The sequence below is a fragment of the Arachis hypogaea genome, chromosome 9 (assembly GCF_003086295.3).
Source record: "Arachis hypogaea cultivar Tifrunner chromosome 9, arahy.Tifrunner.gnm2.J5K5, whole genome shotgun sequence".
Taxonomy (NCBI): Eukaryota; Viridiplantae; Streptophyta; class Magnoliopsida; order Fabales; family Fabaceae; genus Arachis; species Arachis hypogaea.
The window spans coordinates 22,083,070-22,155,158 of NC_092044.1; the positions used below are offsets into that span (position 1 = coordinate 22,083,070).

General features: G+C 33.5%; 1 protein-coding gene, 2 long non-coding RNA genes and 1 other non-coding gene across 4 annotated transcripts; 2 read left to right on the forward strand and 2 right to left on the reverse strand.

Moving 5' to 3' along the window:
• Positions 1 to 13,092: 13,092 nt before the first annotated feature.
• On the reverse strand, positions 13,093 to 13,587 carry LOC112708999 (tubulin-folding cofactor C-like). The gene has a single exon (XM_025760910.1). It carries the CDS (start codon positions 13,585 to 13,587, stop codon positions 13,093 to 13,095), a length of 495 nt encoding a protein of 164 aa, XP_025616695.1.
• Positions 13,588 to 15,781: 2,194 nt separating this feature from the next.
• LOC112712940 (uncharacterized) lies at positions 15,782 to 16,368 on the forward strand. The gene is made up of 2 exons (XR_003157985.2): positions 15,782 to 15,899; positions 15,986 to 16,368. It is a non-coding gene; the product is annotated as an uncharacterized lncRNA (long non-coding RNA).
• A 14,495-nt stretch (positions 16,369 to 30,863) lies between these two features.
• LOC112713938 (small nucleolar RNA R71) lies at positions 30,864 to 30,971 on the forward strand. Its single transcript, XR_003158898.1, has one exon. It is a non-coding gene; the product is annotated as a small nucleolar RNA R71 (small nucleolar RNA).
• An 18,875-nt stretch (positions 30,972 to 49,846) lies between these two features.
• Positions 49,847 to 52,183, reverse strand: LOC140174957 (uncharacterized). Its single transcript, XR_011865111.1, has 3 exons — positions 52,013 to 52,183; positions 51,868 to 51,921; positions 49,847 to 50,236 (listed from the first exon to the last, which is right to left on the reverse strand). It is a non-coding gene; the product is annotated as an uncharacterized lncRNA (long non-coding RNA).
• Between the last annotated feature and the right edge of the window lie 19,906 nt (positions 52,184 to 72,089).

Sequence of the window (72,089 nt, forward strand, 5' to 3'; positions counted from 1 at the left end):
AGGCATTGTTTCAAAGTGAATCACTGCTGATGGCTCCTTGTGACACATGGCCTCAAACCATATGGACAAAGCTTCATACGATGCTTCCCAACCTCCGAAAATTGATTCCACCGCCTGCTGCTTTGCTAACCAAGCCTTGCGATAACTGATGGTGTAGTTAAACTTTGACTGAACTTCAGCAATGACTGATTTTACCTTTATAGATGGGTCAACCTTTACCAACGGCTTAATTGCTTCTGCAACTGTCTTGGAATCCAGCTTCAAATGGTCTTGAGAAATAGTAGACCTGGTACAAGGGTGACTTCCATTGTACCTCCTTATCTCCCAACAGTACTTCTTCTGCATTTTGGTAACCCTGATCAACCAGTCACAACCATTGCCATATTATGTACATTTGGCATAGAATGTTGTCGATTCTGACTCATATACCCGATAGTCTACACCTCTCCAGATGGTATAATCTTTCATTGCCTTGATTACTGCCTCCCTTGAACTGAATTCCATCCCCACTGTGAACTCACCATCCGCCACAACAGGAAGCGCTGCATACATACAAAGAAATAAATCATGTATTATGTACTCAGTAATAAATCATTTATTACAACTCAATTAATAAACACACTTTACCATATAAGATCATAATAGTCTTTTTCTTCGCTATTTTATCTACGTAAAGAACAACTAAATATAATCCATAACAAAGAACTATTAATTAATAAAAAAATCAAACCCTATGGTCACAAATGACTATCCACATATCACATATATTACTCATATGACTTATTGATCAGTTACTACAGAGTTTCACATAGCTGTCTAGCTTTACGCACCTGCATTCATATGTTGCGGAAACTTCGGTGCGTGCATAGCCTCCAAATTCAACGATCGCATGAAAGAAGGCTCCTGAAACGAATGCGGGTTTGCCAGTGCATTTGCAACTTCTGCCACATCTGTGTTCATGGCGCCGCCAGTTTCATCTTCGTCTTCACCTAGACCAACAATCTCATAGTTACTTTCAAATTCATCCTCGCTTTCACTATTATAATCTTCCAATTCAATGTTACGGTCCGCTTCAGATTGCTCAAACTCAATATACAACTCGATGTACGACATTCGGTGGCGATTTTCCATATACATTGAAAACATTTCATGCATACTTGCTTCATCCGTCACGTACTTAGTTTGAAATTGAACGAACCCACCAAACACATGTAAAGGATACCTGTACAAAATATACGATACTCTCCTAGATTTTTGAGAATCTATCTTCTCACAAATCACCCCTTTCAATTCCTCAAATGAATTGTGAACGGAATAACAACATCTAATAGATTTTCACACACAAATTAAACTCACTCATATGTTTGCAATAAAATCTGCCCGTAACAATAAATCTTCAACACAACTCTATCATCCATAACAGTATACGTACCTGACTATTCTTAATGTCACTGAAATTTATTCTACAACAATGAAGGAGAAGGAAGAATGAGAGAAGAGGAGGAAGAACAGCTGAGACTGGCAATAAAAAAATGGGGCTTCTGTGATATTTTTACATTTTATGTATGCACTTACAGGCAAATCGGACGGACCGACCGCGTGCTACCAAATCGAATTTTGTGCGCATCACAAATCGTTGGGTCCGACCGGTGCACCCCGGATTAAAAAAAAATTTCGGCAACAGAAATTGGTGGGTCTGATTACTGCACTCTTTGTTTTAGAAAGTTGGACAACCAGAAATCAGTGGATCCGATTTCATGCAAACAAACTTTCTCCCTCACACAAATCGGTGGGTCCAATTTGTGTTCCTTCTTCTATCTGCTCGAAATCGGTGGGTCCAATTTCTTCTCCTCCAAATTCCAAAAAACAACATCGTCATAACAGTGTAATTCACTCCCAATGATCATAACCCAGTATAACTCACACCACTAAATTATATAAAAAAAATCAACCACAAAAACTTTATAAATTGCTAATAAAGTGCTGCTGTCTAAATTGGAATTTGTTTTGTTTTTTTTTTTAGTTTATTTCGGTCATCAAACAAAAAAATCAGAATATACTAAATTTCATAAAATCAATATCAAATAATTTACTGACGTACACATAACAAAAGGAGTGGTGGAGAAATTAATTCAGATATAGGAAAAGGAGATGGGTGTAAAAAGAATGTTGCTAATCAAATGGAAAATTACTTAAAGAACGAAGTATGGAAACTTCAGGTGGGCCCATATCATAAAAAACAGGAGAGTTCTTTGATGCTTGTAATTTTTATGTTTAAATTGTCTAAAGGTAGAGATAGAAAAAATTGGGATTTACTCTTTTATTTTTAAATTTAATGTTTGAAATTTAAGCATCATAAAAAACATCTAAAAAATAATGCATTTATGAGTTGCAAAAAAATTAATTTGAATTGCTCACTCATTTTCATAAATAATTGTTAAAAAATTCAAATTTCGCTTTATATATAGTAATTTATTTAGCCAATAATAAATTTTGAAATAAAACTTAAATCCATGTTAAATTATTTTTTAGCATGTGAAATCAAAGAATATCGTAAATAAAAAAAATATGAGTAGTGTAAGATCATTATTATATAAGAGGGAGATGAAGGAAGAATTAATATTTTAAACTAGGAGGATCAAAAGCTTGGTAGCGAGCATTCTTTTTCTTGGGTCTTCAACTCAAGTAAGGTTTTTTGACAAACCGTTTTTCGTCGCAAGTACAATGTGGAATCACTGTCTTATAGAAAGGTGTTGCACCCCTACAATGATAAGTTGATTGCATTATTGATTCTTCATTGAAAGTTAAATACGAGAAACATACTTTGTGCAAAGAGAATTTTAAATCTAATTAAGATTTGTGACCGCTTGTTAACCAATAAACACAAAAATACTCAAAATGGGAGTGAATTGACTATAAAATACATATATAAATTTTTGTTCAAAAGCAAAGCACTTCTGATTTTTGTGGACTTATTAAATTGAACTAAAGTTTAAATCACATCTTTAATATTTTTATGCAACTTGAATTATATAAATTAAAGAGAAGAGCGAATGGTAACATACTAATATTTTTTTTGTAGTTTAAAGTTGAGTTTAGGAAATAATAATTTTATATTTTATAATTACAAACATTTTTTAATTAAGTTTTAAAGCTCAAAATTTATTTGATGAGTGTTCTATTTGTGGAGACTCATATTAACAGTTGCATAACCCAAAAAAAAAAAAAACCAATTAATTTTTGGACACACATAAAGAGTTATTGCAGTTGCTATATGGACAAGAAAATAAACATTTTTATACATTTTGGTCTAGCATTACCAATTTGGGTATAGCACAAAAACAAAAAGGAAAAGTCAAAAAATAAATGTTTTTATCTTTGGCACCAAAACACTTTTTATCAAATTGTGATGGAGAGAAAACATCAAAACTTAAAAGCCAAAAGAAAATATCAATGGTACTGATTTGATTAATACGAATAAAGATAAACAGCTATTAACAAAATTAAAAAAAAATAAACACAAAGACATAAAAAAACAACACACACTCCACATTCTTTTGTTACTGTAATCTTATATTTCTGTGTTTTCACACCTCCATTACTTCTGCTATAACACTCTAGTGCATGGCGCAGTTGAAATTTGGCATGCAAACAGTGGTACCGATTTCTCTAAAATTTCTCGGTGAAAAAAAATCGGTTTTATATTGTCTCTGGACGTTTTTGTTACCGATTTTTTTTGTTGGTGGAACACTTTTAATATTACTCTTTGTTTGTTGTCTAAATGTAGACCATGACCTTCATTTCTAGTGCAATAAAATAACTTTATCTTTGCCCAAAAAAAAAAAAAAAAAAAAAACAGAGGTTACAATAACCTTACAAGTTACAACTCAATCTTTTCTGAAAATCCTTTATCTAATACACACAAGAGGGCTATGTATCATCTACTATTGTGTTAATCCTTAAATCATTCACTTCATAAAACTCCAACGTATATTAATAAGATGAAGCAGATTTTATTAATAACAAAATCAGATATGGAAAATGATAATGATTTATATTCCCTAATAGTTGTAAAAAAAAAAACATTTCCACGTGTCTAGGGAAACTACAGTTTAATATTAAAATAAGCAAAATTTCCATTTTATAAAGTGTAAGGGGGAAGGGGGGGTTTAAACATGAATATATATTCTTGATTCTTATGAAAAATTAAATCTTCGAAGTGAAAAAATAAGAATTCAATTATTACTATTAAATTTATAATTTTTATAATATGAAAGTTTTGTTATCTTAATTTAAATTTGATTAGAATTTTATTTTATTATTTTATTAATCTTTTTATTTTAGAAAAGTATAGTCTTTTTTAATTATAAAATTGACTCTTTATTATAGTATTTAAAACAAAAAAAAATTTAACAATAGTTATCCAAATCAAAGTTAAACAAGGTATATAAAAAGTAATTTAATATTTATTTTTATAAAATAATTGTTAAAATATTGAAGTTATTATCTGTATATTAACTAGCTACTATTTGACAAAATATCTTAACTTGAAAATGATACTAATTAAGTAATTGATGAATTTAATAAACTAATTTATTTTGTGAGATCAACTTAATTAACACAGTAGTTAACTCATGATTTTATCTGTCATCATCATTCCCGTTATGATTTTATCTAGATAAATGTTAAGATGTCTATATAATTTTGACAAAATGTTGTTAAAGTTAAAGTAACGTTTTTCTTATTATTTAATGATATTTTTTAATTGGATAAATTATATTTTTATTTTTAAATTTTTTAAAAATATTCATAAATTTTATTTTATTTTAATTTTGTCTTAAAAAATTTTTATTTATATTAAATATATCCCAGACAATTAAATTTTTAAAAAAATAGGATTAATTTAATAATAATGTATAATAAATATGTTTGATTTGTTTATATTAAAAATTATTTTTGTGGAATTTTTCTTAAATTGGTCATAAATTTTTTAAAAAATTAATCGTTAAAGATAAATTTTATGTAAATAAAAAATTTTTAGGACAAAATAAAATTTAAAAATATTTTTGAAATTTTTAAAAAATTTAAAAAACAAAAAAAGATTTTATCTTTTTAATTTAAAAAATAAAAACAAAAAATTTTAGCAAAATATAAAAAAAATTATCATTTTAATTTTAATAATACTTAAAAAATATTGCTAAACTTAGCCACCGAAAATACCATAAACTCTGCCTTTTGTCTATCGTGATTCAGTGCATATAGTAGTTAAATATTGTATAAACTTAAACATTATTACCTCCTTATATGTTAAAATCTATTGTATAACTTAATCATGTGTGCAAAGGTTGTAAGACGTGATTAATTTAATTTATATATAGTTCAAGCTTCCATAAAATTAGATCCAATTAATTTATAATTTAAAATCAACAAAACTTTATTTTATTAGGTAGAAAATTCACAACATAAATTAAATAATATTATTGAGTCTTAAGAATATTCTACTATAGACTTCACTGACGAAACATATTTTTTTGAGTTTAAATTTATCATTTTTATTATCTAGTATCATTTTCGAATTAGATTCGTGTCATATAGTAATTAACATATTATATAAACTTATAATACGTCATGACTTATATATATATATATATATATATATATATATATATATATATATATATATATATATATATAGTGTATAACCTAATCATATTTGCAAAGGTTATAATACGTGATTAGTTTACATATGGAAAAAATTTGGTAACAAAAAATTTTCAGTCATAATTAGCTAAAACTTTTTATAATTTATTTTATTTACGTTATTTAATAATAGTTTTATTTTTTATTCCTCTCTTATCATTTCACTTATCATATTCTTATTAACTTCACTCATTAATAGTATTAATTATAATATCATATCCTTTACTATTAGACATTCTTGTAATCAATATTTAATATTTTTTTTTTATAATTTTATTTTTATATTTAAGAATACATTAAATATTAATAATAATAAGAATGGACAGTAATGATAATATATATATTAATTGAGTTAATTACACTTGATTCTTTATTTTTCTTAAGGCATTTAATATCAATCAATGGAGATACGAAAAAATTACTAATTCTTTATTTCTGTTAAGACATTTAATTGTACTTGATTCTTTGTAATATATACATTCTATTAATTTAATTACGATCATTCAAAAATTATGATTCTAATACCATTGCAAACATAATAGTGTATAAATCAAAGAATTTTACAAGGAGTCACGTTTATTATTGCAAATAGTATGACATTTGAATTCGACCTTAATACGGTACCTATGGGCTATGGTAGAAGGTGCTGATGAAGAATTTGAACAATAGACAGACTCACTCGACGAGGTTGTTGTCAGTCAACCAATTTTCGAGAATATGAAAAACCACGCTAACTTTGATAAGGTATGATAATAAACTGATTTAATTTTTTTTGTGCTTTTATGTGCATTTATAATTATATTGTACTAACTAAGTTCATACACATAACATTCATACGTTCATATACATAACATCCATAATTACATACAAATAACATCTAAAATTTAAATTCATATTTATTAGATATTACATCCATACACATCATTTTTTAGTTATTACATAAATAACTATAAAGTTAACACAGGTGTTTTTAAATTTTATCATAATTGAATTTAAAAAATATCAAATTCTTAAATTAATTTATTCAATTGATAAATTTACTCATAACATCCATAAATTCATACACATAACATCTATAATTTCATTTTAATAACATTCATAATTTATACTCATAATATTCATAATTTCATACCTATGATGTCTATAATTAATATTATCAAATTTTAAACTATACGTCTTATTGTATTTTTTAAATTATCTCATATGTGCACTAATAGATCATAATTTTAATTATTTTAATATTTTTATTTAATATTCATATGTATGCTTGTTTATTGATTTTAATATGACGAGTTAGTAATTATTTTTAAAAATTTATTTTTTTTAATTTTTGTTTATATTTTATATTTTATTTTTTATTTTTTAATAGTCTATATGTAAATTATAAGTTGTATAGTAGAAATTATTAAAAATTTTTAATTTAATTTTCCTAATTTTTGCAGAGAATTATTGCATTATAATGAATAATAATGTGATTGAGAGATGTTAGAAATTTGATTTGGGAGAAACTGAAATTAATTTTGAAAAGAATATTAATGACTCCAAACATACAGCAAAATAATAGGTAATAAGGAGAATAAGTGATAAGGAGGTGTATGTCACTTACTTATCAAAAGAATGAGATATTTTATGTAACATTTTTATATTATAATTATTCTTTGGCCACCTAGCATCACCCTTACATATATAGTTCAAGCTTGCATAAAATTGGATTTCATTTTTTTTATAATTTAAAAAAACAAAGATCTATTTTGTTGAGCGAAAAATTCACAACATAGATTAAATAAGGGTAAATATTCTATCCAACCCGTGACCTATTTTTTGAGAGATAAAACGCATATTAATCATTCTAAAACTTCAACCAAGCTCACATTCAACTATAAAATTGTACAAATCAATTCCTGTTCTCGCTTGATAAATGATGGCCCATATGATGTGTTCGATGAGATCTGATGTATTATGTCACAGTGATAGTGGCAGGTGTCAATACTAATTTGTTAAAAGTATTAAAAATTCTTTCGCTAAAAAAAAAATAAAAAACTCTCTTCTTCTTCTCTTCTCCTCTTCTTCCGCCTTTTCTTCCTCCTCTTCTTTTCCTTTCTCTTTAGCCACCATCATCTCCATCACCATCATAAGCAAACTTCACCTTCACAACCATCACCGCAGCACCACCATCGCTGAACCAACTTCTATTTTTTTCTTCCTCTTCATTTCCTCTTCCTCCTTTTCTTTTTTTCTTCCTCCATCGTGTCATATCCAGAGCCACCATCTTCTCCCTCTGTTTCGGTACCAACAGCCACCATCACCGTGGTTTTCTCTTCCTACTCTTTTTCTCCTTCTCGTCATCACCCAACCTCCCTCAATAGCTCACCCCAAATCATTTCAGTGTCACCAAGATCCTCGTCGTCCTCACTGTCCTTTGCGCCGCTACTGCCGTCACTAACAACTCCCCTTTTCCTGAACTGCTTTTGTTCATTAATTTCATCTCTTCCTTCCTCAACAGTAATATATTTTCAGTTTTCACACCTTTAGCCATAAGACAAATTGCCATAACTCTAAATATTTTTCTATTACATCTCTTATCACCACTAATTAGAGAAAATAGAAAGAACGAATCAGAACTGAAAAGAAGAAGACTCAGAAGCATGGGCAAAGCAGCCGAGCAGGACAACCAACAGCGGAAAAAATAGATGGGGATACATATGTGGGCAGAAAAACCAGAGGTAGGGGCAAACTCAAAACCACAGACGCAAGAGGCAAACTAGTTCTCTCTTCTCTGATTTCTCTTGAAGGCTAGTGTGATTGTGTGAGTTTGAGCCAAGAAGGAGTTGAAAAACGGAGAAGGGAAGGGAAAAGGAGAAGAGAAAGGTAGCAGAAGCAAGAGGCAAGGGTAGTTAGGGTTTAAAGTTTTAGCGAGGGATTTTTAGTCCCTTTAACAAATTGGTATTGACACCTGGCACTTCACCGAACACGTCAGATGGGGCACCGTTTATCAACCAAGAATAGAGGTTGATTTGTACAATTTTATTGATGAATGGGATCTGGTTAAGGTTTCGGGATAATTAAGGTGCGCTTTGTCCTTTAATGAAAATGATAAGGGCCGGATAGGGTCTTACCGGTGAAGTTATGAGTCAAATCGGTCAAACTACTGGTTCACTAGTTTATTTGTTCTATCTATAAGTCACTGGTTAAACCGATAAAATCGATAAAACCAATTTTACGTAAATAAAAAATATAAAATAGTCAAACATAAAATTAAAATTTGAAATACATATATTTACTAATATTTTAATATGTAAATATTTAAAATATTTAATATTTATTTTAATAATTATATAAATTCTAATAAATAAATATATAAAAGTATAATAAAACAAAAATATTAATAATAAAAAAATACAGTATTATTATTAAAAGATAAAATTAGTATTTGATATATTTTAAATTTGATTTAATTAAATTATATATAAATCATAATATAATATAAAATTATATATATATATATATATATATATATATATATATATATATATATAACAAAAGAAATTCTTTCTTTAAATTGCACCAGATATTCAATATATAAAGTTATAAATACATTATAAAGCAAGAAAATAATTGATGTCAGAATATCAATACCACAGAGATTCAGACGAGTTTGATCGATTTTCTTTTTTAAACAGTCAGAATATCAAACCAACCAAATAAGAATTTGGTTTATTAATTTTTTAATTGAATCGATTAATTCAGTTTAATTTTTATAAGTATGATTAAAATGTATATTTTATATTAAAATTAATAATAAAGTATTATATTTTTATATTTCAATTGATGTCATTAACGCGCAGTTGACCACGGTTGACCAATCCGATTTAGTTGCAGTTTGCACTAATTTTGACCGGTTCAAACGAGTTTGATCATTTTTTTAAACGGTTAGAATATTAAATCGAACTGGATAAAGATTTGGTTCATCAGTTTTTCGTTTAAACCGACCAGTTCAACTTATTTTTTTATAACTATGATTAAAATATATATTTTATATTAAAATTAATAATAAAATATTATATTTTTATATTTCAATTACCATTTTGTATATTATACAGTGTTATTTTTAGGGTTAAGTACTTTTTTCGTCCCTAAGATCTTGGGTCAAAACCAAAATCGTGCTTGACCTTTTTTTCTTTTTAATATCATTCTCAACATTACAAAACATTATAAAATAGTCATTTCTCTAACTTTTGGACCAAAATACCCTTCACCATTAATTCTACCCTTAAACCTCACTTTTTCTTTTTCTTTCAACAACCACAAACAAAGAGGAGGGAGAGCAAGAAACAAAGAAAAAAAAATAGAGGGGGGGCTGGAGAACTAAGGGGAAAAGAAGAGAAGAAGAGGAAGAAAAAGGCATCGCCCGACTCAATCCCGTTTTGACTCTCCTTCGACGCTGACTCCTTCTCCATCGCGCTTTTTCTCTCGCAGCACCGGCCTGCGTTCTTCCTCCTCACAGCATCGCATCTCTGTTCTGCCTCCTACAGTGTCGCACCTTCATTCTGCCTCCTTGCCGCATCGCACCTCCTTTCTACCTCCTTACCATCAACTTTGTTCTACCTCCTTGTTGTCGTGACATCGTCTGCTTCTCTGTTCTACTTTCTGGAGCTCACCTCGTTCCAGATCTATTCATGTAGCTAGCTCTTCCCCTCTTCAGTGACTAAATTTGTGTCATTAATTATAAAAAAAATTGGTTTATTTTTTAATTTTGACATGAAGTTTTTAATTGTTACAGATGGTTCGATTATTGCTAAATTTTTGTTGCTATTTCATTTACTAATTTGCAATCTTATCATTTTTGTTGTTAATTTTAGATTTGAAATCATAGTTGATGATTATTAAATTATTGTTTTATCTGAAATTTCTTTCGATTTATTTTGTGGTTGTTGCTGTTAGTACACCTGTATTGGAAGTTAGTGGTTTTTTTAAGTATGAAAAAAGGGAGAGGACGGATTGGGAAGGAAAGGATTGGGGATAGTTGGTGGGGTAAAATCATCCAATTTTTTTTTGTGAAAATGACGAGTTTATAATATTTTGTAACGTTGAGCATAATATTAATAAAAACAAAATCAGGAATAATTTTGATTTGATCCGAGACTTTAGAAAAAAAACGTCCCTAAGGTTTGAAACCAAAATCAAAATCATCCCCGACAAAAATAACAAAACGTTACAAAATTGTTCTTTTCTACTTTAATTTTATTTTTTTACCAAATTACCCTTAATAATTAATATAAATAACAAAAATAATATTAAAAAATAAAAACAAAACCATCCCCCTCCCCCCAACTCCCGTATCTCAGCAATCACAGACACTAGCATCGCCAAAATCACTTCAAGCTCTTAATATATCAAAATCTGAGAGAGAACATATCCAAACTAAGATCAATTGCACATATTCCCCACAAGACAAATAAAAAATCTTGAACACTTGGAGGATCCTACAACAATAAACCTACTCAAATTTCCTCCTTCTTCCCATTTTCCAAATTGAATATATCAACGATTCCAACCCTTAATTCTCCGGTAAAATCGACCAATTTAGAGACTGCTGATGATTGGATTTTTGACGGTTTAGAATTTCACAAATGAAATCTCGTTGAAGTATAGTCTCTAAACCAACAATAGTCCTCTCATACAAAAATTTGTTTGTCACAAGTACAAACCCCTAAATTTATAAACCGAAGTATTGAACCTCGGGTCGTTCTCCCTAGGAATTACAATAAAGTGTCTTGTTATTGGTTTGAGTTGTTTTGCGGTTTTGATAAGAGGCGTGAAAGTAAATGGCAATGAAAGTAAACTAACAACTATAAAAGACTCTTAGCAAGGTATGAAAACTAGAAGTCCTATCCTAGTTATCCTTCTCAATTGTGATGAGAATTGTTCATTACTACCACTTAGTTAACCTCTAACCATGAAGGGAAGTCAAGTGGATGAATCAATTTGATTCCTCAAGTACTAATCAACTCCTAAAGGAAAGACTAGCTTTAGAGGCATTCAAATCAATTAGCAACTTCTAATTATCAATCAACAAAGGAATTAGATAACTCAAGAGTCACTAACTACTCTACCTAGGCCAAGAGGAACAAAACCTACACTAAAACCCAACCAAGCATTTCATCAAACACTTGGAAGGCATAAAAGAAAAGCATAGTAAATTGATAACAAGAATAGAATCTAACAACAATTATTGCAAAGAATTAATCAACAACAATCAAGGAAATCACAATTATCATGAATTACCTCAAATTGCATTATTGAAAGAAAACAAAGGGCAACAATCTATCCAAAACAAAATAAAGAATTACAATTATTAAAGCATATAACTAGAAAGAGAGAGAGGAGAAGATTAAGAATTGGTAAATGAAAAGTGAATCAAAGCATGAATTAAACCTAGATCTAAGAAGAGAGATCAACCTAAACCTAATCCTAATTCTAGAGAGAAGTGAGAGCTTCTCTCTCTAAAACTAACTCTAATTATGCTATATACTAAATCCAATGATAATCCTCTTCCTCCTAATAATGTCTTCCCCTTAATCCTTGATCCTTTTTTTCCTTCTAGCAGCATTTGGTGCCAAAATGGGTTCAGAAACCCTCTCAAATCGCCAGGCACGTGTTGCATTAATGAGGTCATGTGCCGTCATCGACGCGTGCGCGCACGGTACGCGTGCGCGTCCCTGGCCTGCTTCGCAATGTGCGCGCGAGCGCCTTGTACGCGTGCGCGTGCATGGCCTAGATCAATTCTTTGGCTTTTTGTGCTTCTCTCCACTTGCATGCTTTCTTCCTTGCTTCCTTTGATCCATGCTTAGCCTATTTCAACCTGAGATTACTAGCAAACACATCAAGGCATCTTATGGAATCAAAGAAGAACTAGAATTCATCAAAATAAGGCTTAAAAAGCATGTTTTTACACTTAAGCACAAATATGGGAGAGATAACAAAACCATGCTAATTCATAGGCTAAATGTAACAAAAGGTTATCAAAACACTCTAAACTCAATACAAAATAAACCGTCAAATTGGGGTTTGTCAACTGCACCGCCCTCAACCACTTGAAATCGTCCACATTCCCCTAATTTCCGGTTTTTGCATCAAGACCAGCACCACGAAACCCATCACGCAGCCCTCAACGTCCTCAATGAAGACTAAACCCATCACGGGCCCAACGTAAACCCTAGAATTCTTCAGCCTGTGAATGAAGAGCGTCCTCACACAACCAATTATCCTAACCTCGCAGGAATTGAGATCAGACACCGTGAATTCTCCAACCTCCGATCCCCTAAAATTACCCACCAAAAGCTCGCTGGATTTGTTCCTGAACCCCGGGGAGTCGCGATTGAGAGGTAGGGGCTATTTGGATTCTTGTGGAGTAACAGTGTTGTTGTTGTTGTTGTTGGTAGTGTCTTTCTTGGTGGTAGCCATGTTCTTGAAGGAGAACTTCTTCTTAGGGAGAAGTTGGAAGATGAGAGTTTCTAAGGTGTGTTTTAAATCGGTGATGGTTTTTAGGAAGGATCGAACATCGTAGGAGGGAAGGAAGTAGGAGTTTTCTGCAATAAGCTTCTCCAAATGGGAGATTGATGTTGAGATTTGTTCGAAATGGGGTTTGAGCTGCGATGGGTCAGAAGAGAAAAGGGAATGGGAGTGAGTGAATTGGGATTCAATGGAGGATTTCAGGTTGGAGAATCGGGTGAGGAAGGATGATGTGGACTCGAAGGCAGGGGATGAAGATGATTCCGATTCGTTGTTATTGTCTGAACGGGATTGGTGGCGTTTGTTGAGCCGTTCCACCATTGACGAGTACTTCTTCTGTAGTGCTGCCTCTGCTTCTTCTTTGCTTTCTTCCATCTATATCGTTTACGGTTATCCCTCTGCACTTCCCGTTACTGAAATCAAATGATACCACATCAATTAAATTTTTATGTAAGGATAAAATTGTCCACAAAATGTTGTTCTTGGACAAAAGGACGATTTTTTAACGTTTTGTAATGTTGAGAATGATTTTAATAAAAAAAAAAGTTGAGGACGATTTTGATTTTGACCCAAAACCTTAAAGACGAAAAGAATACTTAACCCGAAAAAAAGTATTTAACTCTTATTTTTATTTTAAAATAATTTATTTTAGTATAAATGCTATATAATAATTACTAAATTCAATTATTTTTAATAGAAAATTTTATTATTTTGTTATATAAAGTTACAAAATTGCATGCACTAGTAATTATATATCAGATCGTTTCAGTTAAACTAACTATTATTTATTATAAAATCATTCATTTACGGTGACACAGCGATGTGTATCGTGTTCAACTTTTCATAAACACCAAGCAGTAATATATAAGTATAATAGCATATCCATTAACCTTTCGCAAATTGCATGTCTTAATAATTTATAAGTATATATAAGTATAATTAGACAATGTCATTTAAGTGTCTCTTTTTAGTTTTGTTTTTATTAAGTTAATTGTTTATTTTAAATTTTAAATAATTTATTAGTTAGTTTATATTTATTATATTAGTTCAAAAATAAGTTATTAGTAAAAATAATAATGATTATGAAAAAGGAAAATGTGTTCTAATTAAAGAAAAATGTATTTTTGTCTTTTTATTCAAATTTGTAGATATTCAACTAACGTGAGGCGGGTGGTTACTTTTGATTAACTAGCTATTAGACTTACATGCATACATGAGACTAAACATAAAATAATAATGTAATTTTTTAAGTAGTGAACATGTATCCTTGAATGCATTTAATTTGAGTCACAAATTGCTCCCTTTTAAATAATACATTTATGCATGTATATACATAATATATAATAAAAAATAAAAAATTAAATTTTACTCTTTTTTTTAAAGATGTTAAAATAACATTTTTTTTCTTTTATTTGTAAAATATACACTCTCCTCTCTTATAATTTTTAAAAAACCTTTTTTTTAATCTATTTTAAATTTTTTGTGTTAATTAACGTTAATTTTATCAATTTAAAAAAAATAAATTATTTTTTATAAAAACACCTTAGTAAAAATTTTACTTTTTTGTGATTAAATTTAGTTTATCAAAATACCCTTTAACAAATTATTTTTCTAACGATTAAATTGTATTTTTTTCATAATATTTTTTTAAAAAAATTTAATGATTAAATTTTTTTTTCTAAGACATCCTACAATAATTTTTTTAATTATTAAGGAACTTGCTTTGTAAAGATGTGAATGAATGAGATGTTATTTTTTAAATTTGAATTTATCCATCTCGACTTATTTTTAAATTTTGATAAAGTTAATAATTTTTAATAGTTTTATAAAAAAAATTATTTATTAATATTAATTGTTATACATATTAACAGATTTTTTTAATTTAATATTAAAATAATATACATTGATATCAAAAAATTAATAGTAAAATACAAAAATAATTATTAACAAAAACTTTGGTAAAATCACAATTTAATAATTAAAAAATTATTGAAAGGTACTTTAAAAAAAAAGGTATTATTAAAAAATTTTTAAATGAATATTTTGGTAAAAATACAATTTAATCAGTAAAAAAATAATTTATTAAAGGGTATTTTGGTAAATAAATTTAATCACAAAAAAATAAAATTTTTACTAAAAAGTATTTTGTAAAAAATAATTTTTTAAAAAAAATAGATAAAATTAATCTTAGTTAACATAAAAAATTTAAAATGAATTAAAAAAAGAATTTTTAAAAATTATAAAGAAGAGAAATATACATTTTATAAATAAAAGAGAAAAAATTATCATTTTAGCATCTTTTAGAGAATTGAGTAAAATTTTCTCAAAAATAAAACATAGTTACTATCTTATACAAGCAGGCAATTGATGACTCAAATAGTCCAATCTTTTAAGGATTTGAGTTCGGTTTAAAACTATTTAATTAAACTTTACACATATACTAAAAAGAATATGCATTAGAATAATAAAAAAATCAATTAATTTAGAATTCTTTGAGATGTAGTGTAATGAATTTCCACCTATATATATATACAACGTAACTCTCCATGACTCCATCTCCCAAAATTGATACACAAAAACTATTGAGATTATTAAGAATAATTATCAAGTGTTCGATCGATAGATCATCATGACTAACAAGTTAATAACCAAGACAAATCTTTTTTCAATTTTCCTTCTGGTTTCAGGTTGATATATCTCTATTATTCCTAAACCTATCAATATTATTCTACATCAAGATTATTAAATGTGTTCTTTAACTCTTTGCATGCAGCTATCTCGATAACACTTCATCAAGTGGCTGAAGGCGTAACGATTTGTAGAGATCAATGGGAGGTTACTACTAACTGCGACGATTTTAACATTTGTCGCAATAAATGTTTGAAACTTCATCCGGGGCCCATGACATGGCCACGTTGCTTAGATTTCTTAGAAACTTTCTATTGTATCTGTGAATTCTCTTGCTGATTATTTAGTACATTTTAACATGGGTTTTGCCTACAATAATTTTACATGTTGCTATTACAAAATGATAATGGAGAGAAAAAGAGATTTAAATAGTTCTCATTTCATTTCTGGTTGTATTGCTGATATTGTATCGAATGAATAGACAAATGTCTATTGAAAGTCAATATTAATATTAGCCAATATTTTAAATTTTTTTGTATTAATATTAGCCAATATTTTAGATTTTTTATAGTATTAGAATTTAAAAATTAAGTTTAAAATTTAGAATTTAAATTTTAGTATTTAGAGTTGATTAAGTATTGATCAACAATAATAAATTTTGTTTATTATGCAACACTACTCTTATTTAATATAACTCGCATTTCTTTTCATATCTAAAGCTTGTCCAATGCAACAGATATGTTCAAGAAGGTGAAAATCAAAGTGTTGAAGAGAAAGAATAAGATAGTAGAAGAAATGCAAACTAACTAATGAACGTTCTATTTCTCAATCTTCTCTCATTTTTTCTTATTCTTCTTCTTTTGTTAACCCTGCCTTTTTCATATGCCCAAAGGCTATAGAGACTTGTTACAACTCAAGAATTAGAATGCCCACTAAAATTACTTTTAGCTATAGGGTTACTTTGTAATAATTTCTGACTGCAGAATATAGAGTTTTAATTTTTTTTTTTGTTACTTGAACCAATACAATATGCATCTATATATGGTAGATTTTATACTTGTGAATCAATACAATTTATATATATATATATATATTCAAAAATCAATTTAATTTGCATTTACATTTACCATAATTTGTACTTATATTCAAAAATCAATTTAATTTGCATTTACATTTACCATAATTTGTACTTACTAATCAATATAATTTAAACATATTTTATTTTCATGCGCCTTGTTATAATTCCACCTTGATGTGTAGTGAGAAATCGAAAATCATACTAAGTGCTAGGAAGGAAGAGTGATGGAGAACAGGATTTTGCGAGAAATTGATGAAAAGTAATTAGTAATGGAGAACGGAATTTAGATTGAAAAGTTGAGAAGAGAAGGATAAAGTGAAGAGCATTGTGCGTGGTTATTGGAGAAGAGAATATGATTAACCAATTAGGAGGTTTAGAGCTAACTAGTTAAAAAATAGGAGGTCTGTTATAAAAAAGAAAAAACAAACTGTCTACCATCCTAATTTTTAAAATTTCAAAACAAAAAATACAACGGATAAGTTTGAGTTAGCTTATCTTATAGTTGGCTACTTAGACTTTTGTCGTTAGCTAAATATAATTAAAAATTATTGCGAGGAGCTAAAAGAACAATGAGAACTGGAGAAAGAGATCCAAAAGTCCGGAAATTAATTTTGTTATGGAGAGAATGATAGTGATAACTTTGAATATGGATACATGGTGAGCTTTTTATCAATGTAGACCTGGGTTATTTAGAGATTTACAAAATGCAGGTAACGTTTTGCAGTGGCAATAAAAAAAATATGCGAACCTGCAAAACACAGGCTGTGATTGGACTGGGCAACGAAACCATGGTGCGAAACGTGACCTGCATGTTGAGAGGGGCAGTGTTTGACCAGCATAGGACTAAGCAAAACGCAGGTTGCGTTTGTCAGCCCTGCACAGCCAAACGTTGGTTGCGTTTTGCAGCGTTCCTAGCTGCATACGCGCCACGTGTTGAAAAAGGCTGTTGCGGGGGTGTTTAAAATGCAAAACGCAGAGGGGAGAGTTACTGAAGAGTAAGTGTTATGTGAGAGAGTTACTGAAGAGTGAAGAGTATTGTTGTGTGAGGAAGGTCGTGGGAGGAAGAAGAAGAGTGAAAAGTGGAGCTTCATTTGGTTATTACATAAAAAATGCTTCAAGATTTTACTAGACTTGAAGATCACATTATTGAGTAGTTGGATCATCCTCAATGACCACTACAAGAAAAATGCGCATTTGTAACAAAAAATATTGTTACAAAACGTCAAAATTTTGAAACAAAAGTTTTTTGTAACAAAAAAAGGGTTCATTGCAGTAAGTCCCGTTACAAAAAAATTTTGTAACGAAAGATGGAACTGTTACAATTCAATACCATATTTTGTAACAATTTTTTCTGATACAAAAAATCAGAAGCCGTTATAAAAGTGGTAACAAATTTTGATCTTGAAGGTATTTTTCGTGACAGTCAATTTTTTTCCTATCAAAAAATTTTGTTACAAAATGTAACATAATTTTGTAACATTTTTTTTCTTTAGTTACGAAAGCAAATTAATTATTTTGTAACAACTTTTTTTATTACAAATTACATGCATAGTTTACTAAATTATTTTTTTAATTAACTAATATATTAACTATTTTACTAAGAAAGTCTACATTTATATAATATGTAAACACATACATAATTCAAACATGCCTTATTTTATCTAACATTGTTTTAAAACAAAATAACATTAGTGAGTACATTGATTAGTTCTACAAGTTATATGTCTTGCACAAGTTCAACCAAAAGTTAAAAGTTCTAACATAGATTAGTGTCTCTATGAATCAAAATATTCTTGAGCCCTCAAGGTAGCATGTGGTCACCATTTCAGCACTCCTGTAAATAAAAAAACCGAAACAAAAAGTTAGGTGTATAGTCAAAAGTTTCTTAAGTTCAAAAAGTTTCTAAATTTTCAAAATAAGTAAGTTTGTATTCACTTCTCAACAATTCAAAATGCCAAAACAAGTGATACACATGTATGTGTAGAGCACATAATCAAGTAAATATCAATCACAAGTAAGTGGCATAAATTAAAACAATTTGGTGTTGACTAAGTTAGAAACATAAAGAAACATGTAAGCCAAAGAACATTCAAACACCAAATTCCAATGAAGCATAAAAGTCACAAGGTTGAGACAAGACTTGAAAAATTCATGCCCTATGTGACTTAAGGTAAGTTAGGCATGAATAAAATAAATCAAATTAGCCACATTGGTAGAAAGAAATCTTAAACCTTGTGAGAGCATGCAAAAGAGCCTTTTTTTTAAAAGAATTTCACATTCGTATTCAATTTGAAAATTCACTTGAACTATTCAATGCATAGGAGTAATTTAGTATGAAAAAAAGGGGCAAAGAATGTTAAAGGCATGACCACAACTTGCAAAGAAATATCTTGAGGCAATCAGAAATCATGTAGTAAATAAGTGTCTATTTTGACATAGAAATTCGTCAAATAGAACTTGTTTGCTCAAACAACACAATGCAGTTTAATTGATCAACCAAATAGGACAACAACCAAATAGTGAATAACAAAACCCGAAGCTTCCAGCTTCTAACAACCAAAACAGTGAAGCACTTAGCCGGATAATCAATCAATTGAGTTTAGCAATAGTTGAAAACCAAAAGTAATTAAATACCAACTCAATCAATTAATTGAATCAAAGATGAATATTGAAAATAGATTAAGATAAATTCCGGCAGCATTTCAGCAGTAAATTTACCTATTTCACAATTTCAATCAATTAAAACATAAATAATGAATTCTTTGATAGTTAAAAACACAAAAAATCATAATGAATTCATAAGAAGCAAGTAAATAAGCAAATTCCAGCAAGAAAACATGAGGATACAATTAAAACCAATCTAACCAGCAAGAAGCAGAGCAGCACTCAACAGAACAGCAATCAATGACCCATCATACAGCACCCAAAATAGTAAAATAAACGAAAGTAATGGATTCAGGCAGCATTCTATTCATTGAAGTCAATAACCATTACACTTGCAAGCAGTAGGGGCACAACAGTTTATCCATTAATTCAACAGAAAATCAATCAAGCCAAACTAAATGATTTCAGCAACAGATTTATCAATAAAACCAATCTCAGTTCAGCAACTATCATCTATTCCAACATAAACAACAATAACTCAGCAGCATTTTCTTTCTCATTGAATTTAAGAATCATTTAACAAGCAAGCAATGAGGGAGAAAAATCAGCAGCAACCAACAGCAAGTATAGAGCAGCAATAACAACTTAATATGAGAAATTATTCAACAATAAATGCACACACAATGCAATCACTATAAACACAAGTAACTATTCGAAAAGTATTTATGTCATTTCCAACAACATATTACACCAATTGAAACTATGATAACATTAAATGAATTCAAGGACTGAAGCCATAAACAATTAACTTTAGAATCAGAAGTTCAGATCTTAACACCATAATCAAATTATTTACCCCAAAAACAGGCACTATTGAGAAGGATTTACAGCTGCGTTTGACACAATCACATCTATATTTTCACACTTATGTAATGTTCAACAGTATATTCAACAACATTCAAACAAATTTTAATAAAGGATAATGCATTCGATGAAAATGAATAGAAAAGGGTGACTTGTGCAATTTTTTTGAATCAAATCCTTTCTCTGTTTATCGTTGGAGACATGGCAAACAATGGCCAAAACTTCAATTCATTTAGCCCTAAGTTTCCCTGCAGCCTCTTCAACATTTTGCTATAGAAACAAGAAAATTGAGTAATGAATATAATTAATTGGAGGCAAAGAGGAAGAGAAAGGGAAAAAGACCTGCTTGCGAGAAGAGATGACGACGGAAGCACCTTCCAAGCCCAGCCTTTCAGCTATGGCGAAGCCGGTTCCAGACGGCAGAGGCAATATGGAGCATTGGGGGGTTCAGCCAGCAGCGGCGGTGGCTCCCCGTCTTCCCTTCTGTTCGCGTTCCCTCACCCTGCAGACCAGATCGGCGGCGACTGAGCTCATCAACGACGGCAGCAACGAAGGAAATTGGCGACAACGAAGACGGCCCGGACAGCGGCAGCGACGCGACGCTTCTCCTCACGACGGCTTCCTCCTCGCGCGGTTCTAACAACAACTCGTGGCCAGACCGAACGGTGGGGGCATAGGGACGGCAACAGCGCGGCCTTCTCTTCCTTCTCCTTCGTTGGCTTGAACCTCTCTCTTCTCTGCGCGATACGACGGCGCGGCGGCAGTGACGCCTGCCGGCGCCGTCCTCACTCTCCCCTCTCCTTTTTCCTGTGAATCCCTCTCCTCTCTATCCTTTCTGTTTCTTGAGTTCGGTGCTGCTGTGTGTGTTTCAAGTTTGATGAGTTTGCTGAGGGCGTTTAGGTTTGGGGAAGGGCTGCGGCTAGAAAATGAGTGAGGGTGGATTAAGGTTTTGAGTAAAAATAGGTCTAGGGTAGTTTTGTAATTTTAAATAAAAGTGGGGATAATATAGTAATTAAGAATAATTTTGACTCCAACAATAATAATGTATAAAAATACTATTTGTTTGGAGTGGGTTGAGAATTTTAATTATGTGTAATAGTGGAGGAATTTTTAAAATTATGCAGGAGAATTTTATAATTTGTCACAAATAAAATATTTTGTGTAAGTTTTTAAAAATTCCCACTAAAAAAATCTCCACTAATTATTAAAAAATTTATAGTGTAAAAATCTGATTATTAATAAAAATTATATATTAATTATTTAGAAGAATATAAAATAATATTTATAATTTTTAAAAATTAATGAATACATATATTATATAAAAAATTTTAATTTTTGAAATAAAATAGAATTATTTTGAAAAAAATATATACACAATTTTTTTACTCTTAAAGTGTTTAACATTTTGAAAAAAATGTTATAAAATATGCTTATATTTTGTGACAAATAATTAATTTATTACAAACAATATTGAATTTTGTGATAAATTAATTTTTTATTACAAAACAACTGGAGTTTTTGAAATAAAAAGTTATTTTATTACAAAACAATTGAAGTTTTTGAAACAAAAAAAATTGTTACAAAATATTTTGAATTTTTGCAACTTATTTTTTTTGTTACAAAATATTACAATATTTTGTAACAAAACACTATATCGTTAGAAAAGCTAACATAATTTGTAACAAAATAAAATAGGCTGTTACAAAATATTATCATGTTTTGTAACAACTTGTAATATTGTTACAAAACATTATTCTTTTGTAATAATAAAAAGTTATTATTAAAAAATATTATTTTTTTGTAACAATTTTAAATTTGATACAAATGTTCTGTTTTCTTGTAGTGCAACAATAAGTAAGTTATTTTTTTCAAATTTTATGATAAATAAATATATTTATTTGGATTTTGTTTATTTATCTTCTAACAAACAATATAATTATTATTTTTCGTTATTATTAGCCAGTATTATGATGTTTAAGTCTGATGAAAAAAAAATTGTTAGTATGAGAAGTATAATAATAAAAGACTGTGTAGGATAATAATAATAAAAAATTATTAATATTTTTTGTTAATAAAAAAATAATACTGTTTAACAAGAATAATGTTTATCGTTATGATTTTGTAATGAAAAATAAATAATATTTAATTATTATTATTATTATTATTATTATTATTATTATAAAATACTGTATAATATTTATAATTAATATTTAATAATAAAAAATAAATAAATATTTTTTTAATATTTTATAATTATTTTTTAAGATAATAATAGTAATAATATTGTTTAGTTATTGTTTTATTATTATAATTATTATTATTATTTTTGAATAATGAATAATAAATATTTATTATTATTTTCGAATAATGAATAATAAATAATTATTTATTTATTATTTTTTAAAAATTTATTATTACTTTTTAAGATAATAATGGTAATAATATCGTTTAGTTACTGTTTTATTTATTTATTTATTATTATTATTATTATTATTATTATTATTAGGTTTATTAGCTATTATAGAACTGTATAATATTTATTATTATGTTGTGATAATAAATGGTAAATAAATATTTATTATTTTTTAATAATTTATTATTATTTAATAAATGGTAAATGAATATTATTTAGTTACCGTTTTGATATTATTATTATTATTATTATTATTATTATTATTATTATTATTATTATTATTATTATTATTATTAATCATCGATATTATTTAGAATTTAATAATTATCAATTTTTTTGCAGGCTAACAGGAATTTGTTGCCTAGAAAACTCGATCTGTCCGATACCTTTAACAAGGTCGTTGCAGCGGCACTCGAGTTTATTGGGTTTCAACACGTTTCGCGAGTAGGCGAAATGAGAGGTCATTCTGACTACTGAGTGCCTTGGTGGAACACTGGTGGTCGGAGACTCACACATTCCATCTTCCGGTCAGTGAAGTCATGGTGACGCTGGAAGATGTGGCCTATATTCTTGGTCTCCCGATTAATGGGGAGGCCGTTACAGGTAGATCAGACAGCAGTCACCAGTTTTTGGTGGAGAACTGCATTGCGTGTTTTGGTCGGGAGCACGGTCCGCAAGATCACGTGTTGGGGAAGGTTAATATTGCATGGGTCTGGTAGTGCAGAGATAGCGAGCCGTGTGATACTCAGAAGTCGGTTGAGCGGTACGTCCGGGCGCATATTTTCTACGTGCTCGGAACAATTGTGTTTACGGATAAGTTGACCACTTCATTAAACTCGAAGTTTCTACTGCTACTTCGGGATTTCCACCGGATATCATCATATAGTTGGGGGCAGCCAGTCTGGCACACCTATACAGATCGTTGTGTCGTGCATAATGATACAAATGTAAAGAGATAGATGGCCCACTGACACTGCTTTTTGTTTGGGCGTGGGAGTGTATGCTGCTCCTGACACTTATACCCCGTGATCAGCTCGGTAATCTTGGTATTCCACTTGCGCGACGATATTGGTTTTTATTGTTATTGTTATTGTTATTATTATTATTATTATTATTATTATTATTATTATTAATGTTATTATTACTATTATTATTATTATTATTATTATTAGTTATTATTATTATTATTGTAATTAATTTTATTATTATTATTAATTTGTTATTCTATTATTATGTTTTTTGTTAGGTGGAGTCATTGGCGCCGACATATAAGATATATACGGAGGCCAAATGCGCATTTTAGGCGAGGACTCAACGACATGGGACTTGACGATGTAAGTTGTAACCAGTAACGACCAATATTTTTATTCAGAAGAATAATTTTTATAATCGGCTTCTTTGTAACTAATGTGCAGTTCATATGGCGGTCGTATACGGGAGTGGGGGTTCCTGATGTCCTCGCCACCCATTTGGTTATCTGCTCTACCCAGTCGACGCTAGTGTCATTTGAGTGCATAGAATGGTACCCAGCAGACCGAGTTAGACGACAGTTCGGGATGCAACAGCTTCTACCAGACCCTGCAGTTTCAGGATCCAGCATATGCCCAGCAGTTTCAGGATCTGGCATACGCCCAACAGTTTTCGGATCCGGCATATGCTCAGCAGTGGCCTGCATATCAACAGCAGACACCATATATACCGGAACCATAACCAACTCAGGCACCATATATACCGGAACTACAGCTGGTGCACGAAATTGTGATCAATACTTTTCACAACTCAAATAATCCCCGGTAGTGAATCCAAAAACTTGGTGTTCAATACCATGGCATAAACACAACTTCGCACAACTAACCAGCAAGTGTACTGGGTCGTCTAAGTAATAAACCTTACGCGAGTAAGGGTCGATCCCACAGAGATTGTTGGTATGAAGCAAGCTATGGTCATCTTGTAAATCTTAGTCAGGCAAACTCAAATGGATATGGTGATAAACGAAATAAACATAAAGATAAAGATAGAGGTACTTATGTAATTCATTGGTAGGAACTTCAGATAAGCGCATGAAGATGCCTTCCCTTCCGTCTCTCTGCTTTCCTACTGTCTTCATCCAATCCTTCTTACTCCTTTCCATGGCAAGCTTATGTAGGGTTTCACCGTTGTCAGTGGCTACCTCCCATCCTCTCAGTGAAAATGTTCCTATGCTCTGTCACAGCATGGCTAATCATCTGTCGGTTCTCGGTCAGGCCGGAATAGAATCCAGCGATTCTTTTGCGTCTGTCACTAACGCCCCGCCTGCTAGGAGTTTGAAGCACGTCACAGTCATTCAATCATTGAATCCTACTCAGAATACCACAGACAAGGTTAGACCTTCCGGATTCTCTTGAATGCCGCCATCAGTTCTAGCCTATACCACAAAGACTCTGATCTCACGGAATGGTTGGCTCGGTTGTCAGGCGAGCACTCGGTTGTCAGGCGATCAACCATGCATCGTGCAATCAGGAATCTAAGAGATATTCACCCAATCGAAGGTAGAACGGAGGTGGTTGTCAGTCACACGTTCATAGGTGAGAATGGTGATGAGTGTCACGGATCATCACATTCATCAAGTTGAAGAACAAGTGATATCTTAGAACAAGAACAAGCGGAATTGAATGGAAGAACAATAGTAATTGCATTAATACTCGAGGTACAGCAGAGCTCCACACCTTAATCTATGGTGTGTAGAAGCTCCACCGTTGAAAATACATAAGAACAAGAGTGATCATTGGTTTCGGCCCCAGAGAGGGAACCAGAAGAACCAAGATCTGATCTAAGAACTAGATATCCAAAGATGAAAATACAATAGTAAAAGGTCCTATATATAGAGAACTAGTAGCCTAGGGTGTGCAGAGATGAGTAAATGACATAAAAATCCACTTCCGGGCCCACTTGGTGTGTGCTTGGGCTGAGCAATGAAGCATTTTCGTGTAGAGACTCTTCTTGGAGTTAAACGCCAGCTTTTATGCCAGTTTGGGCGTTTAACTCCCAATTTGGTGCCAGTTCCGGCGTTTAACGCTGGAATTTCTGAGGGTGACTTTGAACGCCGGTTTGGGCCATCAAATATTGGGCAAAGTATGGACTATCATATATTGCTGGAAAGCCCAGGATGTCTACTTTTCCACGCCATTGAGAGCGCGCCAATTGGGCTTCTGTAGCTCCAGAAAATCCGCTTCGAGTGCAGGGAGGTCAGAATCTAACAGCATCTGCAGTCCTTTTTGGTCTCTGAATCAGATTTTTGCTCAGGTCCCTCAATTTCAGCCAGAAAATACCTGAAATCACAGAAAAACACACAAACTCATAGTAAAGTCCAGAAAAGTGAATTTTAACTAAAAACTAATAAAAATATACTAAAAACTAACTAGATCATACCAAAAACATACTAAAAACAATGCCAAAAAGCGTACAAATTATCCGCTCATCACAACACCAAACTTAAATTGTTGCTTGTCCTCAAGCAACTGAAGATCAAATAAGATAAAAAGAAGAGAATATGCAATGAATTCCAAAAACATCTATGAAGATCAGTATTAATTAGATGAGCGGGGCTTTTAGCTTTTTGCCTCTGAATAGTTTTGGCATCTCACTCTATCCTTTGAAATTCAGAATGATTGGCTTCTTTAGGAACTTAGAATCCAGATAGTGTTATTGATTCTCTTAGTAGAGTATGATGATTCTTGAACAAAGCTACTTATTGAGTCTTGTCTGTGGCCCAAAGCACTCTGTCTTCCAGTATTACCACCGGATACATACATGCCACAGACACATAATTGGGTGAACCTTTTCAGATTGTGACTCAGCTTTGCTAGAGTCCCCAATTAGAGGTGTCCAGGGTTCTTAAGCACACTCTTTTTGCCTTGGATCACAACTTTATTTCTTTTTCTTTCTTTCTCTTTTTTTCGTTTTCTTTTCTTTTTCTCTTTTTTTTTTCGATTTTTTTTTGCTTTTTCTTGCTTCAAGAATCATTGTAATGATTTTTCAGATCCTCAGTAACATGTCTCCTTTTTCATCATTCTTTCAAGAGCCAACATTCATGAACCACAAATTCAAGATACATATGCACTGTTTAAGCATACATTCAGAAAACAAAAATATTGCCACCACATCAAAATAATTAAACTGTTATAAGATTCAAAATTCATGCAATTCTTTTTCTTTTTCAATTAAGCACGTTTTTATTTAAGAGAGGTGATGGATTCATAGGACATTCATAACTTTAAGGCATAGACACTAAGACACTAATGATCACAAGACACAAACATAGACAAACATAAGCACTAAAATTCGAAAAACAGGAATTAAAGAACAAGGAAATTAAAGAACGGGTCCACCTTAGTGATGGCGGCTTGTTCTTCTTCTTGAAGATCCTATGGAGTGCTTGAGCTCCTCAATGTCTTTTCCTTGTCTTTGTTGCTCCTCTCTCATGATTCTTTGATCTTCTCTAATTTCATGGAGGATGATGGAGTGTTCTTGATGCTCCACCCTTAGTTGTCCCATGTTAGAACTCAATTCTCCTAGGGAGGTGTTTAGTTGCTCCCAATAGTTTTGTGGAGGAAAGTGCATCCCTTGAGGTATCTCAGGGATCTCATGATGAGTGGGGTCTCTTGTGTGCTCCATCCTCTTTTTAGTGATGGGCTTGTCCTCATCAATAGGAGTGTCTCCCTCTATGTCAACTCCAACTGAATAACAGAGGTGACAAATGAGATGAGGGAAGGCTAACCTTGCCAAGGTAGAGGACTTGTCCGCCACCTTATAGAGTTCTTGGGCTATAACCTCATGAACTTCTATTCCTTCTCCAATCATGATGCTATGAATCATGATAGCCCGGTCTATGGTAACTTCGGACCGGTTGCTAGTGGGAATGATTGAGCGTTGGATGAACTCCAACCATCCTCTAGCCACGGGCTTGAGGTCATGCCTTCTTAATTGAACCGGCTTCCCTCTTGAATCTCTCTTCCATTGGGCGCCCTCTTCACATATGATTGTGAGGACTTGGTCCAACCTTTGATCAAAGTTGACCCTTCTAGTGTAAGGATGTTCATCTCCTTGCATCATGGGCAAGTTGAACGCTAACCTCACACTTTCCGGACTAAAGTCCAAGTATTTCCCCCGAACCATAGTAAGATAATTCTTTGGATTCGGGTTCACACTTTGATCATGGTTCTTGGTGATCCATGCATTGGCATAGAACTCTTGAACCATCAAGATTCCGACTTGTTGAATGGGGTTGGTAAGAACTTCCCAACCTCTTCTTCGGATCTCATGTTGGATCTCCGGATATTCACCCTTTTTGAGTGAAAAAGGGACCTCAGGGATCACCTTCTTCAAGGCCACAACTTCATAGAAGTGGTCTTGATGCACCCTTGAGATGAATATCTCCATCTCCCATGACTCGGAGGTAGAAGCTTTTGCCTTCCCTTTCCTCTTTCTAGAGGTTTCTCCGGCCTTGGATGCCATAAATGGTTATGGAAAAACAAAAAGCAATGCTTTTACCACACCAAACTTAAAATGTTTGCTCGTCCTCGAGCAAAAGAAAAAAGAAGAGAGTAGAAGAAGAAGAAATGAGGAAGAAGGGAATGGCTTTGTGTTCAGCCAAAGGGGAGGAGTGGTGTGTATGTTGTGTGAAAATGAAGGAGTGAAGGAGGGTTTATATAGGAGAGGCAAAGGGTAGGTTTCGGTCACTTGAGGGTGGGTTTGGGTGGGAAAGTGGTTTGAATTTGAATGGTGAGGTAGGTGGGGTTTTATGAAGGATGGATGTGAGTGGTGAAGAGAAAGATGGGATTTGATAGGTGAAGGGTTTTTGGGGAAGAGGTGTTGAGGTGATTGGTGAATGGGTGAAGAAGAGAGAGAGAGTGGTAGGGCAGGTGGGGATCCTGTGGGGTCCACAGATCCTGAGGTGTCAAGGAAAAGTCATCCCTGCACCAAATGGCAAACAAAATCACGTTTTTAGCCATTTCTAGCGTTAAACGCCGGGCTGGTGCCCATTTCTGGCATTTAACGCTAGCTTCTTGCCCCTTTCTGGCGTTTAACGCCAGTCTGGTGCCCCTTTCTGGCGTTAAACGCCCAGAATGGTGCCAGACTGGGCGTTAAACGCCCAACAGCTAACCTCACTGGCGTTTAAACGCCAGTAGGTGCGTCCTCCAGGGTGTGCTGTTTTTCTTCCTGTTTTTCATTCTGTTTTTCTTCCTGTTTTTCATTGATTTTGTGACTCCTCATGATCATCAACCTACAAAAAAAAGATAAAATAACAAAAGAAAATAGATAAAATAAAACATTGGGTTGCCTCCCAACAAGTGCTTCTTTAATGTCATTAGCTTGACAGAGGACTCTCATGGAGCCTCAGGAATGCTCAGAGCCATGTTGGAACCTCCCAACACCAAACTTAGAGTTTGAATGTGGGGGTTCAACACCAAACTTAGAGTTTGGTTGTGGCCTCCCAACACCAAACTTAGAGTTTGACTGTGGGGGCTCTGTTTGGCTCTGTTTTGAGAGAAGCTCTTCATGCTTCCTCTCCATGGTGACAGAGGGATATCCTTGGGCCTTAAACACCAAGGATTCTTCATTCACTTGAATGATCAACTCTCCTCTATCAACATCAATTACAGCCTTTGCTGTGGCTAGGAAGGGTCTGCCAAGGATGATGGATTCATCCATGCTCTTCCCAGTCTCTAAGACTATGAAATCAGTAGGGATGTAATGGTCTTCAACTTTTACCAAAACATCCTCTACAAGTCCATAGGCTTGTTTTCTTGAGTTGTCTGCCATCTCTAGTGAGATTTTTACAGCTTGCACCTCAAAGATTCCTAACTTCTCCATTACAGAGAGAGGCATGAGGTTTACACTTGACCCTAAGTCACACAAGGCCTTCTTGAAGGTCATGGTGCCTATGGTACAAGGTATTGAAAACTTCCCAGGATCCTGTCTCTTTTGAGGCAGTTTCTGCCTAGACAAGTCATCCAGTTCTTTGGTGAGCAAAGGGGATTCATCCTCCCAAGTCTCATTTCCAAATAACTTGTCATTTAGCTTCATGATTGCTCCAAGGTATTTAGCAACTTGCTCTTCAGTGACATACTCATCCTCTTCAGAGGAAGAATACTCATCAGAGCTCATGAATGGCAGAAGTAAGTCCAATGGAATCTCTATGGTCTCAGTTTGAGCCTCAGATTCCCAAGGTTCCTCATTGGGGAACTCATTGGAGGCCAGTGGACGCCCAGTGAGGCCTTCCTCAGTGGCGTTCACTGCTTCTCCTTCCTCCCAAAATTCGGCCATGTTGATGGCCTTGCGCTCTCCTTTTGGATTTTCTTCTGTATTGCTTGGGAGAGTACTAGGAGGGAGTTCAGTAATTTTCTTGCTCAGCTGACCCACTTGTGCCTCCAAATTTCTAATGGAGGATCTTGTTTCAATCATGAAACTTTGAGTGGTTTTGATCAGATCAGAGACCATGGTTGCTAAGTCAGAGTTATTCTGCTTAGAATTCTCTGTCTGTTGCTGAGAAGATGATGGAAAAGGCTTGCTAATGCTAAACCTGTTTCTTCCACCATTATTGTTGTTGAAACCTTGTTGGGGTCTCTGTTGATCCTTCCATGAAAAATTTGGATGATTTCTCCATGAAGGATTATAGGTGTTTCCATAGGGTTCTCCCATGTAATTCACCTCTTCCATTGAAGGGTTCTCAGGATCATAAGCTTCTTCCTCAGATGAAGCCTCCTTAGTACTGCTTGGTGCATTTTGCATTCCAGACAGACTTTGAGAAATCATATTGACTTGTTGGGTCAATATTTTGTTCTGAGCCAATATGGCATTTAGAGTGTCAATCTCAAGAACTCCTTTCTTCTGACTAGTCCCATTGTTCACAGGATTTCTTTCAGAAGTATACATGAATTGGTTATTTGCAACCATTTCAATCAGTTCTTGAGCTTCAGTAGGCGTCTTCTTCAGATGAAGAGATCCTCCTGCAGAGCTATCCAAAGACATCTTGGATAGTTTAGAGAGACCATCATAGAAAATACCTATGATGCTCCATTCAGAAAGCATATCAGAAGGACACTTTCTGATTAATTGTTTGTATCTTTCCCAAGCTTCATAGAGGGATTCTCCTTCCTTCTGTCTGAAGGTTTGGACTTCCACTCTAAGCTTACTCAATTTTTGAGGTGGAAAGAACTTTGCCAAGAAGGCATTGACTAGCTTTTCCCAAGAGTCCAGGCTTTCTTTAGGTTGAGAGTCCAACCATGTTCTAGCTCTGTCTCTTACAGCAAAAGGGAATAGCATAAGTCTGTAGACCTCAGGGTCAACCCCATTAGTCTTGACAGTATCACAGATTTGCAAGAACTCAGCTAAGAACTGATGAGGATCTTCCAATGGAAGTCCATGGAACTTGCAATTCTGTTGCATTAGAGAAACTAATTGAGGCTTAAGCTCAAAGTTGTTTGCTCCAATGGCAGGGATAGAGATGCTTCTCCCATAGAAATCGGGAGTAGGTGCAGTAAAGTCACCCAGCACCTTCCTTGCATTGTTGGCATTGTTGTTGTTCTCGGCTGCCATATGTTCTTCTTCTTTGAAGAATTCGGTCAGGTCCTCTAAAGAGAGTTGTGCTTTGGCTTCTCTTAGCTTTCTCTTCAAGGTCTTTTCAGGTTCAGGATCAGCCTCAACAAGAATGCCTTTATCTTTGCTCCTGCTCATATGAAAGAGAAGAGAACAAGAAAATGTGGAATTCTCTATGTCACAGTATAGAGATTCCTTAAAGTGTCAGAGGAAAAGAAGAGTAGAAGACAGAAGTAGAAAATTCGAACTTATCAAAGAAGATGGAGTTCGAATTTTGCATTAAGGGATAGTGTTAGTCCATAAATAGAAGGATGTGAAAAGAAGGGAAGTAATTTTCGAAAATTAAGTAAAAGATTTTGAAAACATTTTTGAAAACACTACTTGATTTTCGAAAATGAAAGTGGAAAAGAAATCAAGTGATTTTTGAAAAAGATTTTAAAATTAGAAATCAAAAAGATTTGATTGAAAACTATTTTGAAAAAGATGTGGTTAAGAAAATATGATTAGTTTTAAAAAGATGTGATTGAGAAGATATGATTTGAAAAACATTTAAAAAAAAAGATTTGATTTTGAAAATTAAAAACTTGACTAACAAGAAAAGATATGATTCAGACATTAAACCTTTCTCAACAGAAAAGGCAACATGCTTGAAGTGTTGAATCAAATCATTAATTGATAGTAAGTATCTTTGAAAATGGAAAGAAATTGATTTTGAAAAAGATTTGATTGAAAAATTGATTTGAAAAAAGATTTGATTTTGAAAAACTTTGAAAACTTGAAAAAAAATTGCATTGAAAAACAAAATCTTCCCTCTTGTGCCATCCTGGCGTTAAACGCCCAGAATGGTGCACATTCTGGCGTTTAATGCCCAAAACTATACCCTTTTGGGCGTTAAACGCCCAACCAGGTACCCTGGCTGGCGTTTAAACGCCAGTCTGTCCTTCTTCACTGGGCGTTTTGAACGCCCAGCTTTTCTGTGTAATTCCTCTGCTGTATGTTCTGAATCTTTAATTTCTCTGTAGTATTGACTTGAGAAGACACAAATAAAAAATATTTTTGGATTTTTTTAATAATAAGGAAAAATCAAAATGCAACAAGAATCAAATAACTATGCATGGAAGACACCAAACTTAGCAGTTTGTATACTACTGACACTAATGAGAATGCATATGAGACACATAAAACACTCAAGTCAAGAGAATTCAAAGATCAGAGTAAGAAATCATCAAGAATTATTTGAAGATCCTTAAGAACACATGAATGGATGCATGCAATTGACACCAAACTTAACATGAGACTAGTGTCTCAACAAGAAACATAGAATATTTTTTTGTTTTTATGATTTTGTAAATCTTTTTTTGTGCTTTTTCAAAAATTAAGTGGAAAAAAATATCAAAATTCTTAATGAGAATCCCAGGAATCATGCAATGTTAGTCTAAAGCTTCAGTCTAAAGGAATTAGACATGGTTAGCCAAGCTTCAGCAGAACACTGCATTCAAGAGCTAAATTGATGAAGATCAATCAGCTTTGGTGATGATAAGAACATCACCTTGAAACACTAGAATTCATTCTTAAGAACTCTGAAGAAAAAAAAATACCTAATCTAAGCAACAAGATAAACCGTCAGTTGTCCAAACTCAACAATCCCCGGCAACGGCGCCAAAAACTTGGTGCACGAAATTGTGATCAATACTTTTCACAACTCAAATAATTCCCGGTAATGAATCCAAAAACTTGGTGTTCAATACCATGGCATAAACACAACTTCGCACAACTAACCAGCAAGTGTACTGGGTCGTCCAAGTAATAAACCTTACGCGAGTAAGGGTCGATCCCACAGAGATTGTTGGTATGAAGCAAGCTATGGTCACCTTGTAAATCTCAGTCAGGCAAACTCAAATGGGTATGGTGATAAACGAATAAAGCATAAAGATAAAGATAGAGGTACTTATGTAATTCATTGGTAGGAACTTCAGATAAGCGCATGAAGATGCCTTCCCTTCCGTCTCTCTGCTTTCCTACTGTCTTCATCCAATCCTTCTTACTCCTTTCCATGGCAAGCTTATGTAGGGTTTCACCGTTGTCAGTGGCTACCTCCCATCCTCTCAGTGAAAATGGTCCTATGCTCTGTCACAGCATGGCTAATCATCTGTCGGTTTTCGGTCAGGCCGGAATAGAATCCAGCGATTCTTTTGCGTCTGTCACTAACGCCCCGCCTGCTAGGAGTTTGAAGCACGTCACAGTCATTCAATCATTGAATCCTACTCAGAATACCACAGACAAGGTTAGACCTTCCGGATTCTCTTGAATGCCGCCATCAGTTCTAGCCTATACCACAAAGACTCTGATCTCACGGAATGGTTGGCTCGGTTGTCAGGCGAGCACTCGGTTGTCAGGCGATCAACCATGCATCGTGCAATCAAGAATCCAAGAGATATTCACCCAATCAAAGGTAGAACGGAGGTGGTTGTCAGTCACACGTTCATAGGTGAGAATGGTGATGAGTGTCACGGATCATCACATTCATCAAGTTGAAGAACAAGTGATATCTTAGAACAAGAACAAGCGGAATTGAATGGAAGAACAATAGTAATTGCATTAATACTCGAGGTACAGCAGAGCTCCACACCTTAATCTATGGTGTGTAGAAGCTCCACCGTTTAAAATACATAAGAACAAGAGTGATCATTGGTTTCGGCCCCAGAGAGGGAACCAGAAGAACCAAGATCTGATCTAAGAACTAGATGTCCAAAGATGAAAATACAATAGTAAAAGGTCCTATATATAGAGAACTAGTAGCCTAGGGTGTGCAGAGATGAGTAAATGACATAAAAATCCACTTCCGGGCCCACTTGGTGTGTGCTTGGGCTGAGCAATGAAGCATTTTCGTGTAGAGACTCTTCTTGGAGTTAAACGCCAGCTTTTATGCCAGTTTGGGCGTTTAACTCCCAATTTGGTGCCAGTTCCGGCGTTTAACGCTGGAATTTCTGAGGGTGACTTTGAACGCCGGTTTGGGCCATCAAATCTTGGGCAAAGTATGGACTATCATATATTGCTGGAAAGCCCAGGATGTCTACTTTCCCACGCCATTGAGAGCGCGCCAATTGGGCTTCTGTAGCTCCAGAAAATCCGCTTCGAGTGCGGGGAGGTCAGAATCCAACAGCATCTGCAGTCCTTTTTGGTCTCTGAATCAGATTTTTGCTCAGGTCCCTCAATTTCAGCGAGAAAATACCTGAAATCACAGAAAAACACACAAACTCATAGTAAAGTCCAGAAAAGTGAATTTTAACTAAAAACTAATAAAAATATACTAAAAACTAACTAGATCATACCAAAAACATACTAAAAACAATGCCAAAAAGCGTACAAATTATCCGCTCATCAACAGCCAACTTAGGCACCTGAGCCCTACATACTACATCTAGTAATTTCAGCCGAGGGTCACTTTAGCCCGTTGGGTGGATCTGACACTAGGTCTTGAGAGATTCAGATTATTTATTTCCGACGGCACCACAGGAAGAGCCTGCTACATCGTAGCAGTCTGCGGGTCGTCACGCCACTTCAGGTCATGCCAGTGACTTCGACTTTGATCAGTCGACAGGTCATGTAGATCCGCTCAGTCCTTCCGCACCACCACGCTCTTAGTTGTTTGATTTGAATGAGTATCCGCAGCAGGAAGAGGATGATTTGGGATACGACTTGCAGCACTGGTATGATCTTGGTGGAGCGAATGGTCCGGGGATGAGTGGTTCCGATTTGTATGACACCGGTGGTGCGAGCATGACAGATTTTGGTGCGAGCAGTGGGCTGGATGCCGGTGTGTCTCAGGGTCATCCATATAACTTACGGACACAGACTATGCCTCCGAACAAATACACCCCTTCCTTGTATTCAAAGAAGGCACTGAGGTAGTAGTTTGTTGCAGTTGATCTTGTATTCTATGTTGTATTCAGATTTGTATTCAGTGTGGTATCGAGTATTTAGATGATTATGTTCAGTATTATTATTATGACATATTTAGCCTTGTTCTCGTATAACTCTGTTTGAGATTATCATGTTGTACTTTTGGAATGAAATGTTTATTTATTAAAAAGTTACATAACGAGGTTAAATACTTCATTTATTATAAATTGTTAACTAGGTTAAAATAAATGACGAGGTTACATAAAAAGTAACATATAATTGTGAAGTACGTCATAACAAAGTTACATTGAAAAGCTTAATAACTAATGACCTCTAGCGGAGCTTGGACCTGCGCACTGAGGACTTCGGCTGCGGCTATGTCCCTCGCGTCCACATATAGTGCACTTGCAAGGACCATGCATATCCCGCGAATCCATCTCATTTAAGTAGCGGGTTGACTTCGGTATTTCTTTCGTCGCGCGCCTCAATATCCAGTTGGCAATCACCTTCGCTCCTTTGTATCTATCCCATGTAGATGGGTCACCCATAGGAACAAATTCGCCTCTGTACACCTTCCGAATTTCAGATACCTTATACACGTTATGCACGTACACTTGCCAATCAAGACGCTGGTTAGCACAACATGCAAGTACGTGGCGACATGGGAGTCGCTTGACCTGGAAATGGCCACAGTCGCAGTGTCATTGCGCAAGGTTAACAGTGTAAATGGTACCATCTTGCATTTCACGAACCTCAAACAGCTCGTTGCGCCTGTCGAACCGGTTGACCACAACGTTTCCTGCACGTTGGAAGCTTTCTTCAACTCTCTTCATTGCAAATTCTGAATACGTGAATCCGTTACGGAGACGCTCATGAGCCTCAGTACTCTTCCAAGTAAACAACTCATTCAGCCGATAGAAAGTTGACCGGACAAGGGCAGTCACAGGAAGGTTGCGTGCACCCTTTAGGACAGAATTTATGCACTCTACCAAGTTTGTCGTCATATGTCCCCAACGATGACCACCATCGAATGCCAACACCCATCTCTCAACACCGATCTCATCGCACCATTAAGTATATGCCTCAGCCCGCTCTTTAAGCCTTTGGTAGTTTTGTTGTACTCTTGCTCCATCCTAGAATAGCCTGTAGAACAAACTATTTAATCATAAGCAGATGCCACAAATTTACTATGAATAGAACCATAACAGCGAGTTGAAATACCTGTGTTCACCACAAGTTTATGCAAATATGGAGCCTTGAACCTCCTTAAGAAGTTGGACCCGATGTGCCTGATGCATGATGTTAGAACTTTGTTATGTCGATATAGAAGCATCAATAAAGCCGATCGTGAGTATAGTCAAATCGACACACAAAATTCACACCAAACAATTCTACAATCTATAACCGAAAGTATGAGTCCCGAGTCGTCTTCCCTAGGAATTGCCTTAGAATGTACATCTTTGATTAGGAAGTTCTTTGTGGTTTTGAGAGTTGGTGTAAGAAATTGAGCTAACAAAATGAACAACAATCAATTATGGTAGAAGCCTTGGCCAAGGGTGAGCATTGGAGGTTCCATCACTATAACCCCCATCAATTGTATCAACAATCAATCGTTGCTTCACTTAGTCAACTCCTAAGCATGGAGGAAGATTTAGTGAAGATAATTAACTTGAATCACAAGTCCTAGCCTAACCTCAAGGGAGTCTAAATTGAGTGACACACAAGTCAATTAGCAAATCTCAATTGAGGATTAACAATTGATGTTGACTAGTCAAGTATCTCCAACAACTCAACTCCTAAGCCAAGTAAGAAGAATTTACTCCATAACTAGGATTGGCATTTCCTCAAACAATTGGTGAGCAATAGTAAGAAACATTAGAAAATTGAGAAAAAAAGGAAGTGAACTCAAGATGTCTATTTCAATCAATCATTAACAATCAAACAACTAAATGCAATTCATCAATTCATTTATCAAAATCAAACTACAAAGTCATAAGATCTAAGATTCAAAGCAATTGAAGCAAAAGAACACTAATTGAGAAGAGAGAAGTAGAATTACAACTTGAATTAAAGTGGAAAATGGAGTAACAATGGATCTCACCAAAGGAACTTAAGAGAAATTGAAGTAGAGAGCAAACCCTAGAGAGAAGTTAGAGCTTCTCTCTCTAGAAATGTAACTAACTTCCAAAAATATCTAGAATGAGTGTATAATGAGTGAATGCCCCTTGATCTCTCAAGCCTTGGTCTTCTTAAGCTTGTTCCAGCCAAAGTTCTGCTCTAAAACAGGGTTTGAAACCCCCTAAAATCTCTAGTCACGTTTTCTCTTTAAAATCATGTGCGGACGTCGACGCGTACGCGTACTGCATCACTATCCACGCACAGGCGTCAAGCATGCGTGCGCGTCCATGAGGATTTGGCTCAGCTGTGTAAACGCGCCGGCTCAGGCATTTGGCTTCCTTGCGCCGATCTTGTAGCGCGCATCCGCGCGTACGCGCAAGGTACGCATACGCGCCGTTGCTCAAACTCTAAAGCTCCATTTTTCCATGCTCCTTCCCTTTATGCATGCTTCCTTCCCTCTTTCTAGGCCACCCTTGCCCTATAAGCTCTGAAATCACTTAAGAAGCGGATCACGGTATCGAGTGGTAATAGAGGGAGATTAAAATGTGTCTAAATTAGTGTAAAAGAAGCATGTTTCCATTTCTGAGGCAAAGTTAGGAAAGGAACACAAAATCATGCATTTTTATATAAATAAGTGTCGAAGATCATTGATAAATTCCCAAAAATCCATGCAAGATAAACCCTAAAATGGGATTTATCAATGCAGTACATGTGCCACACCCTTGGTGGTGACATATCTCCGTAAATTGGTTAGGAAAAACTCTCATGCGTCTGCTGTCTTGCCCTTGACAATCACAAATACAATAGACACAATGTTTTGATTCCCATCTTGTGCAATCGCTACCAGAAGTGCACCTTTATATTTTCCGTACAGGTGCGTGCCATCAACCTGCACCAGTGGCTTGCAGTGTCTGAATGTTACAATACACGGATAGAAACTCCAAAAAACGCGGTGCAGAACTCTTACACCTTGAATCTCCTCACTCTCATGGTAAACAGAGAGTGTTTTAATTTGAACACGAGACCTTGGCATCTTCACTGTCATTGATTTCAACCATACTGGTAGAGTTTGGTAAGAAACTTCCCAATCATCGAAATTTTTTGCGACAGCTTTCTGCTTTTCCAACCAAGCCTTTCGGTAACTCACAGTGTAGTTGAACCTGCCTTGGACTTCTGCAATAACAGACTTCACCTTTATCGATGGGTCTACTTCGACCAACGGCCTAATGGCATCTACAATTGTATCCGAGTCCAACTTGGCATGATCTTGTGAAATTGTGCCCACGGTGCACGTGTGCCTACCATTGTATCTCCTGATCTCCCAACAAGCTTTTTTTTCGAATCAAGCTAGCTCGGATAAGCCAGTCGCACCCTGCACCATACCCCTTGCATTTCGCATAGAATGTCTACGGCTCAGACTCATACACAGTGTAATCAATTCCTCCAGAGATGGTGTAGCTTTTGATTGCAGATATCACCGACTCTCTCAAACCAAATTCCATTCTGACCCTAAACTCGCCATCTTCTGCCGCAGCGTTGCCTTCACCTACGATATGTGCACCACCATCAGTGAGACAAGGCAAATAAAATAAGAACTATAGAAAACTTGAGTTAATAATCATAACATACCCGTATTCACATACTCAGGAAATTCTGGGGCATGCATGGCTTCGAGATCTAGAGTCTGCATAAAAGACGGAACACCAAACAGGTGCTGGCTTACAATCGCATTTGCTTCAATTTGCACCGCTGGATTGCCTGCCAAGTCTCTGTCATCATTTTCGTCATCAACTTCATAGTTAGCTTCGAATTCCTCTTCAGCCCACCAAATACTTATACAGGATTCCTGTATAAAATGTTGCTCACCCTTTCTGAAATGTGGCTTTGAATGTTATTACAAAGTCCATTTTGCAACTCTACAAAACTCATGGTACATGGAATAGCAAATGACAACGGACATTCACAAACAAAAGTTACTCCCTCATGTGTGTTTGGTATGACCTCACCGTTATAATATATTCACAAATTTGCAATATTTTCCATAATTGCAAACTCACCTAATCCGATTTTTTGACACACCTGACTGCCAAAAAAAACTCAGAACTACGACATATGTGTAAGAAAGAAGAATGCAATGAGTAGAAATGGAGTAAGGCAAAGTAAATGAGAGTGTTGTTTCATATTTATAGGCCGTACTCTTATTTAAAATATTTTTTTAAACAAAACGCAACATGCGTTTTTAGTTTCTCAACAAAAAAGGCTAACATCCCATAAAACGCAACATGTGTTTATGAAAAAAGCTGACACAAACCACATCAAAATGTAGCCTACAATTGGCTTTAAAGGGAATTTAAAAAAAATAAAAAGTTTTGAAAAAACAAAATGCATGCTGCGTTTGTCTTTTTCTCCCAAACAAAAAAAATAATAAAAACAAAGCTAAACGTTACCTACGTTTTGAGTAAGTTCCATAATAGAGAAAATATTGGTCATGCATCCATTTCATTGGACAACACCAATAACAAATCCATAATGAAAAAAATGAGCCCCAAAAGTCTAGGGAACGCCATTGATCATATCAATGAGAAATAAAATTGTGTTATCTGAAGTTAAAGGACCATTGTTTCGGTGTAAGGTCTTTGATAAATAACTAATAAATATATAAGAACCTATTGACAATGCAAATAGCATCCAAGAACAATTGATATATCCATCTATAAGAAGTTCCAGTTACGACATTATCATCAGCAAGCTTCCTTTCTTCACTCACTTTTCAACCTAATCTTCCTAGACTAACTACTAACACAAGTGTTGATCATTTTTTTCATTTTTGCATTCTCATGCAAGAGAATTAGCAAAGAGCTATCTCCCTAAACTTGCAGGTTCTTTAGTCTCTCCCCTGCATCAATATACAACTCTAAGTTTAAAGATCCATATATCTTACTTTTGTGTGTGTGTGAGATTCACGTATTTCAATTCCAATCAACTGTTGACGTCAGCTACGGCTATGGCTGCTACTGTCTCCCCACTGATAAGCTATAAAGTATTAATCAACTTTATCAGATAATAATGATTATTGACCTAAACATCCAATTTGCAGAAGTTACTAGAGTCTAGAAGTGGCATTTTTCTTTTTGTTAAAAAAAAAGCTAAAACAACTATGTAATTTATTTTTATTATTTTCCTTATGTATTTTGTACCTTTAATTATTTATTATTATTATAAAAATTTATTGTAAATTTAAGTGTGTTTTTTGTTTAGAATTTTGTATTCTTTATTTTTAAATTTCAGGATTTCTACCAAGCTTAAAGTTAAACCAAATTTAACATCATCTCTTTTTAGTAATATAAAATAGCATAAATAACTTGCAGATCAAACTTAGACCAATTAATAAATATTGCAGGTCTGGAATGCTTTTATCACGCATTATTGGTTTATTAGAACAATTTAATTGTATACTCGTGACTCGTTCTTTCTTGGAGTGAACTCAGCAAAAGTACAAAATAGCTTTAAAGAAAGTTCAACACATGAAGTGGAGCAAACAACTTACAGAACCATGAAAATAACAATAAGACCAAATAACTCTTATGTCATTTTTGACATAGTCATCAACAACATAAGTTAAGAACTACACCAGTCCTTAACAGAATAGAATGATTTAACAACACAATCAGCCATGTCTGTTGTCTTATTTTCGAATATAGCATCATTTCTATGTAACCATACATTCCATATAATTGAGAAGAATCTAATTTTCCAACACTTACGCATCTCTGTTGTCAATGGTATAGTTCGTTAGCTCTCAAAGTAGTCTTTTAAGGTACCTGGTATAGTCTACTCTCGTCCAAACTCCTTGATTCATGCGCACCACACCTGACAGGAGTACTCGCAAGTAGCAAATAAGTGTAGCAGAGTTTCAACATCTTTCTTACACAAGACGCACATGTTATCATTCCCTTCAATGATCCCGAGCCTACTTAGTCGCTCCTTTGTAATTACCCGGCCTACTAATACAAACCAGGTAAACAACTCTACTTTAGGCGGGACCAAACCTTTCCAAATTTTTTTTTGTGAATTTGTAGCTTAGGACGTCATCAGCCATAGTCTGTTCCTACAAAACTTGAACAAAGGAGTTAGATGAATAAACCTATTCCTTGTCAAATTTTTACATCACTCTATCTTGCACATCTGCTATTAATCTAACAGACTGTAAGACATGAAGCATCTGATCCAATGTGTCAACCTCGCACTGGCGGAGTTCCCTCCTCCATTGGAAGTTCCAAACTCACTCTATCCCATTCCAAAAGTCACAATCCCCAATTACTGATCCTTTTTTGTTTGAAATTAAGAAGAGTCTCGGAAAGGAGCCTTTTAGCTTTTTCAATTGGAGCCAAGTATTTTTCCAAAATCTAGTGGATCTACTATCCCCTACCTCCATAAATAGGCCATTAATCATCTTCTGTCGGGCCTGTTGGTCTTTTATTCACAACTGATATATGTCTCTCCACGGGCCTCCTCTCACTGGTAGAGATCTAAAAAGCTTCACCAAAACATGCTCCCATCAGGCATATATAATAAACTAAAAATATACATTATATATGATCATCATCATCATTAGGTGATATTTTATTGTTGGAAAAAATTAAGGTTCAAATAAGAATCTGTCTAATAGTGGAAGTACCAAAATAACTTTTTGTGACCTGTGTAATTAAATGGACAACACAAAAAATACTCCAAATAACAAGTTTAATGGCAGAAATTAAAAGATCATACGCCAAAATTTTTATCGTGAGAAAATCCCCTAAAAAGGGACAAAAAACCTACGGAATCTAATCTAATAAAATCTTCCACTATCAAAATAATGGGTATACAATCAGTCTTTTTAATAGCACTATGGCATCTCAACAATAAAAAAATACATGAAGGTTGTAGAAGACTTAAAAAAGGGGTTGAATCTATGACCTTCTTTTGAGTTACTGAACGGACCCTTTTAAAACAAACTTGCAGTCTGAATCTATTGAACTTAGCAGCGGAGAATTTATAAGACAATTTTATTTTGTCTAATGAATGTCAGAAAACAGGACAGGGCAGAGAAGAGAAAAGCTAACACCATCATGTATCCTGGTTCAGTTGCCTTGTGCTATGCAACCTACGTCCAGTCTCCACCACAACAGTGGTGGAATTTCCGCTATAGTTAAAGTATTACATACACTAATTCCAAAGGATTGACACAATTCTTTCACTCTCAAGTTCTAACCTAACTTGACTTGGTTATGCTAATACCTAACTATTAATTCTTAGTGCTCACCCAACTAAGAAAGGGGTATCTCGCAGGTACAAGATACAAGACACAAAATCATCCTAAAGAAATATAAAATAACTCTAGGCTTTTTACTCAAGTGTATCACTCAGCCTCTTTCACTCATTGGCTTTTACTTGAGTTCTCTCAATATGCCTTTTCATTCAAGAAATTACAGAAAGATAAACATTGAAAAGTAAAATACAATCTGTAAAATATGAAGGAGATTGACTTTTCAACAGTCTTTTTGCTATGTGATAAACCAGATTTGCTAGCTTCTGATTTAGTTCTTCATTCTGGCAGAATGCTCCTTTGACTAAGAAACACTGTCCAGTTAGATGAACTTCTTTAGAGAGCTTTTTCACAGAACAAAACCTCAATACACTGGGTTATCTCTCCTTGGCTTCTAAATGGTGAACCAACTTTTTTTGTATCTCCTTGCATGTTGCTCTTTCCTAGGTCAAACCTTGAGCTTTGTGCTTCACTAACTCAGCCGTTCACTTTCTTCCATTTTTACTCAAATTAGGGACTTTGGTTCTGACCTCTTTTGTTGATCGAAGGCCTCAGGACAGCAAAACACCAAAAGTCTTCCAATATTAATTCAGATCTGAACCATTGATATGCTACTTGGTCCCCAAGACATACATGTGATCGTAGATGCACAGCAGTGAAGAACAGACAACATCTTTCCCATGTATCCTAATATGGAGTGGCAGAGAGTTGAAGATGAAGAGAAAAAAATGAGATGCATGTAGAAAGAAATAAAATCATCTTTAGCCTTTGATCTCTTCTTGATACAGATTGATGTGGGTGATTAGACTTCTACCATTTGCTTAATCTTCTCTTTCTTGCTTCTTTGGTGAATAGTTTAGGGAAAAAGCTCTCTCTCACTTCTCTGATTTCTAACCAAGAGGGAAAAAGTGTACGTTGCTTTTGGTGAAAGCACATGGGAGGGAATTGCTTGCTATCGGACTTGGATTGGGTTTTTTCACTTTAGGCCGTTGATTCCCTTTTTGCTTTACTCATTGGAGAATTCAGCTTGTGAGGGATGACTTGGGTTTGGATTGAATTCACTTACCTTTCAGCTCATTTTTGAATTTCTTTGTCTATTTTTCTGGGCTATTGCAATATGGATTTTTGGCCTGCAACACTCAACAAAAACAATTAAAACTAATTGGGTAATTAGCCTAATAATATAATTTTTGTCATCATCATATATGTTAGTTAATTTCTTAACTCAACAATACATCATCAAAACTGATGGAATCAATATAAACCCTTTACAAAGTGGGTATCTCAAATCAGACAAAAAGAAAAGCAATACAACTAGCAAGTTATATTCTAATGTTCGTGTCTACACTAAGAACAATGTACTAAAATTTCATAAGAAATGGAGTAAGTTTATGAGTTTAATAGGAACATATTAGAACTGCTTTTTTCTCTTTTTCTTCTTCTATTCTTGTCGACGAAGTTCTCTGATGCGCGGATAATTTATACGCTTTTTGGCATTATTTTTAGGTAGTTTTTAGTAGGATCTAGCTACTTTTAGGGATGTTTTTATTAGTTTTTATGCAAAATTCACATTTCTGGACTTTACTATGAGCTTGTGTATTTTTCTGTGATTTCAGGTATTTTCTGGCTGAAATTGAGGGACCTGAGCAAAAATCTGATAGGAGGCTGAAAAAGGACTACAGATGCTGTTGGATTCTGACCTCCCTTCACTCGAAATAGATTTTTTAGAGATACAAAACTCCAAATGGTGCGCTCTCAATTGCGTTGGAAAGTAGACATCCAGGGCTTTTCAGAAATATATAATAGTCCATACTTTATTCGAGTTTAGATGATGCAAACTGGTGTTCAACGCCAGTTTCATGCTGCATTCTGGAGTAAAACGCCAGAAACACATCACAAACCAGAGTTAAACGCCAAAAACACATTACAACTTGGCGTTTAACCCCAAGAGAAGCCTATGCACGTGTAAAGCTAAAGCTCAGCCTAAGCACACACCAAAGTGGGCCCCAGAAGTGGATTTCTGCACTTAGACTTATTTCTGTAAACCCTAGTAACTAGTTTAGTATAAGTAGAACTTTTTACTATTGTATTAGGAGTCTTGGTCATCTTGGTTCCCTCTCTGGGGCCGGAATCAATGAACACCTTTATCGTTTATGTATTTTCAACGGTGGAATTTCTACACACTATAGATTAAGGTGTGGAGCTTTGCTGTACCTCGAGTATTAATGCAAAGTACTATTATTCTTCTATTCAATTCACGCTTATTCTTATTCTAAGATATCCATTCACACCCAAGAACCTGATGAATGTGATGATTATGTGACGCTTATCACTATTCTCACTTATGAACGTGTGCCTGACAACCACTTTCGTTCTACATGCAAATAAGCTTGAATGAATATCTCTTGGATTCCTTAATCAGAATCTTCGTGGTATAAGCTAAAATCCATTGGTAGCATTCTTGAGAATCTGAAAAGTCTAAACCTTGTCTGTGGTATTCTGAGTAGGATTCAGGGATTGAATGACTATGACGAGCTTTAAACTCACGACTGTAGGGCATGGTGACAACGCAAAAGGATAGTAAATCCTATTCTTACATGATCGAGAACCGACAGATGATTAGCCGTACGGTGACAGCGCACCTGGACCATTTTCACTGAGAGAACGGACGGTAGCCATTGACAACAGTGATCCCCCAACATGCAGCTTGTCATGGAAAGGAGTAAGAATGATTGGATGAAAGCAGTAGGAAAGTAGAGATTCAGAAGGAACACAGTATCTTCATGCGCTTATCTGAAATTCCCACCAATGAATTACATAAGTATCTCTATCTTTATTTTATGCTTTATTTATCTTTATATTCGAAAACCATTATAACCATTAGAATCCGCCTGACTGAGATTTACAAGATGACCATAGCTTGCTTCATACCAACAATCTCCGTGGGATCAACCATTACTCACGTAAGGTTTATTACTTGGACGACCCAGTGTACTTGCTGGTTAGTTATGCGAAGTTGTGAAGAATGTGTGTGAACCATAGTATTGTGCACCAAGTTTTTAGAGCCATTGCTAGGAATTGTTCGAGTTGTGAAAAGTATGAGTCACAATTTTGCCTATCACTCTCCTCTCTCTATTTCTTTTTCTTTTCTTCAAGGATTGAATTAATCAATCTCTCTCTTTTCTTTTATTCCACACAGGGCTTGTGCCATTCCTTTTACTTTCTTTCTTTCATCAACAAACCTCCCTTCACCGATTCATGTGGGATAGGCTTTTTCATTAAGTCCATTTTTTTAAGAAGAATCAAACTTTACTGCAAATAAACTCTTAGTCATCATATCTGAAGCATTATTATCAGTAGGATCTTCTCAAGTGCATATGACTTCATCTCAAATATTTGACGTATCCAATAACACCTCTGATTCGATCTTGATAGAGTAAAAGAGAATCAAGAATCTATTAGAATAACAGATTTTGTTATCAAGTAGTTTTACTTTGAATACTTAGAAGTAGTTAGTTATAGATAGATTGGGTTAAGACGTTATATATAACTTGTACTACTCTGAGAGAACAGAATGAAATTCCAACAATTTAATATAACACTGCACTTATCAATTCTCTTATTTTTTTTATTTTTCTCTCTTTTGTTCAAGGAAGTCATCCTCATTTACATGGTATCTAGAGCTGCATAAGATCTATGGCGGAGATAATTCCTCTTCCTACTACCACCATTACCAACAAGAATTTTCTTTCCTTCTCAATATTGGATAAACTCGAAAAGAACACTTTTCGAACTTTTGAAAAAATTAGTTCTTCATACCATTGAGGGAAACAGTCTTGAAGAACATATTCACCAAAGCAAGATTCCTCCACAGTTTTCTATGGATACTGAAAGAGAAGCTGGGACTGAATCAGCTAAGTACAAGGAATGGAAAGCACATGATCATTACTTAATGACATGGCTTCTAACTTCCATGGATTCTACATCCAAGAATAAAATACTGGCCTGCAAATTTGCCTATGAAATTTGGAAAAAGATTCATGCTCATTTTGCAAAGGTTTCAAAAATTAAGATCACTCAACTAAGAGTCCAACTGAATCAATAAAGAAAGGAGGTTTACTGGCACAAGATTATCTTTTAAAGATTCGGAAGATTGTGGATGCACTTTCTTTAATTGGCTATACCCTCTCTCTAGACGATCATGTTGATGCTATTACTCAAGGTTTAAATAAGGAATATGCACTATTTCTCTCATAGGATCCTTATCCAGATGCTCAGCTTGTGAATCCTGTGAATCCTTTGGTAGAGTAATTTGAACCACTTGGAGAAGAGTTTGTTCAAGTCATGGCTGACGACAATTTTATAGAAGTAGATGACTTAGCTTCTAGTTCATCTGAGGAGAGTGTAGTTAAAGAAGGAGGAGAGCCGGAGCCTTATCCAACGGCCACCTATGACATGTCATGAGGTAACATCTATATATTTATATTTTTTTTTTCTCTTTTGATAATACTTTTATGAACAGTAAGACTTTTACTATCTATAAATGAGTCTCAATTTAATTAGAAGTTTTTGTGTAAGCTAGGTCTTGGAATAGTATACCTATAGTAAAGTCATTTTAATTTTTAAAAATATCTATGAGATCTTTTTAAATTTAGTTTGTATTCTTACACTTTATTACGTTTATATTTAGTAAAGTCATTTTAATTTTTAAAAATAATTTTATTAGATATTATTGTTGCAACTTATACTTATTTAAAAAATATTTTATTCTATCAAATTGTTATAGCTTTTGAAAAATATCTTTCAAAAATTACTTAAAAAAGCCAAACAACTTATTCACCCTTAATATTATAATATTATTTTTTATACATTTGTCGATATAAAAATAAATTAAAATAATCTAATCACATATTTCGATAATAATATTATGTAAAAGTAATCTAGTTAATTAGCTTCTGATTAAATATTAATTTTGCGTAAATTTTTTAAATTTACGAAAGAGATGATGAAAAAAGATGAAAACGTGTATATCAAGCTCTTAAAGAATGTAAGTAAAATTTGTTACCTAGATTGTTTTTATCAATAGTAGATGTAGACTTATTTGTTATAATTTTTGTAGTAAGAATACAAAAAGAGTATATAGTATATAAAGTGTAATAACTCAACAGATATTCTTCAAGAGATTTTTCATTCTCTTCAATAATGAGAAGAACTTATTTTTCTCCTTCTCTTAATCACTTCTGCTTCATTAAACTATCTTGAATAGCTTAGGACATGAGAATTTTGTCATAGTGCAATAAGCGTGGAGAACAAACAAGCTGTAAATGAAATTGAAAAAGTTGTGAATTGAAATTCAATCGTTGCCAATTTTTTTTTTATTTTCTTTCTTTACCTAATTTTTCTTTTGACATTTCCTTTCCCTCATTCTTACCTCTTCTTTCAAACTCATTCAATAGAGTTTGATGATAGGCTATTTAGCAAGATTCTTTTTTGGTAAACATAGTTATTCCGATCAACGAGTTGGAAGGTTGAAGATCTGAATCTTTATTACTCTATAATTCATGGATTTCTCAAAATGGCCGACATAAATACCATAAGTTCGATTCAATATCAACCAAACCCCTATTTTTTTCATTCTAAAAAAAATCTAGGTAATAGATGTCGTACAGCTACATTGACATGTTTTCATTGTAGTAAGGTCACACAAAAGATGTGTATTATAAGAAGTATAAATAAATTAAAATAATCTAATTATAAATATTATGTAAAAGTAATCTAGTTAATTAGTTGCTGATTAAGTATTAATTTTGCGTGAATTGCCAAATTCTACAAGAAAGATGATGAAAAAAGATTATAACGTGCATAGTAAGCTCTTGAAGAATGTAAGTAAAATTCGTTACTTAGATTATTTTTTATTAATAGTAGATGGAGACTTGTTTGTTGTAATTTTTTAGTGAGAGTACATATAAAGTATATAGTATATAAAATGTAATAACTCAACAGATGTTTTTCAAGTAATTTTTCATTTTTTTTAACAATAAAAATTTATTTTTCTCCCTTTCTTAATCCCATATGATTTATTAAACCATCAATATCATAGCTTGAATATTATGGTTAATCACAACTAACACTATATTTACTTTTTTTATTATTTTTATTAATCATGAAGAATAAAACTATAAAATACCCATTAGAAGTTCATTGTTCTCTCTCTAAAATCTCAAGACCTTTCACTTGAGTTATTAAAGCCTTGAGTTAAATAGTGTAAAAATATTTTAATCAAATCGCTAAATTATAATTAATTATAAACAAAATAATGTATGTGAGATTAAATAATATCCTAATTTTAATTAAAATCAATAGTTTACGCTTAATTAAAATCGAAATCGTGTTCTTGAATTAAGTTATAATCTTAATATTCCTTCAAATATTTTTTTTCATAAATTATATTACTAAAATATCATTTTTAACATTAATTTAATATTCTATATATTTAGTTAAAAATACTAATTATTATATATTTTTTATTAAAATCAATTGCCTAATTGAGTTAACCTTTTTTCATTAATGTGATTTTTGTTTTTTTAATACAAATAATGCCTATGTTTAATTGTTAAAGGATTAAAACAAATTATCAAATAAATTTTAGTAGTAAAGTAGTATCTAGTTTAATTTTTAATTATTTCTATTCAGTTATTTATGAACGACATTTATTTTAAAATAAAATAAAAAAATTTTAATTTTAGAAAAAAAAAATGAGACCACTTTAATTTTCAGAATTCAATTTGTTTTTTTTTGTGTTGGGGGCAAGTTCGCCATAACCCTCGACGAACTCCTTCATATTGGCCAAGATTCGCTTTATCTTTCGGCCAACTCTACGAAAAACGTGGAGTTGGTAGTACTCTTTGGCAAACTTCTAGGCATTCTGTCTCCAATTTAAGAACATATTATGATCAAAATTATGAGAAAACTTAGTTTGGTTTGGATGGGAAGGAAAGTTACGGGACAATGTGTAACATCCTACCATACAGAGCTTTACGCTTAAGTCGTAAAACAGAGGTGGTGTGGTATTACGACCTCTAAAATAAAATGTGTACATATAATAGCAGAAGAATTATAATATGCTAGGAGCCTTGAAGAATAGAGGAAACAAAAATCATGAAAATAAAAACGCAACGCTCAAAAAACGAGTTAACTTGTGTGCTAAGAAAGCTACAGCTATCAAGTGTAAAGTAACCCAAAACAGGAACAGAGAGTTAAAGATACAAAGTAACAAGCTCCTGACTCAACCTGTGAAGTCAAATCTGGCCGGAGAATATATACACATATATATACATATATATACATATCCAAAACCCAGATGTACATAAACAAAATCCTACCTCTCCATACACCTCTAAGGGGATAAAAAAATAAGTTATGCAGAGAGAAAGCTAAGTACATATATATACATCACTGTACAACAAAATAACCCAGTAACCACTTCGCTTCAGCGGTCCAGACGCCTAACGAGATGCCTCTCGACCTGCATCTGAAAAACAACAACATAGTATGGAATAAGAACCGGATGTTCTCAGTATGGTAAAGGTGCCACACACTGACACACATAATATATAAAGTCCTGGAAATGCCAGAGGCAATCCTAGAATGCCGACACTCAGATTATAGAGCTTAAAGTATTAAACAGAAGGCATAAAAAGGTGATTTTCTAAGAATATTTAAACCAAACCTAACTTAACTTAACATTAAATCTAAGTCCCATACTGCCATTCCTTCATACCTCCAACTCCATCATGCATTTCACAGACAAATAAATAGATAAAGGCAAGCACAAGAAGGTTACAAATACTGCAAATAACAAATATACATTTAACATAATAAGTACATTTAGGCACACCCAGCTAAAGCACAAGAAAGTAATTCAAGTAATATGCATATGATGCATGCCTGTCCTATGGCTAATGAGACTCATTTGTCAGTTATTCAGCCAACCCGACAAATCAGAAAACCTTAGACTATCCCCCGACGTGCATTCCCAAGAGTCTATGTATAACTTTTTCTCAAATAATCAATATTGCTCAATGGGGTTACATTCCCGGGAATTTATAGTGCCGGTCACCCTTACGTCGTAGGGTCAACAGAGTATGGAGCTTTCAACCTGGTACACGTGGTGGCAAGCCACGACACTTTATCCAGGGAATCTCGTATCTCAGATCATTCAAATTCATAAGCCATATAAATAATTCAATTATAATTCATTAACATCCACATCATTCTTAATCGCATCTCATTCATCATCATACATCAATCATATTCAATCCTTATCCTTCATTATCACACCTCCCATTCCGTCCATCAATAGTTCTAATTCAAAACATAATTCATTCTTTTCTAAATAAATCAAACTTAAAACATACTCATTTTCTTAATAACTCAAAATCAAACCATATAACCTTTGAATCTAAATCTTTTTAAACAATCATCTAAACAAAATCTCTAATTTTTATAAAATTTCGGCAGTATCTCCTCTAAAACTCGGACTTTGCCACCCTTTTCGGGTCCAAACCTGCATTCTTTTCAATTCAACATACCCTTCCTCATCATCATAACAATCACCACAATAAATCTACCTCAGATCAGCAATTATACTCATACAATATTCAAATCCAACAACCAAAATTCAACTAAGAATCATAGTTCACAAATCCTAGGCTTTTAATACAAAATAGCTCATTATCACAACAACCTCCACAATAGTTATACATCAAATCAATAATTCATCAAATCACCAGTTAATCAATAAGCACCAAACCAACCATGTTCATCAACAGGATACTAAGTATTAAATATACATATGCAATCCAACTTATTCTATGGTCATCTAGCCTAAATTTTCACAGAACATTATATATTAAATGCAAGAAACCTAAACCATATCTTGACCGATTTCCACGTAACAACCAAAGCAATTTATTCAAAACCAAGGCAGCCCCTCAAAATTCAACAAACTCTAAGCTCAGCTTCCTCTAAGTTCCAATATTCACAATTTCAAACTCCAATTATTTATTTTCAATCTAATACACATTTATAACATATATTTATCCAATTTAATACTCAAAACTCAAATTCAATGAAATTAAAATAGAATTATTGTATCCTCACCTTACCCAAGCTTCACATGAGCAAGAGTGAACGTTTTCTCAAGCTAATTGGATCCTAAAACATCAGAAATCAAAGAAATTCAACATTCCCACTCAAAATTTAAAAATTAGGAGAAGAGAAGGCTGAGTGTGAAATAACAAGTTACCTATGAAATTGTTCCGATAAAAACGTAGAGCTCGACGTGGTGAACGCGTTGCCGCAAACGGTGCGACGATCGGAGCTCGGACGGAGAAGTTACGGGAAATTGAATTCACCATAAACGTATTTCTCTTCTTCTCTTCCCTGGGAGGCTTGCTGCTTCGTTGAGGGAAACGAAGAGAAAGAAGAGCCCGTGGCTCTTTTTAATTGCAGGACCGGTTGGGCCCACAATCCGGTTTGAGTTCGGTTCAATCGGTTCGGTCTGTTCGGTCTAATTTTGGATCGATTTCTTTGAAATTAGTGTCAAAATTCTCATTTCGATGAGCTCTATCCTAATTTGATATAATTTTCACATTTCTAATCTTACTTATTAAAAACTAATTTATTGACTAATTATCTACTAATTTATTGGAGTTTACACAATGCAAACAAGCATGACTTCTTTAAACAATAAGCATGACTTCATCAACATCGTCGGCGACATTAGCAATGGCATTATCATTGTTTCTGTTTGAAAAGTACACAAAAATAATCCATATTTAGAAATGGCATTACAATTTTGTATTTTCATATTAATGTGTTAAAAAATACATACTCTTAAAATTCCATAAAAAAATAAAATTATATGTTTAAGTTATTATTTGTTCAATTGTGTGTGACACATACATGCTGAAATTAATGGTGTAGTAGAGATGGTACTTCCAACACTAAAAAAAAAGTAGCTGTGAAGCTTAAGCAAAATAACATAATTAGATCTGGCATTTGAAATTCGCTGAGGGTACTAGTAACTTCACTTTTTGTTATGAAGTTCGCTAATAGATATGCCGAACTTTGTGAAATTTATGAGGTTCGCCAAGAAAGGTGACAAACTTGCCTCAGGCTAAAAAAAAATTGTATCCTCATAAATAAAGTGAGATTTAAAAAAAAAAAAGCTTTTTATTTTATTATAAAAAATCCTCTATGAATTTTAATAAATGAATAAATCAAAATTTGACTAATTTATTAAGTTTTAAAAGTTTAGCATGGAAAAGCAAAAGCCACCTTCATTTCATGTATACCATTTGAAGGAAGTAAAGATTCATATTCATTTGCAATGCATACCATTAAGGAAAGTGAAGAACTAGAGATTGACATTATTAAATAGAGAAATACCTTTTTTGATCACACTATCAAAAATTGGTTTTGACTTTTAACTGATCCGTATGACCCTATGTCTCCCACTCTCTCCTCTCTCTCCCTCCACTCTCTCCCTCCCTATCTATTATCATTTTATCTTTTCTCTTTTTTTTCTTTCCTTCTTTAAATCTTTTTTCTTCAAGGTTCGTTAGAATATCGGTTTTATACGTAAACTTTGAATCTTGGATTGAACAAAATCATGCATTAAGGTTTAAGAGCCCTAAACTCGGCAAATTAGAATACTACTCTTTTACTTTTTATTATGAAAAGTAGTATAAGATTATGGCAGACTATTCTTTTAATTTTTATTATAAAAAGTAGTATAAGATTCTTTTAAAAAGAAAGTTGTAATAACATGAATTAAAATTTTTTTAAATTATATTCTCTTAACTTCAAAATTTTAAAATTTGTAATTTTAAAAATTTAAATGGTTAGTTTTTTCCAAAATCGAACAGACATAATTAACAATATAAACATGCATATTATATGAGTGTGTTTATTTTTATTGGATTTAATCAAATCATTAATTTAAATTATAACTATCCAAATTTTAAATTAAAAATTTTATAATTTTCAATTATTTAAATAAAATTACATTAAATTGAAAAATAAAAATAAAATTTCTGCTATCGAAGTCGTAACAAATTTTATAGGACATGCTAAGTTGATCTTAGTGGGTCGTAGATGACAAATATGTCTCGAATGCATCATATTAGAGATGTTTAATGCAACGAACATATCATATCTCGGATCCAACCAAAATTTGTTTGAAAAACATGTCCTATCAATATGCATTATAGTTTCGAAAACTAGGCAAAATTATATTGGTGCCACTGGATTCGAGATGTAATCAAAGAATGTAAATGTGCAAATTACCCAGTAATATAGAGTTTTAGCGGATTGATAAATTTTTGATGAGTCGAGCTTGAATTTTAAAGATAGATTCTATTGTTAACGAGTCAAATTCAATTTTTTTGAGCTAAACTTTAGAGTGGCCTGACTTAATTTGATTTAGTTCGACTTAATTTGAGCCTAATTTTAGTCTTTTGAAATTAACAAAAAAAGATATTTTGATCTTTTAAAATTATTCTTAAATAGTTATTTTAGTCTTTTTTTTATTTAATCCTTAAAAGATATTTAAAGTTTTTAAAATTAATGTTTAAATGAGATATTATAATTAACTAGTGAATGGTCCATGCCATGCACGGAAAATGCTCAGTATGGTACAAAAAAATATTAATCGCACGGAAAATGCTCAATCCAAAATACATTGTGTATATGCATATAACATAATGTCAACCATTAATCAAATTTAATTAATATATGTCAACCATTAATTACTAACATTAAGAAGTTTTTTTTATGACATATTATATAACAAAAAATAATTTTTTATATTCATTGTATAAGAAAAAAATTAGGTTCAATAAAAAAACAAATATATGAATAAAAAACATCTAAACTCATATTCTTAAGTTTGTCCACCTTCAACTCAAATGGATATATTGATATAATCTTGAATATACAAACATGTCTAAAATATTTATTAACAACTATTAAAAAAACTTGAATGATCACATATAATTAATTCTATATATAAGCGTGAACTAGTTTTATTTCTTTTACAGTGTAATGGAGATAAGCTTATACGTATCTCGTTTACATTGTAAATAAGATAAGTAAGTGCGTGTAAATATGTATATATTTACAGTGTAAATGAGGTACGTACAAACTTATCTCATTCACACTATAAACGAAATAAGACTAGATAATATATTTTCGTAATAATTTTTAAATAAATAAAATATTTATTTCAATAAATAAAATATTTATTTAATTTATTTAAATAAAAAAATTCCATTATTTACTTGTCTCAATGTGCAATAATAATTACGCTGTTGATTATTTTAAAATTATTGATGTCTGGCTTGCAAAAAATATGAAATATAAAAAAAGACTTATCAAAAGTTAAATTAATTATTAATAAAATTAGAATTTGGTAGTACTTTTTAAAATAAAATTTTAATGCAGTAAGTATCTTTTTTATTTTCACAACTTGTATATTATTGTACTAATGTATTTAGTTCAGTAAGTATGTTTTTTTCATTCTTCATATTGTTCATTCAAATCATTGTTTTTTCTACTTTCTCAAATTCATATACTAGTAGTAATTTGGTACAAATTTCTTGTGTGTTTAATAAGGGGACTATGTCCCAATTTATTTTGTTGCTTTTTATTATTTCCATTATATGACTTCAACTACCCCACATTTGATTTGTTTTTATGTATTTATTTTGGAGACCAAAAGTCTAAAACGAATTTTGAACCTTTTCATTTTTTAACTTATATGCCTTTTATGTTTTTGAGGTTAGGCAGAAGCTATTCACCTTTCTCTTATAGGCATAAACCTGGTTAATGAGGGTGAGTTTATCTCAAATATTCTTGTCATTTGTTGATGTTTGTTTCCCTTAAATTGGTTGAGAGTTAAATAGGTTCTTCTGCAATACAAACTGTAGTAGATTACTTGCTTTAATTAATATGCATGTTATCCATTGAGATGATCACTTGGAATATTCATATATACTAGTAATATCACAGCGTGCTAACATGACTTATTAATGTTACATGTTATATATAGATTAGGGATGTTTATTTGTGGTATTAATTTTAGTGATTAAAGGTGACATAAATTTGACCTACAAATAAAATATGATATATAATAAAAAAATTAAATCTCTCTCTTTTAATTTATAGTTTTTTATAATTAGTTTTATCAAAATAAATTTTTTAATTATATTTATAATATTTTATTTTTTATTATTTTTACTAAAATGATTTTTTGTATTTATTTTAATTTTTTAATTATTTATTATTATTATTTTTAATAATTTCTAAAAATAACACCAAAATTATTTTTAATTTATTTTTATTATTATTACCAAAATAAATTTTTTATAATTATTTTTTTATTTTCGAAAAATTAACACCAAAATAATTTTCTCTCTTAATTTTTTATGATTATTTTTATCAAATAATTATATATATATATATATATATATATATATATATATATATATATGTGTGTGTGTGGAAATGTCTGTGGTGACATAAGAGTTGGGTGGCTAAAGTGGCCAAAAATAAATTTGTTGGAGCATTAAATAAAATATATTAATCATTTTATCAAAATGATAAATCAAAGAGATAAATTTGTGAAATCTCAATCTTTGTCAAGATTAGACAAGTGAAAAGTATAAGAAATTATTTTGATAAAAATAATTAAAAAAAATTATAAGAGAAAGCGTGAGAGAGAATATTTTGGTGTTAGTTTCTTGAAATTATTTTATAAAATTAATTATAAAAAATTATTTTGATAAAAATAATCATAAGAAATTACAAGAGAGAATAATTTTGCTGTTAGTTTTTTGAAATTACAAAAGAAAAAATAATTAAAAAATAAATAATTTTGGTCAAAATAATAATAAAAATAATTATAAGAAATTATTTTTTAAAAATCAACATAATAATAATAGTTAAAAAAATTAATTTTGGTGTTATTTTTAGAAATTATTAAAAATAATAATAATAAAGAATAATTACAAATTAAAAATAATTATAAAAAAATTATTTTAGTAAATAATAATCATAAAAATAATTATAAGAAATTATTCTTTAAAAATAAAAATATTAATAAAATAATAGTTATAAATATAATTAAAAAAATTATTTTGATAAAAGTAATCATAAGAAATTATAAGAGAGAGAGAATTATTTTGGTGTTAGATTTAATTTTCTTGCCATGTGTCAGTGTTTTACTTGTAGGTCAAACTCATGTCACCATAGTTGTCAGAACCGAATTGGTGATCGAACCGATCAGGTTATTGGGTCACTGGTTCAACTGGTGGGTCAATGACTCAACTGATTAACCAGTCCCACACATAAATAAAACATATAAAATAGTCAAAAACTTAAAAATTAAAATTTAAAATACATATCTTCAATAACATTTTAATAAACATTAAGTCTCAAATTCTAAAAATAAGTAATACAAAAATAAATATAAAATTTATTAGTACTATTATATTAGTATCTCAATTTAACACAATAAAAATAACAAAATCCATAAATTATATCCAATGACTAATCTACAAGAATAATATACAACAACAATCTACTAAGTACTAAGAATAATATACAACAACATCCAAATATAACAACAATATATTACATATAACAAGAATATATTACACTATAATCAACAATATATTACACAACCAACATAAAATAAAAAACTAAACAATCTAACAAAAATCAACAAGTTATTAACTTATAATCAACCAAATATAATCAACATAGATAATCAACATCATTAATTAATTAATTCTAACTAAAGTATTAAATTATTGAAAATTTAAAATACTGAAAACTTCAAAAAAAATATAAATACCTTATGGCTGATGCACCACTGTCAAGGAAGAGGGAGACAGGAGAAGAAGCAAGGCGCCGACGACGACTATAAGGACGACTGGACGACCAACCGGCAAAAGGAAGACGATGATGGACACACAGCAGCAAAGGACAGGAGGCGACGAGTCGAGATACTCAGGGGCCACCAAGACGACGACTCTGAGTTGCAGTAGCCGATGATGTCGCACCGTTTGGTGGAGGTGGCGCTGGCTATGGCCGGGTGGCCCGAGAGCGAGACTGTGAGCTAGGGTCTCTCTCAGGTCTCAGCAGTTTGGAGTTTGGAAAAAGGGAACGGGTTTGGGTGTGGAAACTAGGAGGTTTTGAGTTAGGGTTTCTTTTAGGCTTTCAGAGGTTTTTTTTTTAAAATAATCAAAATGATGCTATTTCACTTAAAGAAAAAACAAAAAGAAAATTAGAGTTCAAATCGGTCCGGGTTTTTTTGAACCCACCTGTTCGCCGATTTTTGTCAAACCCAGCCGGTTCTCTTCCTTCTCCGGTCAGCTAGTTCACCCGGACCAACATTGTTACCAGTTTCCCAGATTTTTAGTCCGATCGGACAGATCAGTCTGATTCTAATAACACTACACGCCACCCTTAGTCACCAAAACTAATGCCACCAGTGAACTCTCCATAAGGGGATAAATTAAATCATTTTGTAGGACGTGCTATTTAATAACCTAAATCAACATTTTAAAGTCATAATATGTTATAAGGGAGGAAAATTATACATACTATTTATACTATATTTGCCACTTTTGATATTAAAATAATTAATAAGTGATGAGAGAAAAATGTATATTTTATGAATATAAAAGGGTGTGCATCGGAATATTGTGAGATTTTCAAATGAGTCAGCATATTTTTTCTCTCTTTAGTCTTAACGTGTAAAAGATGTAGTGAAATGTATTGGCCACATTCAAATTTGCTAAAGAAACAACATTATTTCTAGGTAAGAGTCTTCGCTTCGTACGCTGAGGTCTTTGGTGGTGCGCGCTGCAGAAGATTCCAGCTAGTTTGCCTGTAAGCTCCTGTGTTCTTTTGAGATAACCATCCACTCCTATAAACCAATCGTTGAACATTAATTACTAATATCTGAGTGTTAAAAAGAAAAGAAAAAAAGAGAAGAAGAGAGAGAGAGAAGTTTTCTCAACGCTGAAAAAGAGAAAGAGAGAAGAAAAAAAGTGTTCATTCAGTCATCTTCCATTCAAGCTAAGGTTAGTGACTCATTTTTTATGAAGTGGTAGTTTTGAGTACTCATGTTCTAGAATATGAACTTTTTATTCCAAAGAAATTTTTAATATTTGTTTCCTTGTCCAATACATTGAAATTAGGTGTAATAACCGCACCTCCTCCCTTTCACCCTTTCTAGAAAATTCAATTTGAAATTTAAAAACCAGTTAGGAGATAGGCTTAGAATTTTAAATTACAGATAAAAATCTAACAACCGCCATTCTTTTGAATTTAAAATATCCCAATCATACCTACCACTAAAAGTATATAAATAGGGGTATACCGATACGTAGAAGATCACTCCTCTCAAATACTAATCTTTTTTTCTTCTTTTACAGAAAATATTTTGTATGCAAATACAAGAGTCAACCCCATAGTCACTCAAGAGACGTTAGAAAAAAAAGTAAAAAATTATATTTTGTTACTTTTATGCTCGGCATGCATTATGTTCTATTTTATTATTTACCAATATGATGCTCTTATCCTATTATCATGATTATGTGTTTTATGACATTATTCCCCCTTTTTCTTTCTCCTTACACGCATGCATACATCATGTTCATCATCAAAGTCTCTTCTATATGCAAATCCATCATTGTTTAAGACTTTTTGATCAAGAGTACATGCATATTTTTGTGTTTTCATGATGAATGTTATTTCTATAATTGTTACTACCTTACAAGTCATTCAAGTCAAGAATACATGCCTTTCGACAAACTTTATTCGATTATTTGATATGCCCTATTTTCATTATGTACATTAAAAATATGATACTAGACGGTCCTTTAACTTATGCAAATTATGTTATTATTATCTCTTTAATTAGAGAGTACATGCCTATCCTGTGCCATATAACTATAGTATCGTAATCATTAATATGGTATCATTATGCTCCTTTTTAACATTATATGTATATATCTTCTTGCATGATTCTCTTTTTGTGTATGCTTAAATAACCTTGTTTGTAAATTGAACTGAGGGGACGATCCTTTGGTAAGGCAAGGGGATCTCAAAGACAATATATCGATATGATCCTTCAATAAGGGAAAGAATATGTACCATCCAAAGTCGACAATAGAGCTATGCAGATAAACGAAGGAAGCCCCTCAAGTTTCAGGAGGGTGATCACATGTTCCAAAAAATCACCCACACTACAGGGTTAGGAAGGACTCCTAAAGTGAGAAAATTAAGTCCACGGTACCTGGGTCCATTTCAAATTCTTCGATGCATAGTGAAGTTGGCACACCAGATCGTCCTACTGATGATTGGATTTTTGATGGTATAGAATTTCACAAATGAATTCTCGTTGCAAGTATAGTTTCTAAACCAATCAATAATCCTTTCATACAAAAAGTTGTTTGTCACTAAAACAAACCCCTAAAGTTTATAAACCGAAGTATTGAACCTCGGGTCATTCTCCCTAGGAATTGTAATGAAGTGTCTTGTTATTGGTTGTGAGTTATATTTGGGGTTTTTAAGATTTTATACAAGAATTATAAAAGGCAAAGAAAATAAACTGACAACTAACAAAGCTCTTGGCAAGATATGAGAACTAAAAGTCCTATCCTAGTTATCCTCCTCAATTATGATAACAAATTGTCCATTACTCCCACTTAGTTAACCTCTAACCATGGAGGAAAGTCAAGTGGATGAATCAATTTGATTCTTCAAGTCCTAATCAACTCCTAAAGGAAAGACTAGCTTTAGAGGCATTCAAATCAATTAGCAACTTCTAATTATCAATCAACAAAGGAATTAGATAACTCAAGAGTCACTAATTACTCAACCAAGCCAAGAGGAACAAAACCTACACTAAAACCCAACCAAGCATTTCATCGAATACTTGGAAGGTACAAAAGAAAAGCAAAGCAAATTGACAACAAGAATAGAATCTAACAACAGTTATTGAAAGGAATTAACAACAACAATCAAAAGAAACACAATTATTATGAATTACCTTGAATTGAATTGAAAGAAAATGGAAGGAACAATAGTAGATCTACAACAAAGCATAGAAACAACATAAAGGAAATTACAACAAAAGAATAGAAGAAGAGTGAATGTAACAACAAGGAATTGAAAGATAGAAGTAGAAGAAGATGAATCTAAATCTAGATCTAAGAATTAAACCTAATCCTAATCCTAATCCTAGAGAGAAGTGAGAGCTTCTCTCTCTAAAACTAACTCTAAACTAATCCTAATGAGTGTGAATGAATGGAATCCCTTTGCTCTTCAATCCTTAGCTTTAAATAGCATCTGTGGCGCCAAAGTTGGTTGGAATTGGGCCCCACAACCCTTCTGAATTCGCTGGCCACGTTTTCATTAAAAAATCATATTCCAGCAACAACACGTACACGCTGATAAACCACTATTTTATTGTTTATATTGTATTTAATTGAGTGGTTTTATCAAGCTTTTCACCCACTTATTCATATGATTTGCATGATTTTACAATTCCTTCCAAGTTTAGTTCTATGATTGAAAACATGCTTCTTTGGTCTTAATTTAGCTAATCTTAATCCTCTCCTATTACCATTCGATGCCTTGATCTGTGTGTTAAGTGTTTCAGGCTTTATAGGGTAGGAATGGCTTAGAGAATAAAGAGGAAGGATGCAAAAATAGAAGGAACACAAAGAATTAAGGAGATGACCAGCGAGAAGTCACGCGGTCGCCTGGCTCACGCGACCGCGTGAAATGGAAGAAATCAGAGTGACGCGATCGCGTGCCTGACGCGACCGCGCGGATTGGAAGCTGCACGAATGACGCAAAAGCGTGGACGACGCGAGCGCGTGGTAGGGGAAAACGCGAATGACGCGTTCGCATGGATGACACGATCGCGTAATGTGCGCAATCTGCAGAATTACAAAAGTTGCTGGCAGAGATTCTGGGCCGCATTTCAACCCAGTTTTTAGCCCAAAAACACATATTAAAGTCAGGGAACTTGCAGAGGCTCATCATGCTCTCATTATTCACTTTTCACAATTTTAGATGTAGTTTTTAGTGAGAGAGGTTCTCTCCTCTCTCTTAGGATTAGGATTTAGGACTTCTCTTAGTTTTAGGAGTGACTCTCAATCCCAGGTTCAATGTTCTTTGTATTTATTTATTTTCAATGTTCCATGTTTAGATTGATTTTCTTAATTAATGTTATTTGAGGTATCTCAGTTTATGATTGTTTTATTTATAAATGCTTTTTATTTAATTTAGATAATTTCCCTTTTGGCTTTGGTTAAGTAATTGGTGACTCTTAAGTTATCAAACTCATTGTTGATTGAAAATTGGATTTCTTCATTTCATTAATTCAAGAATTGATTCGAGATCTAATAACTCTAACTTTTCCCAAGGAAAGACTGGGATTTGAGGATTCGAATTAATTCATCCACTTAACTTACCTTCATAGTTAGAGGTTAACAAAGTGGGAGAAAAATCCAATTCTCATCACAATTGATAAGGATAACTAGGATAGGACTTCCAGTTCTTATACATTGTCAAGAGATTTTATTATTGTTAATTTATTTTACTTGTCATTTAAATATGCTTGTGCCCATTGCCCAAACTCCAAAACCCCAATTTACAAACTTATAACCAATAATAAGAACATACCTCCCTGCAATTCCTTGAGAAGACGACCCGAGGTTTAAGTATTTCGGTTATCAATTTATTTAGGGGTTTGTTACTTGTGACAACCAAAACGTTTGTATGAAAGGATTTTTGTTGGTTTAGAAGCTATACTTGCAACGGGAGTTTATCCTGAATTCTAGACCACGCAAAAATCCTCTCATCAAAATGGCACCGCTGCCGGGGAATTGCAAACGTGTGCCTTATTATTGGTTATTGTAAATACTTTTCAAAAAAAAAATTCAGTTTTTTATTTTAAAATTTTTTATCTTATCTTATCTTAGTTTTAAATTTAAAAAATCTTATCATATTTTTTTCAAAAATCATATCTTTTTCAAAATATTTTCTTTTTTATTAATTTTTATTTTTATTTTATCTCACTACTATGAACTCTCACCCCTTTGGCTATGAGTCTGGTTACAATTATGTTGCAGGAAGAGGAAATTACAATGAGAATAGGCATCAAGGTTGGAACAATCAAAGATGGGAGGAGCCACAAGGATTTGATCAACCCTCATGGTAACAACCACCTCCAATGGACTATCAACAATCATTCTGTGATGCATATCAAGGCAATGGCTATGGTGAGCACTCTTTTGACTATCAACAACCACCACCATACGCCTATGAACCCCCTCCTCAATATAGCTTTGGACCACCATACTCACAAGTCCCTTTTCACCATTCACTTCCATATGACCCTAACCCTCAACCACCATACCAACCACCTTATGAGCCATATGAACCATATATAGAACCACCCCGATTCCAACCCAATTACTCCCAAGAACCACCACCTCAATATTTGCCATCTCCATATCCATCAATCCAAGAGTCTTATGGTCCTACTTATGATACCCAAGCGGAACAAGAATCAAGGGATTGTCTCAAGAAAACAATGAAAAAATTTTATGCAACCCTTCATCAATTGAATCAAGCGATAAATCAATTAGCTTCCCAACGTTCGGACACTCAAGGAACCCCCATGGCTTCATGTGGACAATCTAATGAAGAACGTAGCATGAAAGAGACACTAGAGACTCTAGTGGATAATAAGGAGCATGACTTTGTACTGGAACACGTGGAGGAAGCTATAATAGTTGCAGAGGAAGAAGTGGTTAAAGATTTAGGAGATGCAGAACCTCCATGGGAAAGTCCAGTCATAGAACCCCCTTCCAAGACGTTTGAAATTGATGCTGAGGAGGGTGTACAACCTCCAAAGCATATCACAGTTGACGACTTGGAAGAGGTTGATCAAGAGATGGAGATTCAAGAAGAAGAAGCACAACCTCCCATGCCCTTGGAGAGCAATGAAGAGGAGATTGAATTGGAAGAAAGTTACCAAGAGGAAGAGGTTGAAATTGAAGAAACTTGCAAAGAGGTGGTAATTATCAGAGAAGAGCACAAGGGAGTGGAGCTTGCAATTTCATTAAAAATACCTCCCCCTAAGTTGCCATCATCCTTCACAACATTCAAGTGGGTAAAATTCATATCCCTTAGCTTTCTAATTCCACTTGAATATGGGCTACTGGAGACGGATGGTCAACTTAGAGCTCTTTGTGACATTAAGAGTAAGCGGAAGATGGCCAGTGGTAAGAATTGTCCTGCAAGGTTCATTATGGTTGGAAGCTTTAAGTTTAAATGCAAAGGTTGGTGTGAACCTCAACTGAATGGGTCTAGGAAGCTGTTTGGTCGCTGCAGTGAGAATTCAGATCACCTTTCACCCGGCTGGAAAAATGCAGATCGAGACAAAAACGGGTGTAAAAGTAAGGTTCGGGATCCTGGAATCTGTTCTGACATTTGTCACCCCGGGATCCTAAGAATCTATTTGAAGCTTCTAAAGGGCTTTACATGCTTAGTTTGGGACCCCGGAGGCTACTGAAAGTACAAACATTGGTGGGGATTCCTATATCAGTACAAGCATAAACCACCATAATAGGGAGCTCACCAAATGTCCAACTTAAGGACTTTAACTAAAAGTGCTAGGTGTGAGACAACCCACCATGGTATGATCGTTTCTTTTTCATTTTTATCTAGTTTTATTTGTTTCCGAGTCTTCTTTTATCTTATTATATTGAACCTGGAGTTTTGTATAACATTCATATTAGCATTGCATTCTGCATTTTTCATCCAAAAAAAAATGCCACAGGACGCGACCGCATCAGCGACGCGTCCGCGTCGCAAGGAGATGGGAGAAAATAAAAACGAACAGAGAGTCACGCTGGAGCATGGCTGGAGGCGTGCCAGTGGCACAAATCGTCCCACGCAACTGCGTCGCTGACGCAACCGCATCATATGGGAATAATGGCCTCCCATGCGACTGTGTGCCCCACGCGGCCGCGTGCACTGGATTTCGACGTAAAAGGGTGCACAACCAATTATTGTGCTAGAGTGGTGCTGGATTGGTGCTGAACACAAAATTCTACCCACGCGGCTGCGTGACCCACGCAACCGCGTCATATTCTTTTAAAGCCCACTCACGCGATCGCATGCCCCATGCGATCGTGTCACCCCAAATTTGGCAAATAAGATAATTCGAACAGAGAGTTGTGCAGGCGCGAGGCTGCACTCGCGCCAGAAGCATAACATGTGTCATGCGACCGCGTCGATTGACTTAAAGCGCAAGTCGCGTGCCCCACGCGTCCGCGTCGCTTGCGCCGCACAGCTCAATCCTAATTTGCCAAATATCTTATCATTTCTTCCCCCAATCCTAATTTTTTCCTCCCTCCTCTCTTATTCACTTCTTTCCCTTCTCATTCTTCATATCTTTCATTTTATTTATTTGCATATTTCATTCATTGCATTTTAATTTAGTGCCTATTTTTCTTTTCTAATTTTTTTATTTTTCCTTTGGTGTTGATTTTCTTATTTAACTGTTGCATCTTTTCTGGTATAATTTTTAGTGACTTGTTTTACAATGTTGGGTGATGCTATTTTTCTGTCAATGTCAATCTTTTATGATACCTGTATTTCTTTTACATTGACATGAGCTTACATTGTCTTTCATTACCCACTCTCTTTCCCATTGTTGTACATTTTGTACCATTGGCATGCCATGACTTCTATTATTTTCTCACGTACATGTTGAAGCTTCCATGAAAATGAGACCCTTATCATTTGGCATTAACCCATCCATACTTCATTTATTTTCTTATCCTTATTTCTGGGTTACTTTTCTTCCCTTTTTCTTTCAGGATGGCCACCCGGAGGGAAACCAAAAGACGTTTACATGGGGAGACAAGACAAGTCCATCTGCACAATCTTTGGAGATAAGCATCAGTTGGAACAACCCCCGCCCACCTGTACATCTCAGCATGCACCGAGGACGGTGCAACCTTTAAGTGTGGGGAGGTCGATACTAATCTCTACAGGTTAGTTAGTCCTTTCTCAACACCAATTTTTGTTTTTCATTGTTGCATTTGCATGTTTGATTGCATGTTTGTTTCTTTTTGTGCATATTTTACCACTTGGTTAAAGTAATATTTTCTTTTTCAAGAAATTTTTATAATATTTCACTAATTTGAATAAAACTTTTTGAAAAACTTGTTTGAAGAAATCTAATTTTGGAACATAGTTTGGAGCTCGAACACACAAAACCAGTGAGATTTTGAGCCTATTTGATTGGTTGCATTTTATCAACCAATATTTTATGTTTGGTGTGTGTTTTTCTCTCTAAAATTGTGATCTTGTCTTGCTTAATTCTATATTTCCATTGTTTGATGTATGCATGCACTGATATGATTGAGGCCCTTGTTTCACTAAGGTTACATACCCATATGGCCTTACCCTTTCATTATCCTTTGCAAACCAATTTGAGCCTAATATACCCATTTGTTCTTTACTTTAGCTCATTACTAACTCTAAGCGAAAAATAATAATGTCCTTAATTTGAATCCTTGGTTAGCCTAGACTAGTAAAAGTGCTCATGATTTAAGTGTGGGGAAGTTAGGTTTGAAAATATTTGGTTTGAATAATTGGGTGTTGTATATTTTAGTGAAAATGTGCAAAATAATGGTTGAGCACATATTATTGCATTCAATACTTTAATCATATGCATTGAAAAAAAAAGTGAAAAAGAAAAAAAAGAAAAGAGCAATTAATAAAAGGGGACAAAATGCCCCAAAATAAATAGTGAAATCAATGCATATGAGCTGCACTCAAAACTTGGAATGCATAAATATGTAGTAAACACAGTTAATGGGAAGTTGGATTTTGTATTTTAATTAAATGAATTGTCTTGAGTTAGGTGGAAAGTTTATGTTAATTAAGGATTCAGATTTTAGTGCACTTGGCCAAATACAATCCTACCTTGACCCTAACCCCATTACAACCCTTGAAAGACCTCTTGATTTGTGTATTGGTGCATTGAATTTTTGTTGATTGTTAGATGAAGAGCAAGCTATAGAAAGCAAGATTAGTAGAGAATTGAGAGAATTGACCCTAGACACTTGAGAGTTAGAGTGATATACACTACCAGTAAAGGTTCAGCGCTCAATTCTATGTTCCCTGCTTTCATGAGCTATCTTCTTCTTGCAAGTTATTTGTATTGTATTTTGTGATTTGAATTAGTGAAGTCCAGTTCATATTTATTCTTGAAAGATTTATTTACTTTTTCATCAAGTGATAGAATCATTTTAGCATGTAGTTGCATTCACATTCATAGGTTACATTGCATGAGTCTTGTCTTTTCCTGTTCATTTGTTTGATCTCCTTGAGTTTAGCATGAGGACATGCTAATGATTAAATGTGGGGAGGTTGATAAACCACTATTTTATGGTTTATATTGTATTTAATTGAGTGGTTTTATCAAGCTTTTCACCCACTTATTCATATGATTTGCATGATTTTACAATTCCTTCCTAGTTTAGTTCTATGATTGAAAACATGCTTCTTTGGTCTTAATTTAGCAAATATTAATCCTCTCCTATTACCATTCGATGCCTTGATCTGTGTGTTAAGTGTTTCAAGCTTCATAGGGCAGGAATGGCTTAGAGAATAAAGAGGAAGCATGCAAAAATGGAAGGAACACAAGGAATTAAGGAGATGACCAGCGAGAAGTCACGCGGTCGCATGGCTCACACGACCGTGTGAAATAAAAGAAATCAGAGTGACGCGATTGCGTGCCTGACGCGACCGCGCGGATTGGAAGCTGCACGAATGACGCGGAAGCGTGGACAACGTGAACGCGTAGCAAGGAAAAATGTGAATGACGCGTCCGCATGGATGACGCGATCGCGTGATGTGCGCAATCTGCAGAATTACAAAAGTCGCTGGCAGAGATTTTGGGCCGCATTTCAACCCAGTTTTCGGCCCAGAAACACAGATTAAAGTCAGGGAACTTGCAGAGGCTCATCATGCTCTCATAATTCACTTTTCACAATTTTAGATGTAGTTTTTAGTGAGAGAGGTTCTCTCCTCTCTCTTAGGATTAGGATTTAGGACTTCTCTTAGTTTTAGGAGTGACTCTCAATCCCAGGTTCAATGTTCTTTGTATTTATTTATTTTCAATGTTCCATGTTTAGATTGATTTTCTTAATTAATGTTATTTGAGGTATCTCAGTTTATGATTGTTTTATTTATGAATGCTTTTTATTTAATTTAGATAATTTCCCTTTTGGCTTTGGTTAAGTAATTGGTGACTCTTGAGTTATCAAACTCATTGTTGATTGAAAATTGGATTTTTTCATTTCATTAATTCAAGAATTGATTCGAGATCCAATAACTCTAACTTTTCCCAAGGAAAGACTGGGATTTGAGGATTCGAATTAATTCATCCACTTAACTTACCTTCATAGTTAGAGGTTAACAAAGTGGGAGAAAAATCCAATTCTCATCACAATTGATAAGGATAACTAGGATAGGACTTCCAGTTCTTATACCTTGTCAAGAGATTTTATTATTGTTAATTTATTTTACTTGTCATTTAAATATGCTTGTGCCCATTGCCCAAACTCCAAAACCCCAATTTACAAACTTATAACCAATAATAAGAACATACCTCCCTGTAATTCCTTGAGAAGACGACCCGAGGTTTAATTTATTTAGGGGTTTGTTACTTCGGTTTAATTTAAATACTTCGGTTATCAATTTATTTAGGGGTTTGTTACTTGTGACAACCAAAACGTTTGTATGAAATGACTTTTGTTGGTTTAGAAGCTATACTTGCAACGGGAGTTTATTCTGAATTCTAGACCACGCAAAAATCCTCTCATCACGCGCGCAGCTTGCGTACGCGTCCATGGGTAATTCGCAAGGTCCGCGTAAGCGCCAGGTGCGCGCACGTCCATGGGCGAGTTCAACTTCTTTGACTTTTCATGATTTCTCCACTTTTCATGCTTTCCTCTTCACTCCTTTGATCCATTCCTAGTCTTCTCAATCTGAAATCACTAACAAACACATCAAGGCATCTAGTGGAATCAAAGGGAGATTAAAATCATCAAGTTAAAGGCCTAAAAAGCATGTTTTCACATCCAAGCACAAATAAGGAGACAATCACAAAATCATGCTAATTCATTGAATAAATGTGGGTAAAAGGTCATAAAATCCCCTAAAATCAATACAAGATAAACCCTACAAATGGGGTTTATCAACCTCCCCGCACTTAAACCAAGCATGTCCTCATGCTTAAACTAAGAATGAGGTAAGGGTATGGCATTTATTCAATGGAACTAAACTATATGTAACCTATCTAAATGCAACTATCTAAATGAATGCAATTTCTTGGTCAAAATAAATCAATTCCCAAGAAGCATATATGCACGAGGGCTAAGGACTAGCAAGTCTAATCCATAATTGAATTGAGTTATTAAATATTTTTACAAACTTGCATGAAAAGTTGATGAGTGTAAGTGGAAACATGTAATTGAGCAGTCGAACCCTCACCGGTAGTGTTTGCACTCTATTCGCTCAAGTGTTTAGGGTCGATTCACTCAATTCTCTCCTAATCATGCTTTCGAATATTTGTTCTTCTTCTAACAATCAACATTTATTTCATGCATGCATACAATTATCATGAGGTCTTTTCTTTAGGTTGTAATGGGGTCAGGGTCAAGGTAGGATGTATATTTGGTTAAGTGAGCTTGAGATTTGAATCTTTGATAAGCTTAGACTTCCCACCTAACCTATGACATCCTATATAATTAAGTTCTAACCTAGCTACCCATTTTTTACTTTTTCACGTACTCATGTATCCCTTTTTCATTTCACAACACTTATGCATTGATTTTATTGAGCTATACTTTGTTTTGGGGCATTTTGTCCCCTTTTTATTCCTTTCTTTTTCTTCTTTTTCTTTCTTTTTCTATTTTTTTCTTTTCTTTTCCATATTATTTTCTTTTTTTCTTTCCTTTTTCTCATTTTTTCTTTCAAATTATATACAAGAACATCAATGCATAAGGTCTATACATTTTATCAATACATGAACATGTGCCCAATTCCCAATGATTTTAATAAAAATACAAAACTAGACTTTTATTCCGCCAATGTCCCAAGATTCCCACACTTGAATGATACACACACTAGCCTAAGCTATTCGAAGATCCAAATAAGGACATTTATTGTTTTTCGCTTTAAGGCTTGTAATGTGCTAATTTAAGAACAAAGTGGGTTAATCGTAGGCTCAAAGTTGGCTAACAAAGGAGTATAAAAGGTAAGGCTTTTTGGGTAAGTGAGCTAATTGGATGATGGCCTCAATCATATAAATGCATGAATACACAAAATAATGGACATAAAGAATCAAACAAATCAAAGATTACAATCATAAAAAGAGAATAATGCACACAAGAAAGGAAAATAAGTGGTTATAGGATGTAACCACACCATTAGGCTCAAATCTCACTTGCTTGTGTTCTTAGCTCAAAACATGATCCACAATATATATAATTCAAGCAAGTTCTATGAAAAGTTTTCACTCAAATCAATTAAGATGCCCTATAGATAGAATTCTTGAAAAATTTCATTATTTTGACTAAGCTTATTATGTATATATATGCAAAATAAAAAAATACAAGTAAAAATCCAAAAAAAAACCTAAAATGAAATGCAAAAGTGTTGAGATTAGAAGTTTGTCACCCAAAATCGCCGATCGGTCGGACGACCTCCCCACACTTAAAAGTTTGCACCGTCCTCGGTGCACTCAAAGATGAGCAAGGGGGTACGGCGACTCTCCGGATTGCTACCTTCAGCTGGTAGGTCAACCGATGCTATGTATTCTTAGTCTTGCTTCCGTTATTGTTGTGGTGCATCCATCATGAAAGGTAGAAAACAACACCATAAGATGAGAAAACAAAAGTAAGGAAGCATACAATGTTGGAATGAGGTAAATCACTAGAATTGAGTGAGTGAATTAGTGTGACATTAATGACAAATAAGTGTGTGAATTCTAAATTACGCAGTTTAGAACATACACTAGCATAAAAATTATGTCACAAAAGAAGCATACACTTCACTTATCCTAGTGTGCTTGAGATGCTTTAAGTGAACTTGTACGGTAAAACAAGCATTAAAGAAGCATGAAAGCATTCAAGCTATAATCATATGGATGCATATGAACAAGAAGCACAATGCATTAAGGTGAATGCACAACATCATCCATCAAGAGGTTGCCTAATCACAGAATAAGGCTCAAATCACATGGTGGCCAAATCATGTAATTCAAGAAGAGTTACAAGCTCGAAGGCAATTTTCATCACTTGGCATTCTTAAAAGGTAAGCATGAAGAACTCAAAACCAAGTAGCAAAATATAACCTCAATCATAGAATCTAACAAAGTTTATAAACATAATGATGTTAAGAAAACATCCCTTTTTAATACTCAGCAGCAATTAATGGTAAACAAGAATAACAATCCAACACTTATAATGAAGAAGAGAAAATGAAATGAAAACTAACAAAAACTAACTAATCAAATAACTAACTAACTAACTAACTAACTAACTAACTGAAATAAATGGTTATCAATGGTGTTTGAAAGTGTTGGATGAAGGGTAGAAGAAGGGAGGAAGAAAAGAGAAGGAAAGAAATGGAAAGAGGGGAAGAGAAGAGATATGTTGAAGAAAGGACATCCGCGCGTACGCGTACATGGCGTGTCCGTGTCGGTAGCTTATTTCGAGAGTGGCGCGTACACGTCATGTACGTGTGTGCGCGAGTGGGGTTGTGCCAAAGGCACGGCATGGGCATAACTCTCTGGAAAATGTACCAGGAGGGTAGGTGACATCAAGGACGTGTACGCGCCAGGTGCGCGCACGCGTGGATTGGTTTGTGCCTTAGGCCCAATGTTCGCACAGTGCAGGCCTCACTCTCGGGTTTTGGCTGGAAGATGGAACTTCTCAATCCACGTGTACGCGTGCATGGCACCTCCACATGGGTTGGCGAAAATGCTTAATGCGCGCGTACGCATGGATGGTGCTCTGTTTTTCAAATTTTTTCTATGTTTTTGCACCAATCTAAGAATTCTAAACCTCCAAACAGCTACCAAAACACCTTAGAACCTTATTTGACATACTAAACTATCAACTATACACAACAAACTAATCAAAACACGAAATTAAACTAATTCTACCAATATTTACAAAAGAAAAAAAAATGAAATGATATTACCA

Bases quoted from the DNA above. Each gene is read 5' to 3' on its own strand.
- LOC112708999 (XM_025760910.1), bottom strand. From the start codon at position 13,587: ATGGAAGAAAGCAAAGAAGAAGCAGAGGCAGCACTACAGAAGAAGTAC.